General features: G+C 41.5%; 5 long non-coding RNA genes across 6 annotated transcripts in view; 2 read left to right on the plus strand and 3 right to left on the minus strand.

The window, feature by feature from the left end:
- Nucleotides 1–3,180: 3,180 nt before the first annotated feature.
- Nucleotides 3,181–28,065, plus strand: LOC111263688 (uncharacterized). The gene is made up of 3 exons (XR_002682371.2): nucleotides 3,181–5,256; nucleotides 5,678–6,065; nucleotides 26,960–28,065. It is a non-coding gene; the product is annotated as an uncharacterized LOC111263688 (long non-coding RNA).
- Nucleotides 17,557–23,057, minus strand: LOC111263686 (uncharacterized). Of its 2 annotated transcripts, XR_015312409.1 has the most exons (3): nucleotides 22,076–23,057; nucleotides 18,656–21,786; nucleotides 17,557–18,068 (listed from the first exon to the last, which is right to left on the minus strand). It is a non-coding gene; the product is annotated as an uncharacterized LOC111263686 (long non-coding RNA). The 2 variants fall into 2 exon arrangements; XR_015312408.1 differs by having other exon boundaries at nucleotides 18,656–23,057.
- Nucleotides 28,066–39,895: 11,830 nt separating the features above from the next.
- On the minus strand, nucleotides 39,896–56,664 carry LOC111263689 (uncharacterized). The gene is made up of 3 exons (XR_002682374.2): nucleotides 56,006–56,664; nucleotides 54,842–55,009; nucleotides 39,896–40,731 (listed from the first exon to the last, which is right to left on the minus strand). It is a non-coding gene; the product is annotated as an uncharacterized LOC111263689 (long non-coding RNA).
- The window catches only part of LOC111263687 (uncharacterized), a 34,105-nt gene continuing 3,773 nt past the window's right edge, over nucleotides 41,758–72,089 (plus strand). Inside the window, exons 1-2 of the long non-coding RNA XR_015312411.1 lie at nucleotides 41,758–43,281; nucleotides 50,806–51,125. This is a non-coding gene — a long non-coding RNA (uncharacterized LOC111263687). The remainder of the gene's footprint in view (nucleotides 43,282–50,805; nucleotides 51,126–72,089) is intronic.
- Nucleotides 59,696–61,848, minus strand: LOC147753046 (uncharacterized). Its single transcript, XR_015312412.1, has 3 exons — nucleotides 61,595–61,848; nucleotides 61,341–61,403; nucleotides 59,696–60,037 (listed from the first exon to the last, which is right to left on the minus strand). It is a non-coding gene; the product is annotated as an uncharacterized LOC147753046 (long non-coding RNA).

Genomic DNA, 72,089 nt, shown 5'->3' on the forward strand with positions numbered 1-72,089 from the left:
ATCTATATCTATCTATCTATCTATATCTATCTATCTATCTATCTATCTATCTATCTATCTATCTATCTATCTATCTATCTATCTATCTATCTATCTATCTATCTATCTATCTATCTATCTATCTATCTATCTATATCTATCTATCTATCTATCTATATCTATCTATCTAATCTATATATATATATATATATATACCTATAAAAAAAGTCTATGTAAATTAACTAACTACCGGTATTCGTACTATGAAGTTGCCACAGTGAGTTCAATAGAGAATGTGCATTCGTCACTGTAATTAATAAGTAACCTTCGCGTATTGTTATTTTATTCGGTTCCTGGTTTATTCTGTTCTCAGAAAAGACTTTACATTGAAAGCTATGCAGCTAACTAACCATTGTTAATCGCCCTTGAGCAGTAGCGAAAAGAATATATAATTCCTGTAAACATACGCACACTGCCCACTTATTTGATGGGTAATACTTAACAGGCGTTGTTTTTGCGCCTCCTGTGATTGGGATACGAAATAGAAGTGTTACAGCAGTATTATATCATTGTATGTTAGTATCAAGAGCTTTACACTGTATCATACAACAATTGAGAAAAAAAGCACAGCCCTATCAGGCGTCAATGCAAGCGTTATGCCAGCAAGTGACAATATCGTCAGCTTGACACATCGCTCAACTATCGTAATATTAACTATCATTTGTGCTGATAGTTTTCCTGTCACTAACGAGATCTACGAAGTCAATCGTTCGACCCAAAGCACACTCTCACATTATCTACTGGGTCGAAGGCTCGTACAGGACGGTCCTCACTAGGAACAAATTTGATTAGGCAAGGACGATTGTCGGAGGTTTGTTTTTCCCCCTCTGTTGAAACAAATTAAACGATATCACAGCCAAAAAAACATGCTACGGGTAATTTTCCAGTAGCTTGATATGTTCGATGTTAGTCCACGGCTTTTGGTACATATATAGAACACAAATATTGCAAATTTCCGCATTTAAATCGCTTCCAGAAATCGTTCAGGACTGATAGTTAATAGCGCCATTTTTTTGTCGAACAGAGCTATCGAACTACGAGAAACCTGCTTTGGGAATTTGGTGGTTTCCGGTAGAACCTTTGATTTATGGCGGACCGGAATGTCTACGATCCACAGAGCCCTGGCGTCGCTTACAGCAGTTCCAACAGTGAACAGACATCGACCATCGATCAGATACTCGATATTTAAGAAAATAGTTTCCGATACCGTAAAACGAAACATTTTCCTTCCAAAGATTTTCTCTGAAAGGCCTGTTTATTAGCGAAGCGTTTCTAAAAAAAAATCTGGCTATCCATAGGCTTTCTTTCTATGATAAATCCCCGTGTTCTCGTGTATTTGGCCAACTCAGCAACGGACTTGTTTGCCTTTATAGTGCGGAAAATATCAACTGGCAGCCTGCTTAAACCTTTGCCCATTGTTGGACATTAACTTAGTTACTCCTGAGAATTTATTAAAGACATTTATCCAGTGCTGCTAAATGTTTTGACCCGTCGTTTTTCTAGTATCGCACTGGCCCAGTGAGATCGACACTGGCATATGGAGACGGCGGCGTCTTTCCAATTCGAAACGTCGGCAGTGGGTAGATTTGTTTAACGGACGATTTGGCCTTCAACTGAGGATGTATTCTATAGTCTACCTAAACTTTTCGGACGGTTTTACATATGCGCGGTATCAAGTGTAGCCTTCTAACGAAATGTAATGTAATAGATATACTATCGTGAAACGTTCTCTTTGAACTAATGTCTGTTATTTGATTTTCGAACACAGCGCGGCTTACTAATTGTCTCTAGTCTCTTCTTCAGCTCAGCCGACTGATACCGACAAATCAGATCTTTACCGTTGCTGGTAGTCCAATTCAGCCAGTCTACTCCGCTAAGATGTATAGCAATGTCTGCTATAAACTTTACGAGAACAAAAAAAAACTGCAAGCCGATGCCACAAACGGTCGCTGTTTAAGCAGCTGCGATGGCATTTTGCTGCTTGTTTGTTTTTCGGGTGTGATAATATTATAGTTTTGTCGTCGCTATAGTACCACAGCGATCCAGCTGAATAGTTTGCGGGACGAAATAATAGGCTACGGGACCGTGTTGTCTTAGCAAAACTACGGGGCCCTTTGATAGACTCATTTCAGGCCTTTCGCACGTAAACTAACGTAGCACATTTTCCACATAGCCCCAGCTCACCGGTTACACCTGTGTATCATACTTATTAGATACCTGATAGTCGATGTTTCCAAATGTCGATGAGCTGCCCGTAAGTTTGCTGATGGTCGTCGTAGGTCGACCCGCCTACCGTTGCTTTATTCAGACTAACAAATCAACAGATCTGCTCTACGTTACTTCGCTTTTCTGACCGACAGAATTTTACTCGTCATTATTACTGAGTCGAAGCACCCTCACGCACCACCCAGAGATTCGGTTAGTATCCATCCTGTTGTGTGCGAACACTTGTCTTATAACTAACTTGTACGCTTTTAATATTTTTTTCAACTTATTAAGAGTTAATTAAAGTGGCCGTGTGAAGTGGCAGATGTTGGCAAACTTCTTTCCAGGATCGTGTAACTCTGCTGGCAGCAAACGGTGATCGTTGTAGACTCATCATTTCAAACATAGCTAGACGATAAAAAGACGGGCTTGACTGTAGAAAATTATGTCTCCTATCAAAGCGGGATCAAAAAAAGTTTCCCTATTATTTTTTCTTGTTGCAGTATGGAAAATGCACCCTGATCATTGTTGGCGATTGGAAACAAGCAAAAATGAACCACGACAGAACGGCCAAAACTACAAAACGGTTTCATGACGCTACAATGTATTACTATATTCCATATGAGCGAACACTTGCTATTAGATTTAGCTTTTTGCTCTTTAAACTTACAATTGCGATTGTTTATTTTACGCGTTGAAATTTTCGGCGACGACTGTGAATAGACCGGATTTACAATGGCGTTCCTACTTTTGCTGCTACGTTGTTGCCGTAGCTGAAACTTTTACCTATTTCGTTTGTCTAGTTTGAATAATTATCGTTATATCGGCTCAGTTTCTCCAGATATGACAATGCTAGCCGCATTAATAACCCGAAAGCAATAGTGACAACCAATATCAACAATAACGCCATTGCCCCTTGTTATCCTTGCCCCTTAAGCTAAGATGGCGCGAAGCGACGCCACTGCCTGACTCTCTCGTCGTGTAGGTAGTAGTGATCCCTTTGCGCACGTTCTTTTAGACAATGAGACACAGGTGGTGGTATAGCGTTATATATCTACGTGAGCCTCCCTCTTTTGGGTGGGGCAGGAAGAAAGAACAACGCTAAACATGAGCTCGTGATGAGCGCGAATCTGGCTACTTCGCGCTTGGACCAGTTCCGGCTTAGGACGACAAAGAGCCTTAGCCAGTTAGCTGGTCCTGATTTCACCAGGACAGACTGTCTTATATTTTTTTTCGCTTTGTTCCTGCCTCATTAGCAATTTTCTTAGTGGACACCTTCAACCCTGTATACTGTGACCCGCTTCAAGCTCACGCACATCTTCTTAGCGGAGAAGAATATCCTTTTTCTGAGGATCGACGATTTTCGAGTTGTGTCTAGCTTCATCTTAATGCCTAGTTCCTTCATCGTTTGATCCTCGCAAACGCCGTCTAGTGACGTTACTCTTGAGATCAGAAGCTACTGTATCGTTCGCGAAAACGGATGCCTACTTTTCCAAACGGCACAGTCTTTTACACTTCTGGAAGCCACCTAAAGTCTTTTGCCTGAAGTCTTCGCTTCGTCACCCCTCACCAGTCTTCAGTGCATTCGTGACAGTCAGTTGAAATTTTTCTTCCATATCATCAACAGCTGTCAGTTGTTGAAGTAATCATCGGCACTTCGACTAGACATAATCATTGACCATGTCTCTACCACTGCTAAGCGTTTGCCGTCATAGGAAAGTCAAGGATCAAACCCATCAATAATCAGGGGAGTATAGAAATACGGTAGATTATCGGCGTTCTATTGCTGCCGCTACGTTTAAAATGAGTTCTAGTAATGCTATAGCTATTTCTACAGTAGAAAATACAATAGATAGCTATTCAAAGCTGTTGACTGATTTCTTTTTGAGACCTGCCCGATGATCTCTATAAAGAAGGTGGAAGAAATCTTTAAAAGAACCCACAGGCGATTGTTGCGAATTCGCCGTTAGAATGATACAGAAACACCGCAGCACTTTCTAGTTGTAACAAACCTCGCGTAGATCTTATAACAAGTGTTGTGTGTGTTGTACAACTGTTCATTTTGTCATTGATTAATGTGCTATTAAGGCACCTGAACAAACGAAAAATCAATCACAAAGAGCACCCGATACAACACGTTAAATTAAATGAAACATCCTGGATTTAAAGCGATCTTTATAAAAGCCATTTTATGCCAATGGCAGACGCAATCGTGGGTGAGTTGAGAGCACTCGGAGCCAGCTCTTGGGAAAATGAACCTTGTAACTCTACTTTCCCCTGTTCTATCGGCCATTTTAGGCATGTCTTCCGGGACCGCATTCAAACAAAAAAAGATCCCAAAGCAGTCGAACAGCTAAATAAAAGTAAGATAAAATAAGCAAAACGTTAATCAGGCTCATGAAAGCGGTAGCAATAATGTATATAATGCAGCCCCCGTTATTACCCAATGGGAAAATGGGGAGAAAGCCAACAAGACATTGTATCACGCTCCGACTGTTGTCGACGGAGGAACAGACTTTGGGCACGGACTTAGCAGTGATTATGACGGCTTTGGCTGTAAAGAATTTGATCTACCGATACTTTCTGATAGTGGATTCTACGATTGAGAACCATGGCATTAGTGAACGACGGTAAAATCGTCTTACCCAGCGAATCTGTATGGGTTTCAACGTTGACATAAGATCCCAATATTTTATGTGCAACCATTTTCAACCGAAGCTGTCAAGGTCAATCACTTTGTCGATGTCTTGTTGGAAGCAGAAGACCCATGTCGAGCAAAAGTTCTTCGCTGAGAAATGAGTTGCGCGCTGAACAGACGCAGTGAAAGAACCTGATCCAATAATCGTAGTTACAGGCCACATCAGCCAGACAACTGAATACAGGGCTCCTGCAATTTGAGTTATAATGTCTGCAGTATGTATGCGTTCCTTAGAAAAATAAGTCGTATCCAGCTGCCGATGCCAGCTTAATTGTGTTCAGAAGGGTCAACTGCTCGTCTTCTGATACGCTCTGGTACGACCATTACAATTTTGCTTACTAAACTGACAAGAAGCCTTTTATAGTTATACATATTATGAGAAATTTCAAGGTTAAGGGAATAGGATGTGTGCATCTGAATGGGAGAGATCCTACAGGTGTTTTTATCAATTCAGTGATAGTATCTATTCCCTATCCTATTGAAACCGCTAAAATATGCTGACTATGGTTGTCACAACTTCAATACATCTAACCTTTCGGTATTTTCAGATAATAGTCTACCCTTCAGGGTATTCACATGACTAGATCTCGATTACTGACTTGGTCCGGCAATGTAAATGTTGTTAAATAGATCGCATATTCTCCACCTTAGCCTCTACCTACATTTTATGTTATTTTGATTTTCCTGAGTAGGTTTCGCCGCCAGGCCGCTTTTTCTTTATGTTGTCGGTTAAAGCTTTCTTTGCAGGATTTATGCCTCCATGAATCGGCCGTAATGCAGACTCTGCGCTCGGGTCTTCTAGACGACTTGCACACAAGCCAACAAGCTGTTTATTAAGGCTGATTATCCATCCAGTTGATCGATGTAACATGCCAGTGTGTGTTTTACACCGTGATCAGGCGATACGGTTATGCTTGAATGAAGCGAAAAGTAATTCCACAGCAACTGGAACGCCCTAAAATAAAGTTTTCAATCAAAGTAGTGTTAAAACGAGAACCGATGCCAGGAAGGCGACGTGTGAATCTAGCGGGAACTTGCTAAGTTCGAAACAGGCACGGCAAAGCCTGAAACCTCGGCGTTCCGTGAAAGCGAGATTTACGTATTGGCCTCTACAAACACAGAGGTAAGACGTTCAACAGAATACATTTGGTATTAGTTCACACGAATCGTCCAAGTGGATATATAGACATTGTCATTAAAAAAAGGTAATTGCACATCCTTAGAGAATCATACATATGGGCTTAAGTGAACTTAACTTAAGGCTATCATTGCAAGCAACTGCTTCTACAAAAAGGACCAAAAATATGTTCGTATCTTCTACTATTGGCTAAAACGGACCTTCTACAACTGGTTAATTTTGGAAAGAAGCTTGAATTGAAGTTACTATGCCATTATCATACGTGCTATGATATGGACCCGTAATGATTTTGTGCAGAGAAGTCAGTCATTCAAAAAATTACTATTCTTGCGTGTACTATGAAGCGGATTTTTAAACGGCTTTGGTATCTACCAGTTCAATTTGTGTCGATGATAGAGAAGGAACAATAACAGTAATACCGTACTCCAAAGTATAAACAACTGTTCATAGTGAAATCTCGATTATGTAAAACACTGACAATACCGTTTTGTTCGAACGGTCCGCTGAACGCGTACAACCAGTGTGAAACTATACGTGCCATACTCGAAAGCCACTTGGTTTTTTTCAAATCCTCTATAAATTAACGTCGATAGCATACAATTTCATGTATGTCTACTTTCATAACATCTAACTTCTACTTAGTTTAGCTTTGAAAATGTAGCTTCAGCTAGGGCGAACTGTTTCTGATCGTTCGGCAGAAGTTGAATAAATTAACAGAAAAGCAGACTGTTCCGTTGTGCAAAGATGTTGTCTATTGGGCTCAGCCATCGTTTACTTCTTCTGTACACACAGATCAGCTGGCGTAGCAAATGCCGAAGGCATATTTTCTAGGTCTCTTTTTCTATCGAACGCTCCGGGTACGAGTGGTTACAGAGAAGCCATTATTTCATATGATAGTGACAAAACACGTAGTTGCTTCCGTAGAAGGGTGCATTTCAAAGTATATAAGCTAATGGATAGTTCAGTCTTTTTGCGAATGAGGCACGTAGACCACTCGCAGAGTGGAACGTAGTCCTGCGTGCTATCACAATATCAGATTCTAATAAAATGATTTCGTAATTGTATAGCATCGTTGCGTAATTATGAGCTCAGTTAATCATCATTACACTGAATAACTTCACTAAAAAAAAAAAACAAAAAAAAACTTTGGGGTCAATGAAACTCTGCATAGCCTCCAAATAATTAATTGTTCAGACATAACTAGAAACTGTAAAGTTTTTGTTTATAATCAGCTGCAAATGTTTCGGGAACGTTTTTCAGGTAGACCGTAATTTTCCTTTTGTTTTAGTTGCGCCATCTTGGAACGAGCGCTTTTATTGTTATGGTCAATGCAATTTTCCTCATTTCAAGACAAAATTTTCGAATCAATAAATATCAAATACGTTTATTAGAATAATACATTTTTTTTACCATCTCACACAGCGAAGTGGTATACGTTTACGATACCTCGTCGCCCTCTTTGCCTTCCTTAATGACGTACAGCAGCTCTCGAACAATTTTCTGATGAATGTCGTGCCGCCGAAACGGGCCTACCTACACGTCGTTCTAATTGACACATCCCCCGAACGAAGTTAAGGGGGCGTCCATTCAACTCTGCACTATTTAAAGCCTTTATTGACGTTACTTAGATTAGTCAAATAGATAAGGGCTATGGTGAAAACTTGTATAGAATCCGGCTGAACGTCTCATAGTGATATGGAAGGTGGCTTGAAATTGTCATTACTTTTCGAGGTCGAGCACACGAAATGGATCAGATCGCAGGTACAACAATGATACCAGCTGCTCGACTAGATCTTTGTCTTTAGCTGAAATATAAAATGACACGAGTCATGTCCCAGTCTGCCGTAGCCATTTCATAACTTTACTTAGCAATATTATTACTATTATACGTTACTAAGTCTGCGTGTCTGTCTGGCGCCCCAAGTCATAATGGGGCTGCCTTGAAACGGTGCTCCTCCAAAAATATCTATAAGCTTGTCTGAGATTATTTCACAGCTCAGAATCTTTTGATACCTTCCCATCAGTAAACTGAATCATTAACGATGGATAGTTATAGTCTGTGGAAGAAGTACTATACTTTCCGTTTACTAGGACAGTGATCCTAAACGGATCACTGTCCTAGTAAACGGAAAGCCAAGTAAACGGACTCGGCCAAAGCGATCCTATCAACGTTCGTTACGCGAGTTAGCATTGCGCGTGTATGTGTGCCAATCCCTTGTCACCATGATAACGTGCCGCATGAACTGCGCCTTCTAACGAAACCCTACGGAAAATGATTACACATGATTGGTAGCGTCACGTTTTCGACAGGCAAAAATCAGCTACACTTTGCCCTGCATAGGCTAAAAAGGCGCGTGCCTATTAAGTTCTGCCTGTTATTACCATCATGTATCGTACAACTCGTCCACACTCACAATGACAAACCGGTTTGTTATTATAGTAAATAGCACAAATTCAATGCAGTTGTTTGTAAGCTCGAAACGCTGACAAAATTCTGTCGGGTTTGCACGAAAGAAACACAGTGCCGCTCGATTATCGTCCAGCCTCGCCCGCGTTAACAATTTGTTTATGGGCTTCAATTTTCCTCAGCTTCGCCTTATCTGATTAAATTTCTACTAATACATAGAGATAATATAAGAGTAAATATGCAATTGCGGTGATTAACACATCGAGCCATCAGCATGGAGCGGACAACACGGCAGCGGAGTGCTAATTATACAACTGCCATAGATTGTTCCATAAACAACAGCCAAGCTTCATAGCGTAACACTAACTGCCCGTAACGAGAGAAGTGACTGCTGGCGATAGAAATGAAAAATCGAGTAGAAGTTTCATATATACGGTATTGGCTTGGACTTGTCTGTTCGGCGCTCTGTGCAACATCATTAGCAGATGCTTTGGCCTTCTCTCGATTTCTTGTTGGCCTTGCTTCGGACGATAATCGCTTACCAGATACTCGATACGTGATCACCATTACGGTCAGTGCTTCTGTTATAGGCTGATGCCAAAGCTTGGAGCAAATAACACGGGGGCACATTCTTTTACACGACCCCAACAAATGCACCTTGAAGTAGGGGCAACTACATTTAGGATGCCACACGGGGCCCTTTATTAAAGAAGACACTTACTGAGAGAAACTGGATTGAGCCTGAAAAGAGAAAGGACTTCCATGTGTAGCTTATTGCGGTGTCTCGGAGATCGAAGATGGTACTACAAGATTCATACGAAGTCACATTAATCACAGTGGCCGGAGTACTGCGTTTACTATGTAAGCTATATCGATTGCGCGCTAGTCCTCTGTTCGAACGTGAATCCAATTTAAGTTTACGGCTCTGTACACTAACTTGACGTACATTTGACTCGGCTGTCTCCCAAATCAGAACTGGTACTGAATACTCGTTTTTTGCTCAAATGGAACATTTACTTATTAGGGATCATAGCCTACGCAGCGTCACCAGAACATGACGCTCCATTATGATACTAATGGAACCGTCGAACGATGCCCTATCCGAACAAACAAAACGTATGGTATGAGTAAATGTGTATATACGTTAACTAGCTGCGTGTACTTCAAAGTGAGGTAAACGTCTGAATCGGTAAGGTGCAGGATGCCGTTGGCTGTTTTGGGTGCATAAGCGGGGTCTGCTTTTACCGTCCAAAACTGTCCGCTGTGTAACTGGGCGGCGCGCAAACTTGTTTTTTGTTGTTTGCTTTCTACCTTCGTCTGGATTCAGATCGCCGCGCTGTTTATTTCCAATCACTTCACCAATCAATCAATGCGATGCGATGCGTTGCGTTGCGTTGTAGAGGCATCTCGAACGTGTAATTTTAGCGTATTAGCGAATTAGCAAAGAGAAAAGGAAGATGCGCTTACATCATAACAACATGGCTTCGGCAGAAGGAAAACGACGATTCAACAACTGGAGCAAAAGCAGCAGATATGTAATAACAAGGGCAAATAGTGACGAATGTGATATGGCTGCCGCCTACTATCACTGTGGTAGTGCAGCTTCGCGGCAAAGCGACCGTATGTGAACGGTGATGGGTTGTCCTGCCCGAAACGGTAGCGTCTCATCGGATAGGGGGGCACAAACACATACACGAGCGAACAAAAACATACTACGTATATAATCACCGATCAGATTCGGCAGTCGACGCCGGCTCAAGAATTGTGGACTCTGTTCGTTAGTTTTCCCTGGCCCCCCCCCTGTCTTTTTTTTCTGGAAACCGGGCTCAAAAGCTTACTGAGGCTCAAGTTGACAACAATTCGCCAACAAACTCCTACACTGATGAACGTAACAGCGTTATACTACGCATAAGAATGACCATTTTTCAGATGAAAGGGACAGAGAGAGACCTCTCTCAAAGAGATTACCAACAGGTGAGCGCCGCACATTGCAGATGTAGACATCTTTTGAGCTCGTGCTCTGTGGGTGTCTGTATGCGTGTCTGAAAGCGTCCGTAAACGTCGTTGGAAAGAATACACGGCTGCGAAAATAACTATTTGTACTACTCTGCTATTATTACGCGGTGAAATATGTAAAGACGAGCGGCAAAACGAGGCCGTACGTTCACAGCGCTGCTCGCTGTTAGACGTTTGCTTTCAGCGGCTGACCGTTTCCTTAAAGACGGATGACGCGCAGACGATCAGCTTCAGAATATGACGGGCTTAAACAAATAGACAAATACGCTTTGGAAAGAAAGAAGGACGAGAACGGATCGCTGAGCGAAGAAAACGGGTGTCATGTGCTAATGATTTCTCATTTATTTTACCATTTGAATGGAACACAGAGTGTTTTAAGTGAGCACGTGCTGGTCGCAGAAGTCTGAGCATACGTAATTACGTGTGAAGTATTTTACAGTGCCTATTGAAGCGGAGTGTCTTGTCAAGATTCGTAATTACGTCTGCAGGTTGAAATGAATAGATTTTTTCGTGAGGCTTTACGTTCAGTGCTAAAGCATCAAAGATACGCTTGTCGTCATCCAATAGTGGTGATAGATACAATCTGAAGAAGGAAAGACAGTTTGTACGAGAACTATTTGCTTAGGGTGTTACTAGATTATATTTCTGAGCGTCGGGGTTATATCGCAGCGAGAATCTGAATAGATACTTTGGTAACAGATTAAGCTCCATCCGACAGGGCGATAGGCAACAGCATCGACGGCACTTTTGAGATATTTCTACCCTAGCATTATATTAACATCCGCACGATTACTTTTAAATTTATCATTAATAGTTTCAACGGGACAATCGGACCGCAACCAGCTACAGATATCTTACTATTAAATGAATTTATAATTTTTCATAGCTGAAATTTTGTGAACTTCGATACATTCAACGGGCCGTTTGGTACCATAGTCGGAGGCTTTATTCTCGTTACTTTCACTGCGGCTAGCTTCCTGATCTCTCCCAGTGTAACACTGATGAGATCCGTTGAACAATTATTTGAGCTATTACTGATAACTACTGAAGCAGAACTCTTTGCCTGTTTACAACTTGTCTAACTACGCGCAGTACATGTAACCTACGCATCTGTCGCCACGCTCTTCCTCTTACACTTACGTAAGAAGCTTACTTAATAACGCGAAACGCTAGGAATCAACAAGCGAAGTATACTGAAGAACCATAAATGTCGTTATTAAGCATCATCACATAACAATTATCTATTAACATTGTACTGTTGGTGTATGAAACATCTGTTTAGCGACGGTGTCAAAAGGTTTACCATACAGTATATATCGGTGCAGAACGGGTCCGCTCTCCTAGACGATTGTGGAGTGTGCTTCGGTCTGAATGCGCAAGAAAGCTTTCTAGCTAGGCAAAAAAAACTGTCAAAGTAAAGTGTGTGGCGATACGGGCGCCCCATGATATTTATCCCTTACCCCTGCTATGTCTGCTGTGCACGGAAAACACTTAAGATTTTTATGTCTGTAGTACACCTCTGGTCACACGCCAAAGGTCGCACCGTCGGGCGGCATAAATTATCCAATCTTGACAAATACACTTTCAAACCTATAGGCCGATATACTTTACTCCACCGCCCTATTCAGAAAACGCACATTTGCAGAGTGAAAGTTCAGATCGAGGAGAACGCCGACGTTTTCAAGCAGCTTAACTAGTGGATGGTGTTTTTTAAACTGATTACCTTTATAACATTAGCTATTTAGCGGTCATCATTTTTTTTCTAATCACATTTAAGTGTGACGAAGTATGACTTGACTTGTATTTAGTAACATACAATTTCATATGTAGTTATTATGAATCATGAGAACAATTTAGAAAAAGATGTAACATCTTTCACTCAATGCCGGTGTGTCGTTGTCGCGTACCGCTATTTTGGTATCGCCCGATACGTGGGACGTACATAGAAATATACTAGTAGTATACAATTGCATCATGAATGTCCAGCTGCACCCAGGCCGCTACTGAAAGTATTGAAATACCTCAAGATTCAACGCGTCTGCTCAGACTGTTTCAGATATTGCGCAGGTCGTCATCGATTGAAAGAGACAAGCTGATCACTTGACTGAGGAAAATTAAACAAAAGTCAATAATACTAATCTTCCTGTTGATCCCTTTGTGTACAACGATTTTCTGGGCGGCAACTAATGATCCGGGGATTAATTCGCACCTGTCACTCTCTGCCAGCAGTTGCCCTAGCATTCTTATAGGTACAAATTAGTTAAACATTGTTAAGTTAAATATTGCGTGAGAAAATGAATAAGGAACTAGGTGGTGTTACGCATTAAAGCGACCAATGAAGCCCCTTTTGCATCGGGGATATACTTTATAGGCTTCGTAAGAGGTTCAGTTCAAAAAATGATCTGTAGTATAAAGTGTAGGGTAAAGTCATGCGGAGAATGTTTTCAAAATTACAAATTATACTCTGTCCACTGTGTTAACAGGTAAACAGCTAACCGCCCCAGCAAAAGTAAGAACATTTTGTGATGCTTTCGGACAAAGGGATACGAATAAAATAATCGAAAATTAACACGTAAATTATAAGGAAAAAGCATCCTTTTGGTTAAGACATGCTGAGTCCTTTGTATGGTCTAACGCACAACGAATACGTTGAACTCCAGCCAACGGTCAGCAACTGTATAAAGTGGTTAAGATTGTACAGATATGCTTTTTATAGGTTGCAGTGTCCATAAAAACGACAATAATTAAAAAAAGAAGTCTGCCCTACGGATATACCCAAGAAGCCCTATATTTTGTAGCCTAGATACGGAACACTGCCAGCTGCAGTGGATAGGCGAATATGTACAAAAGCACTTAGGAGGGTCATATCTGTGCGAAGCCGATGATTCAAGATGTGACTCTCTGAATTTTCTGAGATGCAAGCGCTGAAGTAACAAGAGCCTTGATGAAATAAAGGAAAAGAATAAAAAGAACAATCGTTCGTCTGTAACTAACAACGGTAATTGTTATCGCTTGCTGAGGGTTGACATAGGAAGAACCATCGAACATAGAACTAAATACCTATGATGTATAACGATCTTCTTCGAATGGCTTGATTCGTATTTGTATGGTGGAGTTTGGGGCACATAATAGTTTAGGTTCAAATACGGTCGTCAAGAATATTGTGTTCGACGGTCAGAGCAAGGTACGCCTGGTGGCTTAAGTGGTGCACCTTACGTATACAACGATTAAGAATCATCGTCTCCAAAAAGCGTATAGGGATAGCGTTCGCACTCGGCGTTAAGCTGAGTGCGGTGGTCGGCTCTATCCGACACTTTTTACCGCTATCGCTGTTGCTAACGCTACTAGTTGTTGTTTTGACGATTCATCACTATTTTTATTGCACCTGTTGTTGTGCGATCGTTTTTGATGAAGCTCCAACGTCCGTCGCAAAAACGTCAGCGCTATTGATATGAGTGAATGTGTTCTTAATTTACGTAACTATCCTCGCGTACTTCGTATCTGATTTTTTCTAACCATTTTATCACATGGCCGTCAACAAGTATGAACGATCGTCTGCTAACGTTCATTGCGTTTTCTGAAACTATCTAATTTCTGCCATGTACCAGAAATATTTTTCTATTATTTTGACTGATCCCGCTAAAAAGCGTCTATGATCGTTGTTTGGTTCGGTGAGATGACTTTGAAAAGTCAACGACCCCCTAGCCTGCGTTGTGCATTTTAATATCAGATCACTTAGGTACATTATCGCCTATTTGTGCCCACTTACTTTAGGCCACGATGACGCTCTGTATTCTGTGTACTTACTGACCGTTTGAAATTTACGTATCGTCTAACTTTAACTTGGGCTGTATTATACATACAGTTCTGTTCATTTAACTTGAGTTTACTTTTTTAAACTTGCTAGCGTGCACGTACGCACGCGATCATTTCCTATGATACATTGGCTTTGGTAACGCACTTAAACACATGTACGTCTCATGACAATATGGTAAACAGAGCAAATAGTTATATTAAATTCGAATAAATTTCACAGTGGTAAAAATCATTAGTCAAGGTACACATCCCATTGGAGGCAAAAAGATAATTCTGCATTTACCTGCCAAAAGCAATTGCAATCGTTTTTTATTATATTTTCCATCACTAACTGAGAAGAAAACCATGTTGTTGTTAACTAAAAAACGTATGCACGAATATCTTCGCACTGCGTTTTTCTAATTAATAAATAAAACCAAATGTCTACCTAGGTAATGTACCGACACAATTTCTGTTAATAGAAAAGATTATATATAAGTATAGACTGTGTTGCTGGTAAACTTCAATCAGGTGAAGGAAAGTTAAAAATCAATTTTTGTACGCTACGTTATGCGGCCAGTATTTTTAATACTTTCAAATGGGCTTGTAGTTTAAAAACGCGCGTTATCGCTCCCTTTGAATGATTTGTCTTGAAGTTAGGGCTCCCTTGAGATCCTTCATAGGTTTAACTAGTAATTCATTCTTCTAGAAGTTCCATACACTGCACGCGGTTGGAACGTTGGAGTCGAGCCGATCTTCTGACGACGCTGACTGTTGAAACCATAGTGCAATACATTGACACAGATAGGAACAAGGAAAGCGAAACCATTGGAACTACCTAAATCGTTATACAAATCCTACGAAGAAGAACGCGTTGTCTGCAGATGTTTCCCAGTAATAATAATACAATATGGGTTCCCCAATAGTATCTGTTTGTTAAGCAGTAAGCTAGCACGGTTCCCTCATCGTGCCTATCTCTCTAGCTACTATGTACTGTCAGTTTCCGTTACTCTATCGAGAGCAAGGCACCTTTACCACTGCCCAGGCCACCAGTCGTAACTCCGCCATTATCATCGTCGTCGCTCTCATCGGCTGCTTTCTCTACAGCCACTACGCAGAGCAAGCTACCGCTGCTGCATCATCAAACCCACCGTGCACTACGTATTTTTCGCGACATGTGCATTTGTGTATTGTGCGTGCGGGCAGCGGTCTGCGAGAAACGACACGCGTCTTGTCTCTATTTTATTATCTACCTGTCGCCTCATTATCTCGTGCGGCGTTTGGGCAGTGTAGCTAGCTGCACTACACGAATCCCTCTGCGGTCCCTCTTAACGGATTCTTCCACCCCTTTCCGCCCCTTGCCCGCGCCCGTTCTTGTCCGTCGTCACTCGACTTGCCTGTTGACGTTGTCATCGACGTCCTCTACCCTGACCGTTTTGGTTGCTCGCATGCTCTAGGTAGCTTCGTAGGACAGACTGAGCGAGCGAGCGAGCGATCGATTGATCAATTGCGTTTCTAAGATGACCTTGGCCGAACTAGAAACCTAGCGGCAAAAAGCATCGGGTTCTATCGAACCCTGGTCGCTTAAACTGACCTGTCGCTGTTGCCGCCGGGTCATAGTACTAAACTGTGACGAAAGAGCGAACGAAATTCTAAAAGCGCAGTGATGATAATGCGGCTGATGGTGGTGTTCATGCCGATGACTTGATGATGTAGCTAACGTGCATACGACACTTTTCGAGAATATTGAACGAGATATTGGTGCGGCACGCTCGTCGCGTTTTTCCTCCTTTCTGTCAGTCTGGGCGTCCGCGATTTTCGAAAGGCGTATACACGTAGAGATTTTGCGATTTCGGTTGTCGGCTGACAGTCGCCAACTCATTAATCCGGTTAAAGCTGTTAGTCGATAAGTGCCAATGCAACCATTGTAAGCGCCATTTTTTATCAATTCGTCTAAATTGAGCTGCAATCAAATAAAAACTCATATACACTTTATCTGAACCAACAGTTTTGAAATAAACAAGTGGCCCAGCTCTATCTTGGCTGGAGAGCACTAAATAAAAAAAAACTTGACACTTTTGACAGATAAAAAGAAGTAGGAGGGTAGGACAATGGTGGCTTTCCTAAAAAGACGACAAATATATGTGTTAAGTATAAGCGCTTGTAACTTGAACCTCGCATACAATATTTAAGTTGGATAAAAAAAGCACCCAACAAATGGTACTCGTCAGACATAATTGATTCAAGAGGGTCAACCTAAATCAAACCCCCTACAGTTGAAGCCGAGCCGGTTTCACTCGATGAAAACATACGTCAACAACACCCATCTTAAGGTTCACACTGTGCTCAAGTTTTCCTAAAAAAAATAGTTGTCATTTTTTGAACGGAAGTTATACGGTAGGCACGTGGTCGACGGTTTCATGGCCCTCAAATTAATGAGAGTTTGTTCAGCATAAACAACTTCTTTTACTTTGTCCTTTCGACTGATTACTGATCGACTACAGAAGTTGGTATTGCCTAAAACTGCCCCATCCAGAGGGCAGAGGTTCAATTTCTTGCTCATTTTTTTGCTTTTGGGTTCTGCTAATGTATGATGCTGAATCTAGGCTATTTATCGTTGACTTTGTAATCAAGATCCTACTCTTTTATTTTATCCTCACGGCGATTTTCTCTCAAAAGTGGTCTTTTCTATTTTCCTGGGATGCCCATTTTTGGCATTTAATGAAGAACTATTTTAAACACGCATCTCGTTCGTCGTGGCTTCGTTTGGCCTAGTTTTTGTGCTTCTCTTTTTTAGCTTTTCTTTGATACCAAAACACAATAAATCGTCAGAGGAACAGCACAGCGGTTACGAACACTCCGCAGCCGATGGTGGGGACTAACCAATTTTTTTAATTTAACCTTTCACGTATTCTTTTTCTATTGAAGAAAATAAATTTACAAAATATAGTTCTCCAAGTCAGTGCGGCTTGGAGTAAAATTTGTTTCATGCTAGTAGGTGCACTTTTTTCCTATGTTTTTTGTTTACAAATGCAACTCATTATTAAAAGGTCTATTCGCTGAAAAAGTAAGAGAAGAATAGGTTCACACAAGCTAACGTCGAAACTTCCAGCTTATACTGGTTCCATCTGTATAAAGCCTCTTACTATGCAATGTCGTCAGATCCGCTTTAAATATTAGCCTCACATATTGATTGCGCTTTGCTAATATCATATAAAAATCCTTATAAATACCATATAAAAAAAGAAATTTCGAGTCGATTTTATGTAGGCAGTGTAACTGATAGGTTATTTGGGATATATAGTGTAGCTGTTTAAAAGTATAATAATCTACTTGATTAATAAATTTTCAAATACAAGATCCCGGCAACCAAACTGAAACTGTATGCCCCCTAGTTCGAAACTTTGACGATACCGCTTATTCCATCCCACAGATTTCCTTCAAATATCGTCAGGAACGCAGCTCAACCAGTAACCGTCCAAAATAGTCATGTAACTGAGGCTAAAGTCCGCCTGTTTTTTGCAAACAATATAAATTTTTTGTCCTTTTTATCGTAGGTGCCTTTGAGTGAGTTAAGATATGACTATCTTCTAGATTAGGTCACCCTTTGATTAAACGATTTGCGTTTATCATGATGGTGTAACTCAATACACTTCGTTGTAAACTTCGATGGCACTGTGTTTCGAAATGATCGCGGAATAACGTTGGCGGAAATGACGTTTCGCTGCGTTAACACGTCATCAAGTCCAACGGTTATCAGATATACTTGCCTGTAATAAGACGAATAGTCTAAAATAGAGGAGCGATACATTTTTGTGTATGCTGATATATTCACAAATGCATACGAAATAATTATTGTATGTCTATAAATCTCAGAGAAAGTAAAGTAGTAATCAACTGATTTTTGCGATCACGAGTCTGACAGTGTTTGGCGATGGCCGATCTGGACTTCCTTCAGGGTTGCAATTACTGATCTGATAAGTTATGTTGAACTCGTTAGCAAGAGCGGTTCTGGAAGGTCTTTGCCGACAACGTCCAAAGATATCCAACTAGAAATCAGGACGAGATCAATGACTCGCATGAACATTAAAGTTATAGATTAGGTAAATTATCATATATGCTTGTTTGTTTGTCGCAGTAAGACTGGTTTGTTCCACCCTAAGCGTCGGCGATCGACCGAAAGCTTCCTCGTCAGATGCACTTAGAGATATCAATCGATCAATGAAATATCTGTCTGTATCTCTATCAGCGGCTTTACGTTCTCTCAAACCATACGTAACACAAGTAAAGATCTCTTCAAGGATATTGGAGGATGATCGGGAGAAACAGGTCACAATTGAATCATTTTTATACTTACTTCCACGTTACTTCCAACTTGGAACACAGCCAACCGTTGCTGTTCCAGTTCTCGCACTTTCATCATACATCAATGGGCACTTCGGTTCATTCTTCCACTAGCTTGCTATGCTACTCTTGAAAGGATGCGAAATAGATAGGCTGTTAAAAAGTGGAACAGGCCGTTGCGTCCTCTATCCATATCTGTTGAAGAGAAGCTGTTTTGCCAAGCCTGCCATAGCGGCTTCTTGAAGGCCAAATACCAATTGCTACTAGATGCTAGCACTCGTTACCGAGAGTAACAACAACGGTAGCATTTACAAGCGAAGGCTCTAGGTCGCGCATGGCATTTTCCGCATCGGGTATGTGATTACGGGTCAGACATCTAGCCCTCCCGTGGCCGCTGTTTGATATCTATCTAGCTGACAGTAGTAGCAGCTCTTAGCAACAGCTGCGTGGTGAATTTCCAACCAGCCTAAACCAGACGCGAAAAACGAGAGAGAGTGAGCCAACCAACAACCCCGTCTTTGTCGTCGTCATTGACGCTGCCGGCTTGCTGACAAAAAGAAAAAAAAAACTCAAGATGTTAGCTGTTGTTTATTGCCGGTCAGCGTGACACCCAAGAGCGCGTCATAGAGAAGAATAGATTTTGGGTAACAATATAAGAACTGCAATAGTAGAGCAACAATGTTACTAACGGCGCCGTCTCGTAATGCCACGCCGCCAGCCTCCGGCGCCGAACTGATGCGCCACAGTAACCCGTTCGTCAAGTCGTGCCTATGCTCGTACATCGAATCCAAGGGTGAATAAGCAGATTACAGCCGACGTTGTTAAATCGGCAGTTCTACCCTTTTTGGGTCCGCATGTCCACCGTAAAGAGGGGGACGCACGACGCGATGTTCGAAGGCATAATAATACGATGGTGCCGCTCAGGCATACACGCTACGTATCACACGCAGATGGCTTCCACGACCAGTATTACTGCTGTTGCTGAAGATCACAAAAAAGAGGGAAGGAGGGACAATTACTGCTTGGGCCACAAAATGTGCCAATTGGATTCGTAGCGTAAATGCATGATAACTATGCTCTACTCGAAAATGACTTTATCGACCGTGAGTAAAACCGGGCTGGGCCGAAAAGGATCAGTTGGGAATTTTTTTGCTCAAAGGTGGCAAACAAAATGTGCCTGGATAATGTCGATTCAATTCAGTTCGGTGGCAAATCTTGACAAATGAACAATTATTGGCCAACAATAGACTTGTTGTCGATTTCATAGCAAATATTTTAGATAAATGAAAAATAATTTAAAAAAGTAAGCAGGTCTAACGTTGATGTTTCGATTTCGTTTACCATCATTATTATTATCCGAAAATGTTTTTAACTATAGTAGTCATTGTTTCTTTTATTAAGATTTATTAATGTACGGTTTGACCAGTCTAGCGCAGCTATTTCGTCGCCCATTTCTATCGTCGTCACCGTAGCACTATTGGATAATTTATTCTAACATGGAGGACAGATTCATCACCCGGTCCGTTGTATCTAAATCTAGTACAAATGAGGCAGCATAAAAAAAGATTTCAATAAAAGAATAGTCACTACTTTCAATACAAGCCTAACTGAACAAAATCGTACTATGTCTAAAAAAAGACTACACAACAGCGCAATAGGCACTATTGCGCTGTTGTGTAGTAACAAGTATGTTGAATAAAAGCATTATAAAGAGATGCATAGAAAAACATTTATATTTCCTTTCACCTCAGTTTGAAATTTTTTCTTATGGCGTTAAGACCTCGTGGCGCCATCTGTCGGCCACCAACGTCAACCAATGAACTTGGAATGCAACAGCCAGAATGTCCTAAAAGCGAAGCACTGGGAGAGTTGGGAAAGTAGCACAATTTTGTGACGAAATGTTTTTCGTTCGTTATCGCTATAACTTTTAAAGAAATTATCGCGCTGTTGCAGCTACTTGAGTTTGCTTCTATAAAAGAACTGGAAAATCACACACATGATAAATAAATGGACTGCACAAAGTTTATGGTTCAAGCACTTTTAGTTTACTCGTTGGAGCCTTTCTGGTTGTTGAAAGTCACCAGGCAGCCGACGCAATCTTCTTTTTCCCAACTCAAACATGACGAGAAGGTTGAAAATACATGAATTTATTACAGTAAAGCGAGAATTCCCCTTGTGTTATTTGGTTTCTAATTAATGTATGTGCATGCAACTTTTAGAGTATCGCAACACCTGAAAAATACGTTGGAAAAAATTTAAGCTTGAGTTATTTCAGTTTTTATTTACATTTCCTTTTGTTTCATGTTACTTCAATTTTATTTTACTATTATAATAACATTACATTATAATAGAACATTTGTTTTGTTAAAGATAGAAAATAAAATGAAGGTGGCACTTGGTGGGCTTGGTCCAGTCAGGATGCTTTTGTTTTTCTCCAAAAAACCTACAAATTTGAAAAAATTTTTCCCAACAAAGAAATGAAGAAAGTGTACATACCCGCAATACTTGTTAACAGAAAGACGCTAACATATACGAATAAAAAAGAACTAACGATTTGGCGAAGACGCGGATGGGAATCACGCGTGAAATAACATTTCCTGACTGTCTAAAGTTTGCATGATTAGTATTAAGTACATACTTTTAATGTGTATTAACTCGATTCTTTGTACACGGATTCATGCAGATAAGCTTCATATTGCTCAAAAAGAGAAATCTGTTATAGTGACGATACTTATCCGTTTTGGTACGTACGCCACCGATTCACCTGACATGGGTTTGTCGTACATAATCAATACCCCGACACTACCATTAGCCCCATTAGTCCTATGGGGCCGCCGAAAGCAGAGAGTTTGATCCACGAGGATTTGACTATACAGAAACCGGAAGGACGAAAACGCTAACGAAATGGTCTGGTGACACCAAGCTGACGATAGGTAGGAACGCCATTCTAGAACTTAGTGTTCTCTGATCTCTAAAGGATTGCAGGCAAAAAGCGCGTGACGAAGACTTCTGGAACTCCGGCCTGTTAGATCTATCCTTATAGACACTCTACTTGGTGAATGGTTTTAGCACTCACGATGCCAACCGTTCTGACTGAGCTATCCGGTGCACAAGACTGGCAGGTCTGGTTCTGTTGCGGGTTCCCTGAAAACACCACGCATATTCGTACTGAGTGTCGATTGGCCGTTATCCTTGAGCATCATATGAGAAACCTGCTTCCGTTTGTTGTGCCAAATAAATATTCCCTTGATTGTAAGTGCAATATATCCGCAGTGGCACGTACCGACGTCACTAAAAGAATTGCTTTAAAGATATAGAACTACATTATAATAGCAGACTTTAGATAGCACTGCAACCGCAAGACACTGCAGGAAAATTTGCGACAGTTTCGCAAGAGAGTTAGAGCGAAAACGGCAAACGAATCGCGACTTACTTCAATGAGGTATGGCATGGTTACTGTGAACGGTGTCGCTGCCAGCGCAGCCTCCGTGGGGGAACCCGAATCCGTGTTGAACCTGAAGTCGGCGTTCCCTATATCTGTAAACGCTCCGTCGGCTACCAAGCTCTATCACAGTACCCGAGCGAAAATTTTCGTGTGAGTAATTTTAATCAACGTTATCGACATCAAGAAAAATGGGTTTTATCTAGAATTGAGTGCTCGACCAGGCTTGTTTCTTAGAAGCAGAAAGTGAACGAGCAAACTTCTCAAATAAGCACCGTTGCCTCGTTAGTTAACAGTACAACACGGTCCTTTTTCAAAATCTGGATGTTCGGTAAGTTACAGAAAGGAACATCTTCTTCTTTGACGTTCCGAGAAACATCGGCTGGTTCAGGTATTCAACCGTATTTACAACTCAAAAATCCATGTATGGACCATAAAGTCGAGCGATAATAATCGATTTTTTTCCTCCTTCCCGGCTAATTTATTACAAAAAAAAGCGGTATGAATGCTGGCAGCAGAAGAAACACGAAAGCGAGGAAAAAGTGTAAAAAGGCAAAAAGCTGGTAACAAAAAATGAATTAAGTTCGTATTTGAGCATAACGATGTATTTATATGCGAACATACGTGTCTGGCGCATATAATGATAACATTTGCTTATTCTATAGGCCATCAACGAAATGTGTAAGTACATATCACAAGTACATACAGGCAATCACATTGTCTTTTTTTGACTAAATAAAACGTTCTGTACTAAACTACGGTATAGCCTAAAATAGTAGTAAAGTAAAATAAAGTAGTATCTTAAAATTGTTACAACTTTCGACTATAACTTTTTTCTATTTTGCCAAAGACTTCATATCTATGTATAATGATGGCCTTCATTCTTCATTCAGAGGACGGTGCTGCATTCGACCGTAGCGCAAATGATCACCGATTGATGATTAGGAGAGCAGATTACTCATTGATCACATCCAAGTGTCGTCATCACCTGTAAAGTAGTAAAGCTTTATCTGCACCATATAGTTGCCACAAGTAACTGATTTTGTTTCTCTTTGAAATTTTTTATCTAACGATATTTAACTTTTGTATATGTTTTGGTTATACAAGCTTGGCTAGCACCTACCAAAGTAAACCGAAGAGCAGATACCGTTTGATAGATATAATCCGACATTAGTTTTTTGCAGTGATTTATCGGTTTATGACCTCGAACAGAATTTACTTTTCGACAAACCGGTTCGAGACCAAATTGTCATATGTATATAAAAATGATGTCGACATAGAGCACAGTAGGAGACTTCTACGAAAGATCGCCTAAGCAAAATGATCGAGTGGTCCTTATCTCTCTCTCTCTCTCTCTCTCTCTCTATATATATATATATATATATATATACGTATACGTATATATACACACATATATATATGTGTGTGTGAAACTCTCCGATTTTTTATCATTAGCACTATTCTATATTCCAATTTTCTCTTCTTCTGAATCATCGAAAGCAAGCCGCAGGTAGGGGTGAAGTCATTTGCATTGCTCATAGTTGTTACTTCTGTCTACTTATGACTGCAGTAGAATATGGCGTTTCCAGATAAAATCTACGCTGTCACTCGGACTGACAATATATGATGGTGCTGTCCGATTTTGTTTATGTATACGGTAAGTCTCACTAGCATAGCGCAGAGGAAGCCGCTCTCAGCACGAGAGGGGCGCTGCCGGGTTCATAAGAGCAGGGTTGATAATAGCAAGGGGACAGTTTTAACATAAATGTGAGAATACACAGCTTTGCATACATAGTTGCCGATTGGCAACAACATAGCCCTACCTATCGACCGATCTGTCTGTCTGTCTATGTCGTCATTTTAACCGCTAGTGAACGAAGAGCCGAGAAAAGTCGGATTATTCGAAATGCGGTTCGAATTCATGCTTAGCAACAGCGTAAGACGGCATAAGATCGCGCCCTCAACTCCTTCGAACTTCGATGAGAGTGTGCCCGAAGTTGTTATCCATAGCAGAGCAGCCTGTGTTCATTATATGCGCGCGGTTTCTCACCGAGTTCACAGTTATAGGCGGCGGAGTTTGAGCATCTATTAAGGACTGAATTTAACCCGCCTTTTTCGCTACTCATGAAGCGACTTACCGTAACGTACGATTTATCGAGAAGCTACCATCGCGAAGTGGCTCAAGCGACATCAGCCGGATATTATATAAATGAATACTACGACTGTCATCGTTGTGGTGGCAGTATGTGCAATTGTGGGCATCTTCATTTGGTGTGTTTTTCGATATTTGAAAGCAAAAAAAGCACAAGCGCTGCATGATATCTACTCTACAGGAAATGGTGAGCATGAACGTACACGGTTTTTACGGCACTTGACATTCAGCCGAATGGTCGAATTTCGAGTGCCTATGAGTGAACATGGCCTAGCAATGCTTGTGTCGTGTGTGTAGTGCCTATTTTGAGTTCAGTTAGCGCTAAGTTGATTAGTTTAGCCCCTAGGTGCTAATTAACACGGTCACAGACGACATATACACGATACAATTATCACGAAATTAATGAATTCGTTCATTTCTACGAAGCTCGCTTCATTAAACGGTTTTTCTGAAATGCATCTACATGATGCCAAAAAAGGAAGAGACATAATAAGGAAAAGCTACCTCCTTAGGAAACACCTTTTAGAAAAAATACTCTCGTCTTCAACCTGGTGCTTCCAAGCTTTCTTGAAGGTAACTAGGACTACTGCAAGCCTGGACGCTGGAGCCTATCTTGACACTGCTTTATATGTCCCCCTAGGCCTTTTAATTGAAGCGTTGCGTAAAAAATAACTGCAACGCTAAGCTGTGAAGCAACATAGGCAAACGAAGAAATGACGAGTTTCTAAATATTCTATCGAAATAAAGAACTGCAGAAAGAATCTGTTTCTGTTGTGGTGTAATTTCAGGTTTGGAAATGTATTCAATGTACAGTATGCGCATCTCCCGAGTCACAGACGCCTAATGGGGTCAATAAAATCGATACGTTGCTATGAGGTAGAAACCCAGGCACAAAGCAATATGTATTTAGCAAATTATGCTCACCATCCCTTACCAGGATCATTTCCAGTAGAAAAAATTTGTACGCCTACCGTTGTCTTTCGACCTTTACCGTACCAATGCATGTACGTTAGAAGAAAAGCCCAAATGTAATAGCATAAAAGATTTCTTTGTTTGTTTCACACAATGCAACCTGAACAGATCCTCTTGTTCATCCTCAAATTGATGCGCTATATACAGAGTGTATCTAACCATACGAACATATTGTTTCTTCGAAAAGTCATAAAATAAACTTGACTCTCTGACGGTCTTGACTATGTCTGTACTTTTTTTTTTTATTCAAATGCGAGCTCGATATCGTTATTGCTCGCGATGGTCCCAATTGAAGAACATCCGAGACATTTTTGCCTTTTGACTTCACGTAAAGAGTGCCGCCAGTGAACGCAATCGCTCGAAAATTTTTGAGTGGTCTTCTCTGTTTAATTCAATCACTTGCTATATATATATATATATATCGTTCACGAACGATGATGCTAGACCTAAGCCGCCAATACAGCTCGGCAGTAACGGCAATAGAACAAAAGGAAAGCATCATCAACAAGTACTATATGTAATAAGCTGGCATAGTTTATACAGGTTTGTGGTGATGCCGCTTTATCGAATTCAACGTCTAGATATTTACATTTCTCAAAGCTATTTTATTTCTCGTAAGATTTTCTATCGGTAATTCACGTATAGTACTGATCAACACCGTTACTGAAAGGGAGCAGTACTACGAAAGGTGGCGAACACGGATACCTACATACGGTATAATAGCCATCTTTACGATAGTTTTTGCCCATGGTGGGAACGCTAATTTCGAACGCAAAATGCGTGCGAAATTTATTTGGCTAGGCGGTAAAAAGAAGCAGAAATGGGAGGGGCCTACGGCACAATACAGTTATGGTAAGTTAAGTCGAACGACAACGACAGAAAACTTAAGAAAGACAACGTAATAGTAAGTAGGCCTTCCCATATGAGGACTTGTTTCTTGAGAATATTGAGTCGACATTTCTGCTCTTTTTCACTATGGAAAACGGACAGCAAAAAGCCTTGAAGGATGACAGGACTTCCTTCAAGGCAAAATGTAAAAGTCGTCGCATAACGGCTCTTCGAGAGAAGGATAAATACAAATTGCGAATGTCGGAGAGTTCTTCAATCGATAGATGGTTTAGTAAATAGCACTGAAGACTAACGATATCTGATGCAAGAAAGTACTGGGTTAGCTTCAGGAAGACACCACACACTAAATGGTTTTCCAGAAAAAAAGCTGCTTATTTACAATAGCTTGTAGCTTAGTTGGGAAGTGAGCAATCAGTTGTTGAGCTCTGTCTGATCGTTTCTCATCCACGTTTTGTTTCATTGATGATTCCATGATCCATTAGCGTACGCTGTTGAAGATTCACCTAGTACCGCTAGTAAACCATCGACATGGCAACGTACGACAGAATTCGCCGATCAGTATAGGCGCACACCGCTAAAAAGGCAATACGGTCATATTATCATTATGAAATAGAGATGTGCGCCTACCTAATTGGTCAGCAGTGGCAGATCGTAGATCCTGGACAAATCACAGGCAAACCTCTATCACCATGCAATGATCCTACGTCCAGTTTACAAACAATTTCAAAAAAATGCAAAAAGGAGATTATTGATTCAATCTTCCGTAGGCACGATTGACCCTGCGGTTGAACAGTTTGATACGAAGCATATAGAAGATAGTGTATTCGGAAAGGTTGCTAGAATGACAAACTGAGGCACGCTCTATGTTGACGATTAGGTTTCGGCTGATTTTCTTTTTACAGAGTCAGGCTCACTGAAGAGCGACGCGCCGGAACAAGAAACGACTAAGGACGAGCGTAAATCCGCTAATGAATCGATGGCCGAACCTGATGCGAAGGTCGCAGCTAATCTACATAGATATGGAGATGATGGCGAAAGCTCATTAGTAGAAGCTACCACTGATGATACAATTAACAAAAAACCTGGCCCACATGGTAAAGATATACCATTCAGCGAATTTTTGAAACCTGGTCTCCCTCAGCGGAGCAGAGTAGGCAAGACAGAAAGAAAAAAAAAGAGTGAAGTTTGGGTTAAATTTCGAGAGGGTCAATCGAATACCGAAACCAAAGACAAATTAGGACAACGCAAACGTGAAAAAGATGCGCTAACTCATGGTAAGCTCACGGATATAACGATGGCCGAGCCAGGAACCATGCACTGATACGCAGGCAAAGTGCTACAGGTGACCTGGCCATGGTAATCACACTAACAAGGCTGACAAAATCATGTCAGCATTCAACTGTATCATACAAAATGGATTCATTGAGTGTGGGAAGGGATTGGTTATGGTACACAAACGAGCAAACCACACACTGAATTCACCAGATAAACTTGTAGCGACCAGCGTATGCAGAAAGCGGATTAACTAATCATAGAAATCAGTGTTATTTATGTCCTTATTCGATTTCCACCCATCGATGCAAGTGTAGGGACGAAACACCCATAAGGGCTAAAGTTTTGACATGTACGCAAAACACATAGAGATCTTAATGTAGCTTTACCATTTTTTCGTTCACGCAATCTTCCGTCTAATACGTTAGACACCGCACCGGTATGTAAATGTAGGTATACCTTAAAAGTACGCATATATATTTACAAACTGCATCAGTAATATATCACATCAATTAAAAAAATAAATGTAAAAAGCATGCATTGTTTATCTTATGAACATTACAATGTAATTTTATAAATTTACTAGTAGGGGGCAATGTTGACTTCCCAATGTATTGGCAATAGGAAACCTTATTTCGAACCTGTATGTTAACTTATTACAGTAACTAACTTAGGCCAAGTGTATTTCGTTGTTAACAAATCTTTTAAAGAATAACAATAAACTTGAGAAATTCTTGAAGAGTTTAATTAAGAACAATTGACTTTTATAGTATATATATCTGTTGAACGTTTTCGCTCTTCCCTGTGACTAGATCGGTTTGTTCTTGGTTAGTTATTGCTAACTACCTATTTATTATTTCAACGAATACTGATCCACACAGGGTTGGACCCTTGTTTTTTGCAGCTCCTTCATTGAGAACTTAAGTATCGACATACATCTATTTCGAAACGTAGAAATGCGTTTCTCAACTCTGCCAGAAGCACAAGACCCATTAGAATTGTTGAACGATCCCTTTAAGACGCGTCTATAATATTTAACGGTGTCCCACTTGGCGCACGGGTTCGTGGCCGTCTTCGGCCAGTTGCAATCGAACGAACTCAGGAAGCGGTTGGGTATACTTCACAACATCGTCTATTGCAACTTGCAATCACGTTTAGGCGCATTTGGAGGAAAAAAGGCTCATTTATTCTTCAGTTAGCCAGTCCAGTCAAAGACCCGATTTATCCCGCCCAGCAGCATCTCTACATTCGGTTATATTCACACAGTGGCCGCAAGTCTACGTTTTCTGTGCGCCTTGCCCAAAGACATAAATGTTATTTAACATGAGTCCACGATTGTGCTTCTAACCAAAGATGAAATCGGACGAAAGTCGATGTGGTGGCCACCGAAGCCATTGGTCGCTGTAGGAGTAGTTGCGCTGCCGCTTGCCGCGACCGTTCCCTTTGGTTCCCTTCATCACTCGCTCACAGGCCACGCTTCGCGCGCTAACTAAGAACACAGGGGTAAAGAAACAGGGGCACCGGCGGTTCCCGGAAGCCAAACCGTGAACGGTGGAATATTGCAAGTCGTAGAACGGGGTGATGTAGCAGTTGAGCAGAGTATCGAATGAACTAAAGAAGAAAACGGGCAGGCAGGCAGTCGGGAGGGCAGGCAGATGAATGAATGGAAAAACGAGTTACGAGCGAACAAGGAGTCTGTCTAGACTATCTTTTCAGTGACTCAATAATACGACATTTGCTTTGTAGCCGTCTGCCGGCTGTACGAGCAACGAGAGTGACGTTTATTGGCAGAAAAATAATTTACCTGATTTGTCACTGAACGAACGAGGCGCCATCGAGCTTTATGGTTCAAGTTCCAATCCGAGTCACGTTAGAGCTCCCTTAATATATATATATTAGTGGAGCTGTTTTCCTGTATCAAAGAACATACGTCATTCTAACATGGGCAAGTGGGCGCTGCGTACTCGTCTCTCGTAATAATACGATTTTCGACATGGCGTCATTTTTCGTAAATTCACGAGAACAATTGGATATATGGAGATATTTGGATAAGTTTGAAGCACGAGCGTCGAGTAAAGATACTACTCTCTGATGCCAATTAAACCGAGTCTTTCACAATGGCAAGAAATGCTAGCGCTACAAGCGGCCATAAGGCTATCACTGTTTCCCGATAACTGCTACAGTTATTGATATTACTGTTTTCCGTACTGCTGGTTACCAGTAACGCGTGTGCTTTATTATGGCAACAACAGACAGACGATAGAAGCCGTATCGTCTGACTGCTTCGTACTGGGTCGGATTCAGGCATTTTTACGTTACACTTAAATATTATATAGATCATGTATATATGTCTTAGTATACATGGATATATTATTATATCATATTATCATCAATACATACTTTGCTCCGTTCTAGCAACCTTGCCAGAAGGAGATCATGGAAAAATTAATTTTTTTAAGGAATTTTACCGGAACATTATCGTCGTTATTTCATGCACCAATACCCTGCATATACAAATGTTTTCTTTTGACAACTGTGCAAAGCATCTACAGGCTGCACTCTGATTTATTGCTTCATTTTTCCGAGCTACAGAAAGCCCATTCAACGTATGGCAAATAGGTGTGGCCAAATTTGTCTAGTGGTTAGATCTTCATCTGCTGTTATTTCGTGTTGTTATTATTATAATTATTAGTGATTGTTCTTATGCTCGATTGTGTTATCGTTCAATTTTAAACTGGTGTTTGTTTTTCTTTGACTGAGACGCACTTAAACAGTATTCGTCCGTTATGCGTGGGGATCGGCTTGTTTGCGGCAGGACACTTCGCTGTATTAAGGTCTGCTATAGGCTCAAAATGATTAGCGTTTCTATCTTGCGCCGATGCAGACTTCAACGGCAGCGTTTAGGCAGCAGCGGCAATGCACGGCAGTTGTACCAGGACAAATGCGAAGAACCAAATCGGAGACGACATCAGTAGATACGAATATGAGTCTATCTGTTCTTCAAACTATTGTTTCCACACGGGACTTGAAAGGCTGTTTGCTCGACAAATGTACCTGCGGCAATGATCAATCAGTGGTAGGCTATGGGCAGCCTTCCTTTTCGGTTAATATAGACCTCAATCGACTTCGCGGAGAGAGTAGCGTGAAACGCCGGTCATTTTGTCACCTTGTCGATCGTTTACAACGGCGCCACTAATGCGACTTAGTCGCCGCTGCGCGATACACAATACCAGTGCTGCGATCATTGAGGCGTCAACGATTCAATAAACTCAGATTAAAGGCCTAATGGGGGCGGCTGCGAGAGAAGAAGCCTGCGCCTGTCCATGTTCAGCGTTGACCACGCCAGTCGCCGCTTTATTAGAAACGTTTACACAGAATTTTGGAATATTTGTGGGAACTCGATGAGACACTCGAGTGCAAATACCCGTGTCCTTTGTTAAACTACATTGATCTTGTTTAAGCCTCTTTTGCTTGATTATGCATGCAGTATAATAATATGTACCCTTCATAGTAATATATTTATCTAATAGGATAAAAGAAAAGTAACGGGCATCGAGAATATCAAAGATGACACACTCGAAGCTCCTTTGCTGACGATCATATTTACATTGCCCTTCTTACGTTGCCTGAGCTCTAAGCATGCGCGCCATGTTGAACTCAACCCGATAAGTTTCCAATTGTACGCTAATTTAATTCCAAAAATGCATTCTACAAAAATTCAACACGAGGTATATTTAGTTTGCCCTATTACGTAGCGTGATAGCTGAGTGCACGGAATATGATATAACTCATCCCGATGCGACCGAAAAGTACCAGACGCCAACAAGAGATACTGAAGACAAGGCGGTTACGAATTCAGAGCGGCGATGTCAAGCAACTGGCAGATCTGTGCGTGTATCCTATTAACTGTCCAGCAATCGTCTCGATCCCTGAAATAAGTACTCTTTCGCATTAAGCCAAATTAAGTGGCGTTTATTTCTGGTAACAAAGAACGCTTCTTCTGTGGGTAATTATGGGCAAGTATAGACTAGCTGCTACGGAAACGATGCACCTATAGAATACAATATGCTATTACTGTGATCGAATTGCATGAACGAAGTGTACAAACGCCATTTGTGATTCCGTATGATTGGAATCCATGTCTGAAGTACAAAGAGGATAGACGAAAATGTTGAATACCTACTTTTCTACATATAGATATCGGGAACCGCTCTGGATAACATGTACAGCCGCATCTGTTTAGGGTTATGTTGGCATCTACGTGTCGTTTTCTCCCTTGCCAACGGTAACAATTTATCAGACGCCCAATCGGTGGTTAACCTTTCGAGCATTTTTTATGTGCTCGAAGTATGCAAAAACTAGCTGGCCTAGTCATATTAAGGGACAAGCCTATGATTCTTACTTCATCTAAAATCAGTGGCAGACGTCGTCTGTTCGTCGACAACAGCTGCTGCCGCTGCTACTGATCAGAGGGAGAGAAACAATGGCAACGAAAAATGGTTGTTGGACGCGGTCCACTTGTGGCTAGTGCTGGTATTTTGTGTACGTTATTCTCTGATGAGATGCAGTGGTTCTAACAAGCGCACAAGCAGAACGATAGGTAAAGTAATTGGTGACTCCGAGAAGACAAAGATAGACACCGTATTTGGCTTGGCAACAGAGGCGATGGCGATGGTGATGATAACGGTGTGCTACGATGCCGTTGATGAAGAACGGAAGTGATGAATCTGGCGATGGTGACATCGACACAGTGGGCCAGCCCCACAGTCAAACGCTGGCCGCGTATCTCTGACAGAACGGAAGTGGCAGCAGTCTCTCTCGCAGTAGTTGTGGCAAGCTTACGAGTTGTGGCAAGTAAAGCTTACGAGAGTTGCGATCGATTGGGGTCCTTTGTATGGAACAAAAATACTGAAGAACCGTTGCCACGCCGGCCGCCGTTCTTGCTGGCACCGGCGCCATCCACGCAGCTCACATCTCGAGCACACGTATACTCATATATATATATATATATATCTGTATTCATTTTTATTTTGAATTTAATCGAAATTTCTAACGTCGAAAGAAGAAGTGAAAAATCTCAGCATCTTTTCTTATAACTTTATGAAATAGGTAATGTTTCTCAATGTGCCTTGCGACATGCTTCTTGCAACGGTCTATAGTAGTTCAGCCTGATTACTAAAGATTCATTGTCTGCAATGATATTTCTGCATTAAAAAGGTTTATCTGTCTCATGCTGATGTCTCTCATAGTGACAAATCTCATTCATCCCGAAAAAGCATACCTTTAGTCTCGCGGTAAAAGTCTGCAGTTATGTGACTGCCGAAAAGGTTGGGTGCTCAAACAGAATCTGCAGTGTCCATTTTTGTGACGGCCATACTCGCTTGAAATATACAGCTGGTTATATACATATTATTCTGTGTAGTATATATGTAATTCTTTATTTAGTGATGAATTTATGTTACCGCATGTATTTTCTATGTCAGTTCAATGTGATCGATAAGAAAGAGAAAAAAATTAGGCAAACCCTTCGAATGAGTTACTGTCGTTCACACTAGAAACGAACCGTAAATATATGAAGACCTTTAGTTATTTGGGATTACCTGGTATCTATTAACTTTTTAACAAATGTATGCTATCGGTACGTGAAGCTTCAATCAACCAACCAACCAACCAACCAAGGTTTACCGCGTCCTGCTTCAGAAAGTTTCAATCATAGGATAGGATGTAAGGGTTACATTATCGCAAGATCAGTATAGGGTATCAAGGTCTCGTAGAAACAAGCTGACCAAAGTTCAACCTGATTAAGCTGAACGACTCGCCGAAACTAAATTTCATAAATCTATTACCTAAATTATATACATGTCTTAGTAAGTCTATTAAAAGGTCTGCATAAATCTATTACCATGGCTATCGCAAACTGTAGAACTCTATGCAATCGTACCATACATACGTATTTATGAGCAACAGTCAGCATCTGACGAGATCCAAAGGAGGGCGTCCATAACAGGCAGAGCCAATACATAACGCAACGAATGACAAATAATACTACCTAATTCGTGAATTAATATGGCAGTGCTATGCCTTGCATGGCAGGGAACATAGGAAAGCTGAACTAAATAGCGGGACCGTCAATGTCTTGTCGTGATATGCGATAGTAGCAGGCTTTATTGTTTGTTATTAAAGCATCCTCAACGCTTCCTTCTTGGAGAAAGCCTAACATACTCTATAATCATTCTATTGAACTTAACAATAGATTATTTTGAGTTCAATACTGGTTAGGAGGCCCTGTCACCACGCTTGTTTTATTTAAACCAAAGCATAACATAAGAAAAAGATTCTAGCCATTTTCACGCTATAGAACGGATCAGTAGTAAGATTTAAGGAAAAGTTTTCTTATAATGCCATCGAACGGCATAACCAACATGGCTAGAGATCGGCGAGTGTAGAAAACGATAGCAGAACGCTGGAGGAGAGTTGTGCCACGTACTAGAGTACCAATCCGGTGGGCGGGTAACAACGGAGGCAGCTAGCTCGTTCGCTTCTAGCGTCAACGCGTCTAGGGGTGCTACACATCAAGCGGTCCTGTCGACGGTATATAGCGAAAGCATCATACAGGAGCATGCTGTGACGATGAACTCCTTATGCGTTTGTAATTAAAGCATATACGCTGTTTGTGGATGCGAAAGTTCTAGCAACAGGACACTCGGTGCAAGTTAAAGTTGTCTCTTCAAGTTTATATATAGATGGGGCTAATCAGAATCTATCCCTTTAAATGAACTGTCTCATTAGCATACAGGATGATAGGTTCATCATCTTGTATTTGTTGCCCAATTTATTGACCGAAAAGTAAGTAGCGTACGGTTTTTTACTTCGAAAACTAAAGGAATTGTAAACGGCAAGGTATTGAGTGGAACGCAGCGAAGAGATGCAGCATTGGCATTTCATTTAGCGAAAACCCGTTAAACGAACGCATATCATACATCTCTGTAAATTTCGTAAGTACCAAGACTGATCAGTTGACCTCCAGTGCAAGTTCTAACAGCTCTGCTAAGAAAATTTAATTTGCACGACCAGACTTTAACTTAACGCTCACGTGCTCTTAGACGACCTTGTTCTTGTGGCAGAATCATTATCAGCCTAGCAGCTGCACGATTCACCGACCGCCTAATTAAATTATTTGCACATATGTATATATCACAGTGAATAAATACAAGAGGCAAATATATATGCGTTTAATTAAATATCAACTATAGCTTCCTCCGCGAAAAAATAAAGTAACGACAGAAACAACGGCACCCCCCAGATGCAAACCAGACCCGACGGGTTCAATCTATGTAACGTGATATAGCATTCTTTCAAGGTAAAGCAATGCTCTGACAAGCGTTCATTGTTTTATAAATATAGGGTCACCGGCATCAAACAAAAACAGAGCCTCTTTTAGGAAGAACACTTGGTAGCACAAATATCTGCAGAGCTCCCATCGGTTGTTGTGATTATACTATACATGTTTCAAGCGAACCCGGTGGACTTTCTGATTAAATAGCCTTTAAATTATGTAGTGCTACCGGACAGAATCTGCTTGCTAAATACTCCAGCAAGCTTCTAGAAACTTGTGACCGATAAAGTTTACTCGAGAGAACATTCGTTCTTTCACACTTTCACAAATATTCTCTTGTTTATATTGGAAATGAATGTTTAGGCGTCCAATTTTTGTATCTCGAAGATCAATAGTATTGCGAAGATTCATCGAAGGTAATAAGGACATCAATATAATATATAAGTATCGAGGCCTTAAGTAGAAGCACAGTGCGTCAATGGTGCAAACGGTTGTAGAGCGGAGATCGGAATGTTAAAGGCCAGCGAAGAATATTAAAGACCAGATGTCGGCACCTGAGACCCAAAAAGATCTTATCGCAATCAAAAAGGCTTTTCATGGAAGCTTGAAATTTTGGGGCTTTATCGGCCAAAACTAACATGTCTTGTTACAGGTAACTTGTTACATAATCATCACCCAAATACTGAAAATGTGAAAGCTGAGTAAAAAGTGGGTGCCCCGTAAACTGATTCTAAGCCAGTTAAAAATACGTGTGATAAACTCAACGTGTAATTTGAGGAACGGACGAAGACCTCGCATGGAGCACACAATCGCCATAGCCAAGACGTGGTTTAATCTCTACTGCCAGCTTGAGAAGGAACGGACGGACGAATGGTATCGCTCTGTGGAGAAATCGGGTTCGGTAGCCGGGTGCAGAAGGTTCGGACACGAGGTAATGGTAGCACTTGCAATGGACATCAGGGGCATTTCCTGCTATGAAATACTCGTTTCAAAAACGAACGAGTGCCAGAGCATTCAAGAGTAGATAGGAGTATCTCTAGCAGATAATACAAAATCATCATACAGTCCCAACGAGTTTTGAAGGCTGCCTGCCCGTCGCGTGTAACAGCCGAATCATTCGACTGTACTGGTGTAATGGCAATGTATACGTTTAACGAAAACGTATATTGTTCAGGATTTTAAACATATTTATTCGACCTGTCGACACGAGTTACATACACCTTATGAGGGCCACCACGAGCCCCCTACCCCGCACCCCCAATTTCATATTTAAATGCGCAAATCTGTTTTGCTAGTTTGCATCGAGGCATTGAAAACAGCATCAAAGGAGGCTAAATAATATGTTGAATGGATAGTTTTTGGAAATATGGAATTCCAGAGTGTTCGTGTATTATAACGACAAAAACACAAACAGCTACTCCATCAATATATCCTAGTAACAGGTACGAGTCTGAAAAATTACGCCAGCAGGTACAACCATTCAAAATGTGGATTTGGCACACGATGTAATTACATTTGTACGCTTGATAATACGCCCAAGGGTTAGACAGCCGCTCCCTAACCAACCCATATGTAGACTAATCGATACAAACCCAATCTACATCGGGTGTCACTAGAAACACTGGCGCAATTACCTATAACCGGTTAAAATCGATCGTTTCATTCAGCTAAAGAAATCGAACTAGTACACAGAGGCACTCCCACATACAAGCGGATAACAACACTTTTGGAACGCATAAACAGGCAAAAAACGAATCTGTACAACAATTATAAAAAAAAAAAAAAGAAAAACGCGGCCAGCAGCTGCGATGGCGAAAAAAAAAAAAAAGGGAATGTTCTGTTGTTTTTTTCTGGTGATTTTTTTTGCATCCTCTCGGCATCGATCTACCGGGTATTCTCGCTATCGCTGCCGCTGATGTCGTCGCACTATTGCCGCGGTGGTAGGGTTTCGTGACAACGCCGGTGGCCGCGGCATCAGCAATGGCGTCTTGATAAACGTTTTTTTAGAAATTCCTCCCCAACAAGTCATTCGTAGAAAATATTACGAATTCCAAACGCCGCGCTTCGAAACGCCGTTTCGGCAGCACCAGCCGCTCCAACAACGCCAATAGAAATAGGAACAAAAAGCCAGCGTTAAACTCGCTAACATCGACCGATGTCGCCATCGGCGCTCTGAGGTTCCACGAGCTTCAACCCCTCTGCGGAAAGTTAAAGAAGAAACGGCCAGCAACATTTTTTGATGTTGAGCGGTCGATGCTGCCGAGGCCACAGCAGCCGATAACGACGACACCAACAACAGCTACGGCAGCACTGGTATCTCATTCTGTTTTGCTCTACAATCCGTTGTTGTTTCATTGTCGATCTTGTTGGCACCATTGTTGCTGGCTTCAAGCGAAGCGGAGCGGTAGCTTCAGTCGGTGCCTACGAAATCTACGTTTCGAACAGGCAGTGTCTGCCACCGCAAGGTGCTCCTTGCCTTCTTGGCGCTATCCAGGGCATAGGATAGGCCCAGTTGCTGAACAGCTCTCCGAACGTAAACACAGAAGAGCGTGTCTTTAAAGGCGCTTCTTGTACTCAGCTTAGCTTTCCATATGGCATGCTTTGATTTGCCGTTCATTTTCACCATTTGCACAATCCGTGACGAAATCCGCGCATAAACCTGTCTACTTGTACCCAACAGAGCGGTAAATACTGTATCTTGTAGCGTCGCAGCGGTACCAGCAACCTCAGCCGTAATCAGATTATTATTACACGTACCTATAGGCCGTTGTAGTTGCGAACTGATTCATCCTAGTCGCTGGTTCTTTTCCGTTGTGACGTGACTGTCATTACAGCTGCCATTGACGCCGACGCTTACGTAATTCATATGCTTTGGGGGTATTCCGTGACGTTCTGTGCTACAAATCTCTGCGGGAAAAAAAGAAATAGTACTTCTCGTAAAATGTCAAATTATTTTCAATAGATTACGATGTAGGCAATGATGCAATAATTAGTCACTGTTAACTAGAGTAAGGTTTTCGCTTTTCAACGCAAAAAGGAAGATTAAGAAAAAAACTCCGCCATACAATGACGATTGCTTTGAATCGCTTAGACACTTCAGATACGCTGACAATCGCAAACCTGACGCCAATGCTGTTCCTTTCGCGTACGGTAGGATTAAGTTGCATAGTTCTCTGACGCGGCATTCGTATTCAACGTAGGATAGCGTTTTGCTGCATTTGTTTTTTTTTTCAGAAAGTGACAGAAACGTGTTTGTGTCAACTTCGTATTATATGAATCTGCTTACTCTTTATTTCCCTTCTGGACGTGAGTGGAAACGAACAGATATTTGTGAGGATGCCTGGGAGCCGACGTTCAAAATAAATCAGTCATTTTATCAGGGCGGCTATGTTATTTATTTACGTGTTGCTGGGATACGATTGTGTGACGATTTGATACGTGCTAACGATCTTTTTCCACCTAAGCTACACTACGGGCAACAGCAACCTAGCATTATCTACGACATAAATGTATGCCCATGTCAAAGAAGATCTAAGAACTTGACATATATAACAGTAACCGCTTTAGGCGGCTGGATGATCCGTTTGGTGGGCTCTTGCGGACTTCAGATCATTTTGCCACTACGAACATGGATAGTTCCGAGCTGGGGGTGCATATCGTCTGGGTGTATGTTCAGGGGGGTACCAATCGTTTTCCTATAGCTGCATGGCTTCTTTACGACGATACTAATGTCACCCAAAAACGGCAATGCGTTACGTTTCCTTTTGATATCTCGATGGAGACGTTCCTGACAAAGTATTTTATGCAATGTAACTGCTATTTTTTCAGACAAAGTCCTGGCCCGAAAGAGCTTACCAATCTGTTGAAAAAAGTGTCTGTTTTAAAGTCATAAAATACTTTTTAGTGACACGATAGCTGTATATCGAAATATATATATATATATATATATGAGTTATTTAAATGGGTTATATACGATTGATCAAAGAATGGAACACTACATAGTGTTCCATTCGACACTCCCAGGCTCAAAAAAGGCTGAAATAATCCAAAGCTCGTTTTTAACAAATAGCTGGTGTGAATCGGCCTTCTGTCTTGTTGAGAAGCGTGTAACCTTACATTTGCGGCGTTGTGTACGCGAAACTGATCTCTAGCTTTGCCATTATTTACAGGACATTTTAACGAAGTTCCATTCAGTCTGTTCTATCTCCGTTATTCTCACTAATTGACGTCATGGTCCAGGACACGACCACGATACCGCGTGAATAATTTGTGGGCGGCCGATTCTAACAACCCATGGAACGTTTTCATTTCTTTTTGGATGCACTACCGCTGAGACTAGGTAGTCATGTGTAGGGAGTTCATGTCTGCTGTTCGAATTGAGACCTTTCCATCTTAGCTATAACAAGGAGACAGAATTTCATTTGTACCCATTAGTTTATAAGTGACCCATATTTATCGTACGAATTTCCGTTTGAACGTTGTCCAATTTAGCTGAAACACCCTTTGCGGCTAGATGTAGTTGCACCGCAATTTAGCATGCAAGAGCAAACGGCCAACGCAACCGCTACTCGGTAGATTCCCGCCTTGTACCTAACAGGGTACTGCTATGTGCAAAGCCTGCTCACCGTCTAGTAACACAGTTTGGCTAGTTATGTACAATACTTATTCTGTAATATTTTGAAAACTAGTTATTTTGAATGGTTTTCAACAATGCGCTTTGCTTTTGCCCCTACTGTCCACCGAGGGTGACGGCCAGTTTATTCAACAACAGACACTTCACCAAACAGAACAATAGGGGCCCTATTTCTATCGTATATGTAGAAAGATGCTTATGAAAGCCAATGAAATTTTTACACATGATGTTTCGCTTAAGTACTCCTTCTGCTCGTCCCATTCTCCAACTAATCCTCAGTTTTACCGGAGCATCGACATCGTGAATTTCAGTTTCAAGAACCGAAAGGTATTCTCATATATCGAATCAGTGGCTGTTCATACGACACCCCCCGTTCACCACCGCAACCCCAAGCGCCTTATCCTTTTCGCAAAAATGTCCAACGATGGTGGCTGGCTTAACTTGTGTACTAGTTTTACTGCGAACAGTGTTAACACAGCTCGTTTAAGCTCAATGAACCGCTGTAAACTAAAGGCGGCCGTAGTGATTATAGTTTGACGTACCTACAAGATCTAGGCAAAGCTTCAGCCCGTGTCGATATCTTTCTTCGTTTTCTTTTAATTGTGTTTGGCCTTGCTACGCTTAAATCCTAGTCGGATAAACAAGAGCACTCTCTGTTATCCGAAAAAACAACCAATGGTAGAAAGATCAGCTAGGTCAGACTGACTTGCGTTGTCTGTGCCTATTTTATCATTGACCGATGCCGTGGTCACTGGCGTCTTCTCGCAATCGCCATACGAAAACAGCTGACGGAACGAAGCAATTTACATCATCACTTGAGTTTTCATTTTTGAGGCATAAGTATATGTGATTTATTAAGGAACTACGCATAAATTAAAAATAAGACATTTTTGAATTCTAGTTATTAATGTTTTTTTTTTTTTTAATTCAATATTCATATATCTATTGATGTTAGTAGCATTGCAGAGCATAGAAAGGCTCGTAGGGATGACTCTGAGTCAACAACAGTCTATTAGGTAAACGCATCTGTGGCTGTAGTCGTTTTTGGGATTGATGTATCCAGAGATTGCGGCGCTAATCGAAAGTAAATGGTTCTCAGTGTAGAATTCTCAACGTAAAAGTCTTTCTGGCACTTGTATTTACCTCTTAACTATACGGCGTTTCTATCGCCTATTGAGTTATTGTTCAATATGCCTAAATTCTCTGCGTAGGTTTCTGACGTACTGTTTAATAAATTTTATAGAATTGTAATAATTCAGGTGGATACAAAAGGGAAAATCCTGATTCTTATTACTGACTGACATTCGGTACGAAATTCTATTGCTATTTCTGGAACTTGTGTAATGACCCTTGAGTGAAGGGTAATTAGCGAGCGTCACGCTGGAACGTTCCGGCCATCTATAGCGTGTTTCAACGCTCTCCTGTCTTAAGTGCTGCAAAGAGAAACAAAGTAACCCTTTAGCTTTTCGTTAAAATATTGTCTTTACAGCTGTCGCTCAGCTGCATTGAATGGCCTACGTCTTGACCTACAAGACAAAGCCTTTCAAGCCATTCAAATATATAGTTAATCCTGGTCTTAGGGGAAGAGCCAAACGCATAGATAGTCAAGCCTTGTACTGCAACAATGCAAACAAGATACGCTGCGCATCAAAATGAGCGAGACTCCTTTCCTCTTTATTGTAATGTTGTTTTCTTAGCGTTGTTTTCCTTATGCGTCTCTTCCTCTAACCTTTCCAGGTTTTATAGCGTAATGCCATTAACGATTATATACATATATCAATGTAAGGGTGATGAAATGAAATAATCCAGTTAGTGCTTTTGTTAGCCGGCCTCTTAGAAAATATAACAGTTTTAGGGAAAAAAAATATACTGCTCCGCCGACCCGGAGGCAAAGTTCGACGAATAATTGCAATTATGTTTTCAGTAACCATTACTACTGTTGCCACAAGGAACTGCAGGCATCTTTCTGCCGCGAGCTTAGGCTGAGCTGTCGACATTGGACATAGCAACAGAAAGACGGGCCAGAACTTAACAACAAAGATAGACTAGAAAATCTATTATATTTACTGTGCAGCATCACCTGTTGAGGTGATTGCCTTTTACTCGAAGAAGAGCGTGACCGAGCGATCGTGAAAATCGGCTTCGCTGAATTTATTACATGACGATGTTACACTCCGTGACAATGTATGTGAGTGCTTTAGCAGACGAGCAAGCGGCAAGTCGCAAAAAACGACGCTGGTAGAACTGGTGGCGCCAGCTAGTGGAGGAGAGCAACACTTCGCGTGCCTGTCGTAAAGCGGTAAGGCAGGCGGTTTTCCGTAGATCCGCATACAAATATATTTCCCTTATTACATACGTATAGATGATGTATACTGTCACACAGATATACCGCTAGGGTAAGCTTAGTGCGAAAAGCTATTGTTGATTTAATTTTTAGGTTTTTGCGTGAGAAACAAATTAGAGCACTAAAAAGCGATATCTTCTCAATGAGTAAGTGAGTAGCAGTACTTCGAACCTTAACGAGATCAGGTTTTATATATTTAACTCTCTTTGCTATTTTCTGGTCAAACCATTAGTTATTTTCACCTATTATTTAATCTATAATAAGCGTAATAAATTTTACTGAATTTAATTTTAAGGATCACAGCACCTTAAAGTGACTTACATAGTACAGACAACGACAGGACTCAATCACTCGTATTCTGAAACATATGATATTTGCTCTAGTTCTAACCAAATAGACTACAAATGCTGTTATGTTTTTTTTTTTTTTGGAATTTAATTTCCCTGATACATATACGGGATATATGCGGGATTGCACTGACCTCACGACAATTGTTTATATACATTTGTCTTATAAGCTTTTTGTAGTGTCTGAAAGGTGCGCATGAAAGCTTTAATTCAACATGCTTTTAGGACACCATAAATTTTTACAATAGGTCTCGCATTCGATTCGTATCCATTTTCGCTGGGATGTTTCTTAAAAGCCTTGTAGATTTCGTTACCAGGTTGAGACTCAGCTTCCAAGTTATCGGAATTGCGAGTGCCAGTATTGAAATTGACAACTCAGCATATACATTCAAAAAGTTGACAATTTAAACCTTTTATTTGCTCACCCACAAAACACTACGCAATCTATTTATTGTTACTAGATTTATACCTCGATATTTGTCGTGGCTAACTTATGTCGCCGCGTTTTAAATTGACCTTCGTTCGCATCGTTTTGTGTCGTTCCCGCGTCCATCTTAGCCGAGTATATTTGTAATTTTTTAATTGTGTAAATTTGAATAAGCTCGTGCACACAGTATCATCGAAGCAGGTGCCGCCGTTGCGTAAACTTCATACCGTTTTGAGTTCAGTCATTCGAGTACCATGTAATACGACTTCTGTGCAGTCCGTTGGGTGAAGTGTGTTCGGCCGGAGGCATCCACCTGCGACGCCTGAAGTTCACGGGAATCCGATTGTCTCACCCGACTGGCACGGCAAAACTATCGCGGATGTCGCGAACAAGGCGATCATTTGCTCTGAAGTTCAGCTTCTAATGGTATCGACGCTGGTAGGAAAAAATGGCATTGCGTGAGCCGATAGCTCATCCAGCGAAACAACTTTTAGCCGTAGCCGATTATTTCTCACACAAGTACGAGCCAGCGCCAATAGCGGCGCTCACCAAGATGGTGGATAGGCGTGCATTAGTCGCGCGTATGTCCTAATACACCCGCACTGCACCTACAACGTTATGTTTGTAGTTGTTATATTGCTTCTGTTTCTACTATTGCTATAATTTTTTATTAAAGCACTGCGTCACTGCTACTGTAGTGCGACGCCGGAGTCTCGAAGAATCATAGACAAAGCTAGCGCCGATAATTGTTTTTCTTCTATTTGTGCACGCCGTTGCCATCACCTAACGTTGCCGCCGCCATTGCCGAATCGTCATCAAACTCGCGGTCATTATGATGATCACCATGAACCTGCGCCCCCTTCAGGTAAGCTGTGTATCTTCATGGTTACGCATGTGTCTGTGTATGTTTTTGTGGTCTGATGTAGATCGGACGCGTGGCTTCGCGCAGTTAGGGATTTACTTAACACGTGATTAAGCTTTTTAAATATAGTTTAATTTTTTGAGGAGTTTTTGATTATAGTCGGAGCAACCATGAGCTTGTCAGTAAGATTCTGCCAGACAAAACTCGTGCTCCTCCCTTGGATTTGGCCTTTGGCGCCGATGCCATCAACATCACTAGCGTCGTCAGGACGTCTGACTTGTGCACCCGCTACCTTAACAGTTAAAACGACCCCTGAAAGTTCGCCAAACGCTGCTGTCACAAGAGACGAATGATCGTACCGCCTAACGAACGAAGAATAAACAGGAAAACAAAAGACCATAGGCAACGCCCATTTAAAAAAGCTGAAATGCAACTTAGATAATTATAGAAACCGCTGAGAAAGGAGAGGCCGCTAATATATCCGTTATGTCAGATGAGCGGGGCTGATAGAGCCTCAATAGGGAACAAAGATCGCATCCGTTGATGCTGCCACTTGGATAGCACACGTGTGTTTGCCCGAACGTGTACGTCGTCCTTCTGTCTTTAGCCGGATAAAACAAATATTGTAGTTAGGCTTACATCAACAACACAAAGTATCGGTATGTAGCGTTTTTGTCCACTTTCCAACAATAGATACGCAGCTATTAGCAGCCACTTTACGCCTCTTTTATTGAGGACCCAGTTTAAACAATGTGTCCCCTACATATTAAAACGCTGTTTTTTTATCTCACTTAGTAAAACTTCGGCATTGGTCTCAAATAGCCTTACCACTATCAATACCAATAGGGTGCAATTCAATCACGACTGGCTCTCTACCTCGGTCCTTTGTAAATAAAAGACAATGTGTATTGCAATAAACGCATTGGAGCATGCTGGACTTACATGCAATAGATTCTGTTATAAATGCTTCCGAGTTTTGTCAAAAACAGATCAGAACCATCATAACTTTCGTTATTGGTGGAATTTTTTTGGAAAAAAGACAGGCTACTGCCGGGGCGGCGACAGAAGCTTTTGAACACACCTAAGTATGGACAACGCAAGACTCTCGACGGGATTTCTCGAAGCACGCGCTTTGAAATTGTATCGAAAACAGTGAAGACGAGATATATAAGCACAAATGAGTTCTTCACGCACGAAGTCCGGCGCAGATGTCAACACGTATACTATATGCTAGAGTGGGTTTGCATTACTGTTACCAGCAAAAAATGTGCGTCGAGCATATTGTCGTTATAGAGGAAACATGGAGCAGCCTGCCCCACATATCGGAAAAAGATCCTCTAACCAGTGGCTACTAACACAAAAAAAGTGTCCTTATTCTCGTGGTATGAGTTCGTGTGATTCCGATTTTCCCGACTATTAAAGAGGACATTTTTCCCAAAGACGAGGTTATATAGTATAATTATGTAAATTGCAAGTATACAGCTGTCGAAAACCCAAAGCGTTGACTTCAATGTGAAGCAATAAAGGACAGCACGTCCAAATGACTTTCCGAGTTTTTCATCCGGTACTGCCTACGTTGAGCGTGCTTCTGGCGGTTGGCCTCGTCTAGGAGCAGAAGCAAAGTGTGACCATGCCCGGTTTTAAACTTATACCACGTATGCCTAAAGGAAGCACATCTTGCGTGTACTAACATGCTATTATTTTGTCTTATACCGTTCAAACGTTACTCAAGTTCAGCTTGAACCAACTCAATAGCTTCAGACATGCCTATATACAATGAGTGTTAGATAATCCATTAAATGGGGAAATAAAACAAACTATTTTAGATTTTATGAATTAAGCTGCCTTTACAAAAAATAATATTATGAAAATAGCAGTAGAACTGACCTTTACTCTGAGCGAGCGAGTGATCGTACGCAGACAAAGCCTTCAATTTAACCTGTCAGCGTGCTCCGAATCGACTCAACTCTTTGTCGTTTTGTTCCCAGTAGCAAATTAAAATTAGCTTTTATCACCGCTTACTGAAAATACCCTCCCAAAACATTGAATCTGAATTGTTGCCCTATTTTTTCTTTTAAATAACTGCTTTAATGCGAGTAGATTCCTCCCTGCTTTTGATAAGTATGATATGGCTCTTCATTGTGTTCAAAGATCTCATCTGTGATGGAAAATCTGAAGTCTATTTGAAGACCTTATCATAATCTTTCGATCCTCGTTTCCTAAAGTCTATCAAGTTTTTCCTTAGAATGACCTCTATATAGCTTTACCTCTTTTTCGACAACTAGCCGTAAAAAGTATCTGTATTAGTTATGCATTTATTCGGATTTGGGTGGTCAAACACAGATCAACAGGATATTAGCTTAGTCTCCTGCAATCAATTTGCGTTAAAATAAAAACATCGACGTCTTCTTGCACACTATTTGTCTTAGCGTATAATAAACTATTTTATCGTCGAAGGTTCGCCGAAGGCGACTTATTTTGTTCCACCCCTTGTAATCATAAAATATTATTATTATTATTGCCCTGTCACTACTACATTATTGTTACTTTAAATAACGTTCGTTTCTAAATAAGACGAAGCCTCCTTTTTCTTTCTCGAGTTTTGCGCCTTTCCTCTGTATTTTACGCACTCCTCTGATTTACTGTGGTCACTATCACAAATGTGGCCAGTCAGCTTTTGACAAGAACAAGCAAAACCACAACTTCGGCAAGACTAGCAAAACTTTTATAATAAAAGCCACCCCACCGGCGGGACCGTCATCATCATCAGCTACCAACAATCACCAAAAAAATAATAATTAAAACAATAGCAACAGTCAACAGCAGCAATAGGTGCAACAGCAGATAGAACGAAGGGTCCACCGTAGTCAACCACGGCGGTGGGTCTCTATCGCGAATCCATGTCGCAAGCTGACTCTCGCATGTCTTACAAGTCTCTGACAACGAAACTACCACGACCAGGCGCAACGGTGACGTCAACGGTAACAGAAGGCGCAAAAAGCGCGTTGTTCGAAAGATGGTGAAGATAACGGGTTGATCGCTAACATAAACGTATCAACGGTGGTCGGCGGAGCCGAGAGTAGAGCAGCATCTTTTTGCTGCCTCAACGTAAACATTTATGCTTTTTTTGTGTTAGATAGCTAGCCAATCGTTGTGTTGTTGCCGTACAATTATGGCTAGGGCGTTTCGTGCTATCGGCTCAACAACGAAATACTTAAAATTCAACACAAGATGTTCGCAACATGCGATCTTGGAGCTAAAAGGTAAAACAGAGAGAGGATGGCAAATGGACGACCTAACGTTGTATAGACTATTCTAGTGGTTGCTAAAAGACGCTGGTGAAGACGCCAGCTTTCGCGACCCACGTTGTTCCTTCGTCGTGCTGTTGGTCCGCCATATATGTCTGCTTCTTAAGTGAAACGTAACATACCATAAATAGATCCCTGATTGGCAAGTGGTTAATTGAATAGCCGGTGTAACGACTCGCCTCGTCAACATAACGAAGGGCAATTTTCCGGAGTCGTGAAAGTAAGAGTAGTGACGGCAGTTGTAAAGGTACAAGTTAAAGAAGTTCTCAAACGAGGAGTGACATGGCCAGAATAACACGTGTGTAAGTAATAAAAAAAAAAAAAAAAGTTAAACTGTTGCATAATAACAGGCGGTCAGGTATATTACTCGCTCGTCGTTGTGGGTCTAATATAAGGGTCTAATAATGCCGGAGTAATAATTAATGCTTTTTTTTCTCTGTTCCTATTATCCATCATTGTGGTGTTCGTTTCAGTAGATGAAAATAGCTTACAGGGCTTTCTACTTACGTTCATGCAAATTTTTTTTTATGGACGTCGTCACATGACTCTTGACTCGAACGTCTTTGCCAGTTTAGAGATTCATCTAATTATTAATTTAAAAAAGAACTACGATATTCGTAAATTAATCTATTTCAACGTCGAAATACCGTATCTATCATTATACTTCCACGCTGCATAGAGTATTTTGTACTAAATGGTAAACATTTTATTCTATAATTAGGATAATAGAAAAAAGAAAACATTCAACGTCGCCTGTATCGGCTGTTGACAATTATTACTTAACTTTCTGAATCATGAACATGCGCTTTTTCGACAGCATCTGTAACAATCTATCATCATCAAGCGATTGTCACTCCTAAGCCAGCAGCGTGAAGGTAACCTTTGGTTTAACGAAATTTATCGGTTTATGCTTGACCCCCTGATGTTTGTTGATCATTTGGTTAGGGCCGCTATATACATGACTTTATCCAGAACTCTTTTTGCCTTTGCATAAACAGAAAAATCTACTCTATAGTCGTCCTTTTGTTAAATGTCCAAAACAGTAATCTACGTTTAGCTATTGGAAAGCCACGTACTGTATGGTGGGCCAATTAATGTATGATGGACGTCCGATCGACAGACAAAAAACTTTCGGCTCTAGTTCACATTAAATGATCGTTTAGCGGTGTAGTTATCTCTGCGCACGGAACACTAACCTTGATCGCAACTGGTGGAAGATGGAGGACAGGGAAAAAGATTTGCCGCCGCCGCCGCCGACACCACGACGACCCCAACAGGCCCGACAATGAGCACACATAATAATATCGTCGTTATTGTCAAATTACCATGATGAAATGAACAGAAAGGATGTTTATTTCTTATCTCGGTTTAGACCAGATTCTTGTTTAGCAAGCGGCACGTCGAAGCATACCTGATAACGACTGTTAAACAATTAGCAAGCGGCAGAAAATGCATTAGTAGGTGCTTGACGAACATGTCAAATTTTACCTTAACAAGTCAGCAAGCTTTCAGAGAAAAACTTCTATGACAACGGTTGGCTAGAATAGAAGAGGGAAACTTTGAGATAGAGGCCGGCAACAGATGCTCCCTTTAACAATTACCAGCGGGCCGATATCATGCTTGAATAGAATTCTAACGACATTTAGATGGTTCATGAATGCGTAGGATGCTCTTGTGGCAATGATTCCCGCGAGTGCAAACTAGACGCCGTAAGCTGCTTGAGCGCTCCGACCCTTTCGGAAGCGGCCACGTCCACCGCTGTAACCAGATAACAATGTGCGAACAATTCAACACAGTGAAATGAAAAAAGACTGGAAAATATATAATGTATAACAATGACGACACATGAATCATATCACCAAGCGAAGGACTGAAGGTCTCCACGAAAATAAAACGGTACGACGGATTAGATTCTGCCATACTTAGCGCTCTGTATACAGACACCTTAAGCCATTGCACAATAGACCGGCTTCCATAAATACGCGACGAATAATACAAACAACAATAGTTCCAACGTTCTCATGCTATACCTACTTGTTTACATATCAATCTGGGGATCTTAACTGGGGAAATTCTTGCTCCCGACCACAGACATGATAAATGGACAATGGAGGGCACTATACATTATCGTACTCAAGCTACACATGAATAGACGCCGTTACAGACGTTCCCTCGACGGGTGAACAGCCACTTGAATTAAATTGGCAAAACTCCTCAGGCCGAGACACGTAACTTGTCCCGCTTTTTGATATAGCAGGACCGCTCAATTGGCTAACAGCCGGTCGTGACCACACTCGAACCTTTGCCTATGCGTGTATTATTAAACATTTTAGACTATTGAGTAGAGGAGGAACTTTTCATACACCGTAATGATTATATGTACAGGCAACTAGCTAATCGAGTGCTTAAGCAGATCGCTTGTATGGGCCAACAGCTGCTTAAAAACCACGGCTCAATAACAGGCTCATTGTAGCAACACCGTTCTATACATGCCATTAATGTAAAGGGAGTAATACTAAGATGCCGTAATAATGAATGCGTCGTGAACTACAGGCCGCATTGGGTACTTTGTAGATGTCGAAATACAAATAGGCCTATTTAGATCATGTTATTTGTAATAAATTCGTATTTAACCTAGCAATGAATCATTTCCCTTGCCTCCGAAGTAATTATATCGGTTTGTACGAGGGGTTGTTGTTCTTCGAGCTCGGGTGACATAGAAAGAGAAGGACAGTCCGTTCGAAAGGTGTATACAGCCAAAGCAAGCAGGTTAACGAGAGCACCTCAGCGACACGTTCGCTCTGTCAACGATCAAAAACAAAATAACATCGGGTTAGTCGCACCTGCAGTCCAACCTCAGAATATCTGCAATAAAAACGCTAGTAGCCTGGATAGCCATGTCAGGGAACACCAACAAGGCTGCAAGTCATTGGGCCAGACAGTTCAAACCGTGACAAATGGCAATGCGTCCATGGGCAAAGATGTTTTACCATAGGCTAGATGATTTATGTATAATATTGCTTTTCTATTCGAACATTTTAGCGACTTATCATCATCATCCAGATTGTAATTTATCCTACGAGTCTATTCGTTCCTTCGCAATGTCCAAGCGCCCGCTTTGAAAAATGTGAAAATTCGACTTTAGGCCGACCTAATTTATTTTTTAAGCAAACCGCTGCGATTCATAATAACGTAGTAAAGTAACATACAAAACCTATCAGCCTTTCTGTGTGTCTGTGCGACGGAGTGTCCACTGGAGGAAAGAAAATTAAACGAACCACGAAGTAATTTCTTAAAAAATAAAATTCCAAAATTCTGGCGCTGACTCACATACGTCCATAGTTAAAGACACCTATTGTATTCGCTACCCTTGTTACTCTAATATTTGCACGTAATGTCACTATCGTGATTAGAACCGCACGTATATTTAACGTTAAAAAACAACCAACCAGATCCTAATTGCCTAAATATCTCCACAGACATTTAACAAGTAAATACCTCGATGTGTGGAGGAGGGAAGGAGGACATTTCTCATTCTGAGTACCCTTGAGGGATCCCGCAAGAAGTACATTTTCAGCGGTCGTACAGAAAGATTACACACACACACACATTTTGAACTTGCTGAAAATATCGTCCGTTTACGTGGAATTGCTCCCATGATAAATGTGACTTGAGTTGGTCGCCGCTGAGAGGCACAACGCACTATCCTTAGAATAAGGACAACCTTTTTCCACATCGGGTTTTTTCTGCTATGTTGAACCGATGTGACATTTGAACTACTTCTACCAAAAATACTATCACCCGATCGAAGCAAGCAACACGTTCAACTTCTTACTTTCGGGGATGATAAATTTTTTGTATGAATATATACATATATATATATATATATAGAAAAAGCAGTGTCTATGAACGTATATTTAACCATGTATGTAAGTTAGTATTTACTTAGCAACGCATGCTTTTTCCACGACATAGCATGTCGTCGCGTGCGTCTCAGCCGTTTCAAGCTGACTCAAATCATATTATGGTAGTAATACCATACATTATGACGCATGCATGCAAAATTCATTCATATACATGTATCATCTGTCCACATGATAATAATCTGGTCACTAAAAATAGGTGGCATAGATAGACAAAGGGAGGAAATGCCATTTGTATGTATAATCGATTTGTGTTTCAATCGTCGATTTTAAATCGTGCTGCGCGGCGAGTCCAGCAAGACCAATCGAATCTGTCGACCTCTTGGAAGCTCCTCAACGCCCAGCTAAACCTAATATAACGAGCGTAACCTGTAACCAACCTGCGAGAAAGGAAAAAAGGACCTGAATCGAGCGGTGGTTGGTACGGCAGCGCCTGGTCCCGGGCGCATCGACTTCAAATGCGAATTCTGAGTAGCTTCAAGCTGCGTCAACCGGACACGGTCAATTTGTTGTACGGAGGAATAAGCTGATTTTTTCTAGTTATGCTTCATTAGCTCTAGCCTGACTAGAAACAATACCACAGCAGAAACATACACTCCCCATGACAAGCTAATGGGTACGTAAATATTTTTCACACTGCTTCTTTATTTCTAACTTCATTTATATTTATTTGTCGCTATATCGCTGTGTCTATAGTTGTTATTTAAGCTGATATTTGTTGGAAGTCGTTAAATTGATGCGGCGTACGTACGTGCCGCAAGACTTCTGTTACCGTTTTCGAATGTTTAATTGAAAAGCTTGCTTTATTTGAATGTCAGCCATGACAAAAGTATTTATTTCTGATTTGTGACAATTTCGTAAGGTGTTCCAATTAGTGCTATGGATCCCAATTGATATTCTATGCGCGTAACACTTTTGCCAGCCCCGATAGCGGATAATATTGAATGTATAATGAAATATATTCGTGACCAATTCTATTTCAGTTGTCCCGAGGGTCATTCTGGGGACAATAATCAAAATCATAAACATAAAAAATAATAAACAAAAATCACTGTTAGGTGTGCAGATTTTTCTTAATGTTGTTTAAACCATATTAAGTTTTCTAAACTTTTGCACCGTATCAACTACCGCTTTAACGATAATGTTGTGATATTTAGTAAGTAAAAGTTCATCACGGCGCCCTTCTCAAAAATTGCCATATCGTCTAACCGAAGTTTAACAGATTTAAGACTTTATACAAGATTTACATACGGCAGACAGCAGACCTTTGCTACCAGCTTTGATGCGACTAGCAACCGTAAGACGCCACTAAAAAGCTTCAGACGCTTCACAGATAAAAAAAAATTCGATCGCCTACAGCCGCCGTTGCCGGTACCCTAAATGCTCCCTTCAGTCTTGTAAGATCTTTCTTCTGTCACGCTCAAGACTCAGTCCACTTTGATTCTGCTCGCCTCAGCCTGATAGTGGTTATTGGGACTTCCCTCGTACCTTCGCTTTTAATTCATTCTTTTTTGTTTTTGCTGTGGCCGAGCCTCGAGGGACTCATCTCGCGCCGTTATGATACTGAGCGGTAAGTCGTAACTGGCAAAACTTGATATTGTTCATTTACACGGTGTCTTAGGAGAAAAAGCCACACGAGAATTTTCAGGGAGCTTGTAGTCTCTTGTCGGTAACACTATCAACGGGCGCTCCAGCCGTGACTGTTGCTATTTTCACTGCGTTCGGTTCGCTCTGTCTCGCTGAACTCGTGCAAGCACTGCAATAACAAGCCTTCGACGTCCTGCTTTGCCGAGCACGATAGGAACTATCTCCGGTATTATCTCCCGAGTCCGTGTTCCTTCGCCACTCCGTCCTTAAGTAGTTGATATGGTTACAGAATTTTTATATCAGTACAGAAACTTGCGAGTAATTGTGCATCGTACATAACACAATGCGTTATATTACGGTTTCGGCTACAGAACCTCACAGATACCGCAGGACACCATTGCTACCGTTATTACTAGCGTTGTATTAACATATGTTAATAATGAATTTGCTTAAAAAATGCCACCTATCTGTCGTTGCAATCCTATTTTTAACGGATTCAGAGGGATGTTCGACAGGCTCCAGTTTGGAACTAGTTGCAACTATTATCGTGATTCGTCTACCTACATGGAAGGTTTTGTTGTTGTCCAAACACAAATATAGAAGCGAAGCTTAGTGAGTAAAAATCGTCTGCTAACAGAAGCAACGCGTTCGCTCCTCTGATTCGCAAACGAGACGATTTGAAATAGTCAGCTCACCGTTACGTTCGAAATAGTAAAGTTGAATATTACATTTATTTAGCTGCTTTGTGGGATAGATTGTATGGCCATTAGTGTGATTTTTGCTCTTCTTTGATGTTTCTGTGCTTATGGTACACATTAGTGTTTTCACTACGTGGTGGCCTCAGTCATTGCAAAAAACATACAGAAATTTTAACCGAACCACTTTCTATTCGCTTCCATTATTCAAAATTACCGCTACGTATGTGCGTTCACAAATGCTGCTCCGACATTGCGCCATCTACGACGACTTTAATCGTCCCTGTGTCTTAGACGAATGACCTACACTACAGCGGGGAAAAAAGTTAGGATAAAATGGCTCCTTTTTAATCGAGTTTAGGTTCGTTCTACAGGTGACGCCTTTCCGCCAACGTGACGCCGAGTTACTCGTTTAATGAGAACAGGCAAATAGGGGTGGATTTATTCGTTACCGTAGAGTTCAGATCATCAATCGGGCTAGCTCGCTTCCTACTTCGTCCTCACAGAGCCAAGGGCAAGCAAAAAGACACGAATAATTTTTTTGGCCTGACCCTGATCTGCGTGCATACGGGTGCATAAACAAGAAATCAACTCTAATGGCTGAAATATTATGTGTACTACTCTGGTTTTCCAGATGTACAGAATCGTTTATGAATGGTGAAAATGTTTCTGTTTGGAAAATGACAATTTCTAATGGTAAGTTCCATAATAGACAGCTGTGAAATCATCGATCTGGCTGCTCTCAAAGCAGAACTGCATAAAGGAAGAGTCAACAGGTACCAACCAATATTTGAAAACGTTGATGCTGGAGTTGTCGCCAATTGCCGTTCAACTATGTTCACAGACGTAAATTTTACTTATTGCGCCTTTCGACCAATAAGATCAACTGGAAAAATACTTTCGCCATAGCGTGCGTCTACGCTGTGCCGTAAACCGATCACTTTCTGAAAATTCATTGTATTAACAAAGAGTTCAGTAACGTCTAAATGTAGTCAGATCATTGTTGCTCCTTTCCAGCAACACGCAAATACTGTGCACTACCCAAAAGCCCGTATGAGGGTATTATTATCGCTTCTAGACACAGCCATTTTTGCCAGCCAAAACAGAATCGAAGTACTAATAAGATCACCTCTCGTTTGCTCATTATACTGAGTCCGGTAGGCGTAATTACGTCAATCGTTCTAAAAATATTATTTTCATATTAATGTCGTCATCAGCTTGTCAGTATTCCACAGCACGACATAAACAGAGACCGAGGTCATACGGAGTCCTAGCTTTGGCTGGCCGTACCCTCTCGCACGTGTTCGTAGCGTTGCTTATAACGCCGCAGGTGACCCAACGACCGCTAGAACGGTCAATGTATTGTAGAGGTGTGGAAAATAAATGTACTCTTTCTGACTGCTTCTGAAGGCAAACCGTGTTAGCAATCGGAGGCAAAGAATGGCCACTAACACTTTTCAAAAATGGCTGGAAGCACTTGAACAGACAGCTAGAGCAAGTGCTGTGTGGTGAGCGTTGTGCTCCTAAAAAAATAGAAGAGCAGGAAGCTTTTAAATTCGTCTCGAAAAAAATAAGAGTCAATGAGATTTTCAACTAGAAGCAGCAAATCGACTAAGAACTACTCCTGAAAAATAGGTCACTTTAGGACAATTCATCATCTCGCTCGTCGTGAGGTGCTCACGAAACACTGTACAATGAGTTGACACTGAACGCGGATTTCTACTAACTAACTCTATGGTGTGTTGTTAACGAAGCCGTCTGAAGTTTTTTTATCGATATTTAATCTGGTTCGTTAGCACATATCAACTGCGGGACGATCGTAAACCTTTGGCGGAATGACAAGGACGAAAATGACTTTTGTGAGAGGAAAAAAGCTTACCTTCTAATCTACACGAATGAATAAACAACAGGGTATGCAGGCAGCGTGTCGGCATAACTAATGCTTCAAATAATCTGTTTTCTACCCGCCTCTCGTCAGTAAACAAACATGGGTGACCAAAAAAACCTGTCAAAAGTCCGTACTCCCTCTGTATATTACGTAACAACTTACTGATTTCCATTAAACACATTCCGTTTCTGCTGAGCTGATTCAAATGTCGGATAAGACTGATGAAGACGACGACACTATTTGACAGTGTTGCAAAGTGGCGTCCGGCCACCTGATTTCTAGTGACTTTCATCGTCAGCCCGTCTTCAGATTACCGACATTTCACACGACCTGCGAGAAAATCGACAAACTACACGTAATTACGCTGCTATAGAGTGTTGAACTTCGTTGATTGGTTCCGTTGGTAATAATGACACTGACGAATCAAAAACCTACTAAATAATTGAGCGTACGTTTTCGTTGCTGGGAAGAATCATCGAACGTTTGTAGCCTGTGTGTAGCCAACGAAGCACCAGTATCTACAGTAGTTTCGTACCGCTCTGTCAGCCAAAATCAAACAACAATCCCTGCCGTAGTTTTTTGCCAGTACATGATGAGCGCAACAGCAATACAAAGTATCTACACACGAACGTTATGCACTGTTACGACGACCGTTCAATGTACAACAATGATGCAACAAGAGTTCTATAAGTAACAACGCGCGAATTTTACGCCAGAGTTGACAACGAAACCGCCGACGACCCTAGAAAGACAGAACTAGAGATAACGACAGCGACTGTGTCAACGGGGAAATGCCTCCCCTCAGGGAGGTAGCTACAACGTTCTCGGAACAAAAACAAAACGTGGGATCTGACACGAAACGCTACGGAGACAGAACTTTACATAGTCCGCAATGTGGAAGCATCATGAAACAATTATGCGAGTATGTGTGGTTCTATAATGTTGGTCGAAAGCAAAGGTAGTACAAAAAAAAAACGTTAAATGTCTCTATTAGAAATATCAAGACAAAAACAAGTATATGTAGCGATCGAAACAACAAGGGTCTGTGCTATTTACTGCCAACCTCACCATCATTACACATCGACATTATCGATAACACAGGACTAGTTAACGTACATATATGTTTGTGTTAATGATTTTTCATATTATTAATATCGCTATAACCCTTTCTATCATTCTCGGCCTTCGCTACTTGCATCATAAACGATATCCATAGCGCTGCTGATGCCCCTCCCTCCTTATTTGTTACGTGTCATGTATACGCTACAACCCCCCGACAATTCGAAGCGGCTACCGTCGTCGCAGGGCCGATTTGTACCCACTAACCTGTGTTCATTGCGAGTTGACCGACAAGGTAAGCCGGCGAACAAACGAAAAATGAAATCGTCGCAGGCACCGCCCCCCTCCTTGTGTAAACGTGTCACCTCTGGGTGGCCAAGGGAAGTCTTGTAGCGTAGACGCTATAAAAGAAATTTCTGTGTGCTCATGCACAAAGTGCACGTTTGGTAGCACGAACAAACATATTTTTTTTTCGACTCGGTGTCGCTGGCCTCACTTAGCGTTCTCCTTTCGACTCTCTTACCTGACCATTGCCGTCAAAAAGAAAACTCGTGACAGATCAGATCCTTGATATATATAGTTCATTAACAGACATAAAAAAGCAATGGGGCGATGGACAGAGAAGCGAAACCGAAGTGGGTTTAGCAATACCCGGCAAGTAGTCAGCACTTCTTAGTAAGTGTTAGACGTTAACGATGAAACTGACTTTAACACCCGCTCAGCAGATGGCTCTCGCAGTTAATCTATAATACAATCAAACGAGTAATAATAGCAAAAGTCTAGGCGGCAACTTTTTCGAAGGATCATTTGCTGGACATCGTTTCACTGTCAGCGGCATCGTAACGGTAGCTGGTTTGAAGCTAGCTTTCCGACGGAGCTTTCATCTATTCGGTATTCTGTTGTAGACAGCAGTCATATTAGCGTTTGTGAACAGACAACAAAGACGATACGTACTCAAGAATGGAAGAGGCATCAAGTGTAAACGTTCACGCAAGTGGCGTACGTGAAAAATGCCAGATATACGCTGTCCATGGAAGGATAACAGATATGAGGATTAAGTGGAAACAAATGGACTGTCACGTTGGCAGCATAAGTAGACCGCCTACATGTGAACTAGGACAAGCTTTGCGCCTAGTTACTGCTCGAACTCGTTTTTTGTACTTGATATTTCCTCAAGTGAACAGTTTAGCAAACGGACACATTTGACCAGCGTAACGATCTAATAATCGTTCAGTGAAGTCCATTGAAGCTCACGAACGCCATTTGTTGAAGAACGAAAGGTATAGGTGTGGTAAAGCGTTTTTTTGGGACTAAAACAGTTGTATTCAGTCGCGTTTGTTTAGAATTAGACCGAGTGTATAAGTTGCACAAGACGAGCCTCCGGCCACCGCACGTTAACTATCTCGGACCACATCCTTATCAGTCAATATAGACATGGCAGCTAGACGGATAAACGGTGCTTCATTGGAGTCAAGCAAGCAGAACAAAAATAGGAAATAGACTAGCATTTTGAGTTAAAAAAAAACGTAGTTAACTTAGTCGCGCGTTTAGCATGCGTGTACTGAAGTATGATAATAGCGAGCCACGTATCTCTGTGTCTGTATACTGAACGAAGGGCAAAACTACGTCCACGAATAGCGAGCAACCTAATTTTGTTAATGAATCGTCGTAGCCGCTCTGCCGCCTAACAAGTGGCACAACTGAAAGCCAATTAAAACAGAAAAACTGGCAGCGTAAATAGAGAAAGACTGCGATCATCTATTTAGATGAACTGACGAAGGTAACGACTCCGCCAAGCGGGCTTTATCTGCGTACAGGATGTTCGAAAAGTAACACAAGCATAAAATAACTCCTTGCATTTTTTTCATCCTGTATAAACGAGAAAACGCTTCTGTAATAACAATAATAATAAAAAATTTAATAATGTCTATGTGAGAGTAGGAATGCACGAGGAGAAATAGTCTCGAAAAGACGTTCTAGAGTAAAGCGACTTGACGTTAGCTGGCATATTCTATTATAAACGTTTCGCTTTCTGTTTCGTATTGAAATGCACGATTCTAGTTGAAATACAATGGTGGAAAATGCACGTAAGTGTTGTTCCAAATTTGATTTGGAACCATCTATAGGTTTGAACGCCTTGTACATTCTACAGTGCGTTTCCTAGACAGAAAAGGAGGCCCGGGGCGTGTATTCACGTAATAAATTTTACGTTAGTTCGAGCTGCTCCAGGAGCGCTCGTCCGTTCTATTTCGAAACGGTCCTACATAGATGAAGGAGGTTGCTAATACAGTGGGCAGCGTATTACGTTAGAGCGATCCAATCTGGGATGTAACGTCTAATCTCTGTTGCAGTAACACAATGATGAATACTATTGATCTTAAATCTTAGATAAATAGCTCGCTGATTGCCTTCTCTAATGCAGGTTTAAGGACTAGCACCACAGCTGTTGCTGATTAGGCGAATCAGCGGGTGATCCGTTGTAAAAATGGCACTACAAGCTAAAGCGTTCGACCTCCAATACGCTTGACGAACGAGACAAAGCGTATCGAAGGAACTCGAAAAACACCTGAAAATATTTTGCCACAGGCTATACACCGATGAGGCAACGCTTCATACCTTCAGTTTTTTAAGAAAAAATCTAAACGACCGCAGTTTTCTTTGGCCCCAATTAACTTAACAGAATCCAATAACGAAATATCAGAATTTTCTGTCCTTGAACTTGACCTAACTTCCTTCAGTAGTTTACAGTCCAAAGTTAGGTGGGTTCGCGGATACGGTAAACCAAATCTTCTAACTCAGAACAAGTAGCAAGCTAGCGATGTCGAACGTCTTCTACGAAAACAAACAATAAGATACGATAACATAAATCATACTAGTCATATATTAATTTACCGCTGCCCCTGACATATTCACTTCATTTCTTTAACGTAGCAGCTGGTAGTGCTTTTGTTGGCAGACGGAGGTTGTCCGAAAGGCCGACGGCGTCGTTCGTAAACGATCGGAAATACGGGGCCAATGTCGAGGTGGATTCTGCCGAAAACCGACAGTAGGTGGCGCTTGAGACGGTTCATCATTTTGAATTAGTATGACGTATTTGATGGTCATGATAATAATAAAAATAATAATATATTTAATTGCCTCGTATAATCAGGGACTGTAGTTAGATAGAGTTGTTGGGAGAGATGCGCAGCCGTTAATATGGTGACGGTTGCCTAGCTTCGTGGCTTTTAGACTTCAAATCAGCATATATAGTTAAGCTGGTAGACATTATTATTATCACTATTATAGAAGTCACTCGGACAGATGAAGCGGAACATAATTTAGAGCGCGACATAAATACGTTTATATCGCAGCTGGAAAGAGCCGTATTTCCAAGCTACATGCTTCAGGTGACCAGGTATGGATGGCACCAATATATAAACAACTAGTTCTATGTGGTCATAGATAGTAGGTCATTTCTACTACGGCAGATTAGATAAAATTTATATTGCCTATATTGTGTTACTATTAAAACTCTGCTAACTCAACTTGCTTTTTCCTTAAATGCGAAATGCTGCTGGCTGGACGAAATGACATCTCGCTAATGACTTCCTCGTTCTGATCTGATACGACTGGAACAACGCGATCTCTGTTATTTAGGATTCGTGAACGATCTCTCTCTGGCTGCAGAATACAATAGGACGGCACGTTCTTTCAAGGTAGACTTTCGCGTAAGGTCAAGCTACTCGAGCTTTCGGCAGTCTGGCTGCTAGTAAACGAAGTAGGCTAGAAATTGATACGGAGTGGCCTTTGACTCTGCATTCGAATGCGGATACCGTGATTCAAATAAGCGATGTTTAGCTACGATAAGTCCTAGTCGGTGAAAGAAATGACTGAACAGATAAACAATTACATACCAATAAATTACTCTAATTCAAATAGTCAAAAAAATACTATAGAACAAAGATATGGCGACGATCAAAATGGCGGACTATCGAACATTTTCCGGTAGCCTAATTTTTATTAAATCATCATTTGGCATCGTGCTTCTCTTGTTTTTTAGCAATTCTTTTCTTATATAAAGGCATGTCTCTTACGCTTGTTAGGTGCTCCTTTTGATATTTTCAGCGATGTAGCACTTACATTAACGCAATTTACTTCGACCTTGTGTTCATTATTTACCGCTGAGAAGCTGACAGGTGTGAAAAACATAGTCAGAAACGTGCTGATTTGATTACTTCTTGTTTTGTTTCCGTACAATTCTTGTCTTCCGCACCTACGCCTTGTTCAGCAGGCAGAGCTCCCGGCTTCTGGTCCCTTCTGCGAATGCGGCGGAACCAAATTTGAGATAGCAGCACTAATTATTATGCGTATCTATGGCTGTGTACGTGGTTAAGCTAATGACGATAGTGGAGATGGGATTTTAGGAAAAAACTAATGTAGGCTTTAAAAAGACACACAAACATTTTGTGTTTATGATCCCGCCAGTATTAGCGGCGGAGTGCCTTACGGACTGCTGCTCCAGTAAAAAGCGAATTTGCCTCGCTCTCTCCTTGTTTCTATGTTTTGTTTGTTGATTGAGAGACGTAGCTTTCTAAGCAGATCATTAGAGTCGTAATAGTCTTTTTAGTGGCAACAGCGGCCGTGTGGCAGAAGCTACCGTGACTCGATCGCACTGGTGTTTTTTTTACTATCCACACGTAGCAGTGGCCGTTGCTGCAGGCTGAGTTTGTCGGACCGTAATTGTAATGGATAAAATGTTTTCGCCAGTGCTCACTTTAGCACTAAATAGATGCTTTGTTTTGCGCGCTGACCTGCGCGCTTTGTAAAGTTCGTATGAAAGAGGTAAATAGAGCTCGAGCAAAGGAAGCCTATCATTCGGCCCGCTGATGAAATAGATAGCCGATGATGATCCATATTAGAGAAAAGAAAAAGAAAACTGTCGATAAGCAGATACTATCGAGCACGCGTACCCATTGAGGGGATGTAGCGGGTGATTGCAGTCGAGCCACGCGTCGAAAAGTTGAAATTGTCGGATGTTGATGTCCGTTAATTATTTACACAGCAGTAATGCGCAGCCGTATATGATACGTGTACTTTACTCTGTGGCCCTTCACGTGTTCATCAAAATAAATAAATGACAGAAAGCAGAATTTACATTTTAATACGACAAAAAGCTGAACGCAGACACAGCGACAGGTTCACCCAGACACAGACGGCCATAGGAAATCTGACTTGTCACCTTTCCTGGCATCGACTTAGGCCATTTTCAAAGGTTTGAATAGTCAACTAGTTTGCAGATAGCTGGCTTGTCAGACAGAACGGGCGTTCCTAAGCTACGAGCTAGCTGCATAAGCCAGCCAACCAGCCCGAGCACGAGAGTCGGGCCGGGCGTAATCGGCATCGACGTCGTTGAATTCCGTACGGAATTAACGAATACGCAGAAACGCTGCGCGCTATGAAGATGCAGCTGATCGTTGAGGTTAACGTAACTACGCCGCAGTATCGGTGCCTGGCGCGTTTCTGCTGGTTCAACAGTTTTACAGTTAACCGTGCGAGGCAAGCATCGGACAACGACAGCCTGGAACGCTCAAAAATCTGTGGCACCGCCAATGCCACTCACACGGAATGATGAGTTGAGCCAAGTCTATCGTAGAGGACATATGGCAACAATGTACTCGAACTCCTGTAAGCAGCAGTGATAATAACGTATTAATAGTCAACTAGCTTTCCTGTTATTAGAAGGCAGGTCAAGGTTGATACTGCGGTTGCTACCGACGGGGTCGGACAGTTCGACCATCAAGCCACAAACGAACTCAGTCAGCGAGAGTCTCGGAGACAAATTGCCGCAGAGAGCTGCGTCTCTCGTAAACTTACCTACGAAACGTTGCAAACGCTATTTGTCTGTCCTCTTGACATTTGTTGACGAATATTCTACCACGATATGCCGTAATGGCCGGCAGCAGGCCGGAGATAGTACGCAGTGCGAGTCGAGACCATACACGATCGGAGACCCCGAAGTAACAGAAGCTCTACGAACTCGAACTGCTGTGGCCAAACAATTCAACGACTGATGTGGCCAGTGGCGCTCTCTATGCTATCGACGTACATGTGTAAATACACATATTAGATAGAAATGCCGGGTACACCCAGCGCCACCGTTGCCTCGCCTGCCGTCTGTGCAACTGCTCTACGCTATGAGAGAAAACTGTGCGCGCAAAATCCCGTCGTGAGCAGGCCGGTCATTGCCACAGCCGGCTACATGTCACCGACTGCTCGCGTAGGTCAGTTTAAGCGACGTTGTCAGGTGGGAAGCCACAGGGCGCCAACATCGATCAAAGACGCCGCACCACGAAGATTGCGCGTAACAACAAGGCCAACAGACAAGGGGCGGTAGCAGCCATTATTCGGTAAGGCGGGCCCTCAGACTAATGTGCCTATTACATAGAAAAGGGGGTATCGCTTAAAAGTGAGAGATTTACATAGGAAACAACACGAAAGGGACCGGAACAAGAGAACGAGGCCTGTAGAAGAAACACTCGTAGTACCACCACAACTGTTCGTAGGGTGCACCGCAACCTGATAATTGTCATGGGCTGGGCCTCTTTCTTAGCCCGAGCCCGTGAGTCCGACGCCTAAATGTTAAAAACTGAACAATGGTCCGATTCTCTATGTGTCTTGAAGATCAGGAAACCTGTCTTTATACGCTGTTTCTAGCAGAACAACTACGGAACAATTTTATTTGCATTTTTTGGTGTTACCATACCTCTTATTGATAGAAAAAAATATAAAATGTTATAAACCGAATTCTTTATTAAAGCAAGCTTGTAGCCAGAAGCTTCCCTGAATTAAGCTTGGTTGATGATAGTAATGCTGTCAGTAAAGGAACGCTTTGACTGTCTGGGATGCATAATATGATATCCTGAATTAAGAGATGATTACTAATTTTCTGTGAGCAACTTATTGGAAAGGTTTATTTCTTTACGAGGGCAAGTGAATTGATATATATATATATATCGAGGAAAGTCTGTTCCAGTAAGCCCTGTGTTGCAAGATCCGTGTGTACGTACGATTGAGCAGTGTATAGTGAACAGTAGAACAAATGGGTGATAGACCATGTCCATTCTGTCAGCTATTCTAATAACTTTTCGAGCTAAAATGGCGCAAAAATTAATACGTTACTTTCAATTTTAGTACACAACGCTCGTCATGACCCCGCTAAAGATCGTACCTTAGACTGTCTCGACCATTATTAGGTTTTAAAAAGTCTTAGCTAATATTCTACACGAACGTTATAGAAAACCTTATTCGAAATAAAGAGCTGTAAAACGCATGCATTTTTTAAACTATAGAGTGTAAGTCTTCAATGGCTTTACTCTAATGTAAATCCATACCCTCTGCAACTTTTATAGACAATGCTACATTTTTGCTTGCCGGAAGGTCACGATCGCTTCTGGTGATAATGCGAAACTGTCAGTTCTCATCCACTGGAATCGCAAAGACGATTTCTAATAGAAGTAGTAAGCAGACTTACAACCGCCGAAACAAACAGCCTTTTTGTATTACAATTAATACAATATAGGCTTTGTGTGGACAGAGTATGAACTTCTGAGAAATACTAGTCACTTCGGTTTTCTTAAGCGTAAGCTACCAACGTTGGGTACCCAACGTCCTTATTCAGTTTATGCGTGTAAAATACATTCCATGTAGTTGGGTTATCTGTGTGCAATATAAGAAAGACAATAAATAAAACTAATACGCCGCGAACCAGAGAATTCCCAAGAACTTGATTTGATTCTTCGTCTTAATCCTCATATTCAAACAACCTCTTTTCCCTATTGTTTTTCTTATCAAAACTGATGTTGACCGTGGCGTCGAATTCGCCATCATCAGTGAGCCAGAGTTAAAAGCTCAAAATTAAGTTATTTTTTAATTAAGTCGAACGTCGATTTGCTATGGACTGTTTTCCCCAAATAAACTGACGGGAATTATCTATTCCTTGATTTGTACCGGTTAGTTGTAGCAGTGGCGCCGCCAGGCGATCGCAAATCACAAATAGGCAGCCGGGAGACGACGCAGTCAACGGCAGCGGTAAGTGACGAGAGGTACGTGTACACAGCCACTTATTATTCTGCGGTCCTCTGATTCGACTGTCGTTGGCAACACTGCACTGGCAATCGTCTGTACCTATGCCGCTGTTCACTGGCTTGCCAGAGCCGCACTCCGTCTCATGGCCCACCCAACCCCGGCAAGGCGGGTTCTAGTAAGTAAGCCATCGCATGAACCTTGTGTCTTAACCATAATGGGTTCAACGCAGTGATAGGACTTTTGAAGCGCGGTAATAACTTCCACAATATGATGACTACCAAAGCCTGCGACTTTCGAAGGCCACCGGCTGCAGGGACCGTAGCAAAGTAGTGCTCTGCTAACTTTCTCATTTATACGACTGATGGAAATACGAATTTGGAAAGACCGAACGACGCCCATAAATGAATCAGGAAACACACAAAATACTTGGATGCTGAGTACGCATTGAAAACTATTAATCGTTGGCGAATCGTGCAAACCTAAACAGTCTTCTTGCCTTCCATCTACCATTACATCTCACCTCCTTTTATTTGCACTTATAGATAAAAAGCAGCGCTGACCCTTTTCCGCTATAGAATTTCTTACTTAGAACCAGTCCCTTGCCACGATAAAAACCACTGAAAACATGCGCCACCCATTGAACTAGGGCGTATATACAATACAGGTTTATATATACACGCGCCGCAAACATCTTTGTAATTACTGCTACTCGGTCAACCGTATTCTCAGTTTGCTATCCACTGATCAGACCGCGAGGTTGCGCCGAATCAGTTTGCCCGTCGGATCAATTGGCAATTCGTCTGATTCTGTTTGGTCTGATTCATTTTACTTGTCTTGCCGTTTCATCTGGCCACCTTTAACTCCTAACGCGTCGTACTGTCTGTACTTAGTTCAGTAGTTTCTCCTCGAAGAGCTGCGCCGTGCAGGTTACGAATGTCAAACAAAATGAACGGTATCAAGCTCGTTCCTCGCTTTGCTAATTCTCATTAATTAATCTCGGCTTTAGGTTTTTTTTTTTTGGTTTTGTCGTTTAGTAGAATCATGTCTTTGTTCTCAATACGATGCTAGCTATTGTCAGCATGGCTGTCGCCGCAATATTCCCGTTGTTTCGACCAATTTATCTGTAGGTGTAGTATGGCCGCGGAATTGATGCGCACTCCTGGGTAGGTTATGCCAGCCCATTGTCTAAACGACAGATCTTTCGTGTCCCTGCAATAACCTTTATTTTGCCGCCTAACTATGCGATGTCGGAGGCGAGATAGCTGCTTCAAGCTGAAATTGTCTCGCATAATGTGAGTTCCGTGCGCCCATGCGAATGTATGATAACATAACAAATCAACCTAAATTCATAGTCGCTAGCTATTGAATAATAGAAGAGCTTCTCTTGGACCATAATTCATTTGTAGCTATAGCAAATAGCGTGCGCCGTATTTCGTTTGCGCCGATCGCGCACGTAGCGTACGTACGAGATCAACGATGAAATATCTAATTGAGTGACTATGAGTTTAAGAAGCCTGTGTGATACACATCGCAGAGCGAAGAGAAACCTCTTCAGTGTTATCTTGATTGTCTATTCTAGTATCCAGAGCTGACCAGTTGCTTACCTTTGCTCTATTCAGTTATATTCAATCAACCAGTACGAAAACGTCAGGCGGCGCTCTTGCCTGCGATGCTTTCAATACAGTTCATTCTTCTAGCGTAATTTTCCCTTACGGGTCAACTGCCCATAATCGATAGTCGCAAAACCGGGTCGATTATTCAAAAGAGACGTGGATGATTTTAGATTTTAGGATTCAGAAGACAATAGGGAGCTGCAACGCGTTTTTGTAATTATTTCATATGACAATATGTATCAGTTGAAATCCCCACTCATTTAGTGAGTCAAAGGCCCCTTTACTCACGTTACGTCGGCCAAGAGACGTATACCTAGTCAAGTCAATTTAATAGTATTTACTTATACCTAATATGTCTTACAGTGTTTCTATATAATAATTGGTTGATCGTAGGCCTAAGTGCATATAATGAATAATCTCGCTTTTTTTTTTGTAAATCATGTCCACCACGCACAATAGACACACTGTGTCTACGCAGCTTGTACGATAAGCCGCGAAATATTAACCAAGAGGACTCACTCTCAGCTGCGTACATTTTATATTCGAAATTAGTCCCGCTCCAGAACAGGTTGCAATGGCGGAATTTTTGAAAATCAGCTGATTTTTATTTTTATTTGGCACGAAAATATCTTCACAAATAGTAAACATACATCTCTATGTAAGCCTCAAACATTTCGGCATCCACAGTTAGTAATACTCAAAACTGGATTAAGTTCGAGTAAAGTATTCTGTTAAACGAAGCGATTTTTCTAGGCAGGCATGGCGTTTATGGTTGTTATTTGATGATCTTCAAAGCATGCAAACAGCCGAACTGTGTCTCGCACGTTTCCCATTTTCTTATTTTCCATAATGGGAAAGGTTGTTTTTGACTTTTCTTATAACATTGGGTATATATTATCGACATATACTAACGGTGACATTTCGGCCAAATGAGTTTTATTACTAATGATAATTTTTTTCTGAGAAGGAAATACGTCCTGGAATAGGACTGTTACAATGATTTTAAAAGGGGGGTTATAAAATACACCGATGCGTTCTGTTCTCGTAACATTTCGACAAACAAAAATACTAGGTTTTCCTGTAGCATATGCCACACAGCCCATAAGTAAGAAATTATACAATTCGTCAAACAAGTAGAGGTCGCCACCTTCTACGTGTGTGGGCTATTTAAGAAATTACAATATATAACAATTTACCATGATGACGAATACGTAGTACCTATAGACATTATATTTCTGCAATATAATTATTTATTATGTCCACTACGATTATTACGATAGTAGGAGTGCCGCGGGGCATCGAACGTTACAAATGTCTTTTTATTTACTTTCCAGTCCAATGATTATTTTTATTATTTCGTTATGTTTGAGTGGTCCAGGCATTCAAGACTATATTGCTGTCATTATATATAGATATTGAAGACATATAAAAACGTGACGCAGAGAAGAATAATTAATATAGCAAGATATGTTTTGCTCATCTGATGTTCATGAATAGGTCAAATGTACCTCCAGTACTACTTTTGTATTTAATAGAGACATTTGACGAGAATCGATACCTGCGACAGAATGATTTTTCCAAGCTTTTTTTCTCCAGACAATTCGTTGACAATACTGCAGCTGCTGCTGCCACTTTTGTTTTGTTCATAGCCGCCCTACTAGAAAACAAAGTGTAGATTCGCGTTTGTCGACAAAGTCAGCCAGTATCCTCATCTCGCTCTCCTGGCCTCGTATCTACTGTTGTTTTGTAATGCACTGCAATGATGTAGAAAATCGATAGCACGATGTCAAACGCGGAATAACATGCGACCGTGCACCAATGGGGCACCGATATCGTCCGCCATTAAGTACGGCAATGTCCCAAGAGATGTCGTCGTTTTAACTGAACCTGACAGTCAACTCGGCGTTCTTCACCGACGCGTCTACCTGAATAGTTTCGGGGGTGAGCCTGTAATTTTGTAAGTACAACGCCTTGCAAAATACAATATTTAAGACTCTATCTATATATATATATATATTCCACTGAAGAATCATTTTGTCCTTTATTAACCGGGACATACGGTGAACATCTTCGTCAGGTGCTAGCTGCTGCTGCTGCTGACGTCTGTGCATCTTTTTTAATATTTGTCAATGGAACCATTTGCGTACAATTGACATTTTTAAATACTGGCTTTGGAAACTCTGGTCAATAATAAATAACTTCGCCTCAGGCAGATACGTGAATACTTTCTAGAGAAGTTTTTTCTCCATAAGCTATACAAATTCTCATCAAGTTCACTGTAGGACCTCACCCTCGAACTCGGTCAAAGGCGAAAAATACGAAAAGGGAGAGAGCAGATACTCTCATAAGAGGATAATCAATCAATTTGAAAAATGACGGAATACTTAAACAACGGAAACCCCTATTTCGGGCACTGCACCTCTACGCAGGTTCCTTTACACTGTTTCCACAATAACTACCATAATACGGAACGATATCGTTAGCTTCGCATCTAACATCTCCACATCTTTTCTGTAAATCGAATTGAAAACCATTGTAAACCAATTTAATCGTTGTGTGCCTGCCGCCTACCCTACTTCACAATTTATACAGCGGTAGTGTGACCTGTGTACCCTGTCATGCGTCCACTTCTTATTGCTGTTCCTACCCCCTTTCTCGTGTTGTCTCATTGTCCTTCCAAACGACAATAATATGATCAAACGGCCTTTTTTTGTTCGTGAGAATGCTAATCGATGTTGCAGTTCCGCCTGTTCCATTTCCTTCTGCACTTTCAGATTTTAGTCCTCTCCGACGCTCCCTCCCTCTTTATTTCTATGCCGATCAGACGTTTGTGTGTGTCGGCCTCGAGTCTTTGTTCAGGCCGACGGCGTCATGGCTGGCGACCACGCTTCGTTCTGGGTGGTCTCCAAACGAGGCGATAACAGCAGCAACCGCTACCATTGTCTGCATACATCGAAAATCCTGTGTGTCCCATTGATTGTCAAGACGCCCCCGACTACTAGCTGCACGAAACGATACCGGTGCATTGTCACAGTGGTGTTCGTAGATATTCGTAGAAGTCGTAAGAACGGTATAGTAATATATAACACGCACACACGCATGCAGAGTCGTGCAAGTAGTAAATGCCATTAGCTAATTTCCTGTTCGTCCTGTTCTTAGCGATTACAGTCTCTTAAGTGAACGTCTCGCGATCCTGTGAAATAACTATCTGTCCTGATGTTCTACCCAGTCGTCTATTTCACTGCGTAGATACAACGCTGGCTGCCTTCAACATAGGCTGCATCCAACAGAAATGAGACTGAGATTGGGGAACAGATAGGGTAAACGGGTCCCTAACAAGTCGCAGCACCCAGTTCAGCATACATTCAGGTCATGTTTAAAAAATACTGTCTCATAGTAGCATTTGAGATCGGCAGATAGCGTCACATCGCTCCTAACCACAAAGAGATCGCAGTAGGCACAACAGCAGCGAGAACGATGCCGGTCCTTGTAATAGTCTGCTCTCCAGGATCATAAACATCGCAGCAAAACCGATTAACTATTTGAGACCCGGTGTTTGTCGTTGTGCAATGACAGCTGCGGCAGCACTAACAGTAAAGTAACAATTCATAAAGAAAGTAATAAACGTTCTTCTTTCTGACTCCTGCTAATTCCAATAAGAAACTATATATAATATAATGGTATAACAGAATGTTAAGTACAAGTTCAGTAGTTCTTAGGTATTATGACGACATTGTTACTGTTACTGCCAGCGCAAGGCACAGCGGAATACAATCACTGGGCAATCAAATAAGGCCGCCGAATAATTTAGAAAATCGTTGAGTTTAGTCGAATCGCTTTGCAACTGAACTAAACGTTTCCTTATGTGAGAGTTGTACGATAGTACACCACATGATGACACTGCCTCTAAGGAAGCGTCTTTCACTGCGGTCGAAGGAAAAGAACCCACTAGTCCCCCATCTCTGCCTCCGATAATCGCTGCAACTCAGTTTAGCTAACTCCGGACACGCTTTCGTAGCATCCTAAATATTAAATTTATACTTGGAGCTGTGTATTTTTAGGCTGTAGTCTTTTGCTCGGCCCTTACTTCTTTAACATAAGGCCACGCGTTTCCGATCGGATTTAATGCGGGCCATGGCAGGACCCCACCGCTGTCAGCAATGATAACGTCGGAGACATAGTTGATCGTATGATTCCCAGCCAGTAACCGCTCATCTTCTCAATTGCTTAGCCTACTTCAAACGTGCATGCATTTCAGTTTAGCGAAGGCTAGCTAACGACAGCTAAAAACCACCGGTTTCGATACGTCGTCGAAGGGCCCTTATCGACACAGTGACTCCGCGCCTCGCCATCCTCTGACGCGGTTGAGAAGCCGTTAAGGAACGGTTTTTTCTAATTCGGTTAGGACGACCTTGATTTCTCGCTTTTTTGATGACAGAGATACCTTAGGTCTCATGCTGCATTGTCAACTGCATGCTCCGATATATCAACCAGTTCTCGAAATTCTCTTCGCGATTGCTTCTCTTATTGACTCTTCCTATGAGAGTCCACTGTTCTAATGTGAGGCCCTTTCGCAGTCGCGTCACGAGTTCATATTTAGCTAGAACATCACGAAAATTATCGGAATTCACTTCAAAATAGCCTGAGGTTGCAACAACAATGTTGTCATCGAGCGGACGGACGTAACAATGATTGTTGTTCTATAGCTCGAACTACCTATTGTCGTCTCGTGAACGGAAGACGACACGACGGATGTCTAAACTGTACGTGTTGGCTCACACATTTATGAATATTGTGACGAAAAGTCCAGACGTTTCATGGAGGGCTCGTGCTCCCGAAACAATCTAAAATACCTCTCTAGCGATCCGATCGCGTGCGCTATCATTAGAAGGCAAAGTGAATCAGTCTCCACATGAAAACGCATGCAAACATTTAATGCGAACGTAAACATGTCACTGATTAAACTTTACAATGTGCGACATTTATAGGTGGCCTTATTTGATTTCCCTGTAATTGTATATAGTAGATTCGAATTCGGCCTGACGCTCTAAAGTCGAAAATCATTTACGTTTAGCTTTCAGCTTTGAAAGGTGCGGGATTTCTCGCCGCGAGATTAGTTGCGCATCGTGACTTTATTGGGGCTGATGCAGCCAGGACTTGTTTTTGTGTTGTCCATTGCGCGAACCCCGCTTCCCTGCTTGAATCGGAATCATTAGCGAGCTTCTTCGGAGCTGGATCAGGATCTGGCCACCCACAATGCGGTTTTTTATTGCTGCTACTGGTTCTGTCGTTTTCCGGCTAAATCGCCATTTCGACAGCATTGAAAAAGCACGTTGTTTTCGGATGGCAGCTTTCGGCCAGTTATTATCTGTCTCTGAGTAAACACTATGGGCACTATAACAATTTGAATAGCGGCAGAATCTTCCATAGATGTCACCCAAGAAAAAGAACAACTTTTTCCTAGGCGAGATCGTTGCTAGAGCAGGTGAACCCCATGAATTTCTGGTGCCCTTTAAGCACCCATTCCTCGACTCTCAACAAGGTGTTAGATCTTGCCACTATACGGCCGGACCTTTATCACCAGCATCTAAACATATGCAAACATACATAGTAATGATCATCATTACTATCGTAATCATTAGCCGCTGCTACGGCAGCAACAACATCGGCGACGTCGTCGCCCATACTTCTACGTTACGAATGGTTAACTTCTAATATTTAACTTGCAGCTACCTTAATCAGCCTTTGCTTGTTTCCCCTCTCCCAATCATTTATTCTAGAACGTCATCTCTTTTAGCTGTCTGCTAGCGTTGCATCAGCCGGGAACGGCAAGTAGCGATAGGCTGTTTCGAAATTCTGCACGATTAGTAATTCTAGTGAGTACGCGAACGCGCTGCCATTATCAGCGCCGGCCAACAACAGCACCGAACGTTCAAAGTTTTCTTTTGAAGAAGCGTATAAATTGTTTGGCTTTTAATGTAAAAACATGTTCTTAGTGCGGAACGATGTCTTAGCGGCTTAATAGCACGCCGTTGTTTCCTGCGGCAAGACGCCTTTGATAGCCAAGGGAAGTGGATAAACAAGCATGTATCTATTATTTAACGATAGAAGATTATTGCAGTCATATTGAAACTAATTACCCCCCTACCCCCTTTCCCAAGCGCCATTATGACACTTCCCCGTATCCACTACCATTGTTCATCCAGATTACTTGGCTCATGTGCCTTAGGCAGACCGAGCACGCCCAATTTGGAAAATTTGTACTTCCGTCTGGCTCTTTGAGCGGCAGTTTGCTATTCTTCGAGAAGTTCTGCCGACTGTTAGGCCTACACTGCTGTAAACGATAGTCCGTAAACGCAGGAGATGACTGATAAATATACTTATAGCTCTTGCCAGGCTGTCTTTTGTAAGTAATAATAGGGCTAGCGACCGATGAGCGTAATTGTTCGTGTAACATTTAAGTTCAATCTATCTAGCACGGTTTCGTCTGTACGATCGTCTATCAACCGTGGAAAAAATTAGAACGTAAATGAAAATTAAATTCATAACGTATACAACGATTCTTTATGCGTATCGTACGTAGTCGCTTATGTATGAAGACTGTTCAGGTATTTTTTGTTGTATTCTGATATACACACATATACACGTGTAGTTAACGACGACTGCCATAA

The sequence above is a fragment of the Varroa jacobsoni genome, unplaced genomic scaffold, assembly GCF_002532875.2.
Source record: "Varroa jacobsoni isolate VJ856 unplaced genomic scaffold, vjacob_1.0 scaffold_782, whole genome shotgun sequence".
In the NCBI taxonomy this organism is placed as follows: domain Eukaryota; kingdom Metazoa; phylum Arthropoda; class Arachnida; order Mesostigmata; family Varroidae; genus Varroa; species Varroa jacobsoni.